At 37.5% G+C, this 60,948-nt stretch overlaps 1 protein-coding gene across 3 annotated transcripts; it reads right to left on the bottom strand.

The window, feature by feature from the left end:
- Nucleotides 1-242: 242 nt before the first annotated feature.
- Nucleotides 243-36,902, bottom strand: GUCY1A1 (guanylate cyclase 1 soluble subunit alpha 1). 3 transcript variants are annotated; one of them, XM_075751758.1, is made up of 9 exons: nucleotides 36,684-36,902; nucleotides 15,085-15,496; nucleotides 12,104-12,165; nucleotides 10,381-10,439; nucleotides 8,606-9,315; nucleotides 6,566-7,051; nucleotides 5,903-6,046; nucleotides 3,575-3,729; nucleotides 243-1,243 (listed from the first exon to the last, which is right to left on the bottom strand). In XM_075751758.1, exons 2-9 carry the CDS (start codon nucleotides 15,331-15,333, stop codon nucleotides 1,042-1,044), a joined length of 2,067 nt encoding a protein of 688 aa, XP_075607873.1. In that variant the 5' UTR covers nucleotides 15,334-15,496; nucleotides 36,684-36,902; the 3' UTR covers nucleotides 243-1,041. The 3 variants fall into 3 exon arrangements, with proteins under 3 accessions (XP_075607873.1, XP_075607876.1, XP_075607874.1); XM_075751761.1 differs by lacking the exon at nucleotides 36,684-36,902 and adding an exon at nucleotides 27,377-32,471; XM_075751759.1 differs by lacking the exon at nucleotides 36,684-36,902 and adding an exon at nucleotides 24,521-24,727.
- Nucleotides 36,903-60,948: the final 24,046 nt, after the last annotated feature.

The following is a 60,948-nucleotide window of genomic DNA, read 5'->3' as shown; positions in this document are numbered from 1 at the left end:
ACGAATATTTCATGTACGTGTTCATAGGTTTTAAAGCATTTCTGTTCACCTGGCAACAAGCAAGTATAACATAGGCATTTCAATAACATGTCATATCCACGCTGCTGTCCTTGAATAAGGATCACAGCTTTAAACTGATGTGCTTCTGTTCCGTTTTATACAGTCTGATTGGAATTTCCTTTCTAAGCAAACACTCCAAAGCATGTTTTATTACACTTCTTTTAAAACATTTCAAATTTAAATGACATCAAAAAGAAAACATTTATTGCTCTAATACATAATAGCAAGTGGATATTATTATTTTTTGTAAAGTATTTTAAAAACCCAAGAATTAAAATAGTTTATTACAGAGACTTTAGTATGTGATTATACAATGTTTTAATCTATATTCATTTTATACACAAAATAAAGTTCATGAAACAATAAGCAGCAAATTCTGCTATGTATATGTGTATTAGCTACAATCAGCAGCCTGATCCAGAAGACGCTGAGCACCCTCAACACATTGACTTCAGTCAGTGTTAGAAGATGGTCAGCGGCTTCTAGGATGGGGCCCAAATGATGCACTGGAAGAAGTATGTAATAGCAATGACAATATTTTAATGGATATTTTCTTATGGAATCACTAAGAAAATGTATTTTTAATAGTCATTGGTAAGCACCAGCTCACAACACTGCATGTGGCTGCATCACTTGCACATTACATTTCCTGACACACTGCATGTACAATACATCTAGAATTCTCAGCACAGAGAGAACTGAGAGAGTTGTTACGTAGCACTTACAAATTACCACAGGGAAAGCGTAGTTTTTAGTAGCATTTTCAACAGTGAAGTTGCAATATAGTTTTAATGACTATGTTCCTTATGCAAAGGAAAAATGAAAAGTAGTCAGTGGCATACTTCCTGAAATTTTAATACTGGCTTTCAGATGTTAACAATCTGAAGTGCTTTCATGTTCCATACATTTTTAAAAATTTTCAATTTATACAAAAAATCAAAATATTTATAAATTTATTCTATACACTTGTGAATGTACAACTTAGTCTATTCCTGTTTCCTCACCCAAAAAATTGGCATTGCCATCTCCCAAATCTCTCTTTTGAAACCAAGTCTGTGAGTTTGTTCCTTGAATATAAGCATCCAGAAAATAGCAAATTCCAGGGATATCACTGGGAAAATTTGGTGGAAGTTCTTCTCTTGAGCGAGGTGTGAACACAAAACCTGGATATTCCTTTAACAACCTAGAACAAAGATGGATCATCTTGATTAAAAATTAACAAGTCACTAACGGTTACTACAAGTACAGGCATTCAAGAATTCTTCATGTGCGGCATGGCAGAATATAGCAGGGCAGAATCTAATTTAATATTTATTTATTTGTTATTTCCTGAAACTAATAAGAATTTGGTAACCTTGATAACCTAAATTTATATGTTCTTTGCTGAAAATATAAAAAAAAATAGTTTATTTGGTAACCTTGATAACCTATTAACTTGTGCACCAGTGCAAACAGGAGTATTGCCTCTCTTTTTTTGTCTTGTCAAATGTTTTTTTTGCAGGTAGGTGCTATGTTTGTTGTAAATATTTTCAAAAATTATTTAGTACTGGAAGCTAGCTCAGATTTGCACATGAAACTGTCACCATAATTAATGTTTCAACTAAGGAAATACTGAAAGCTTATTAACTAAACTATTCAGATCCTCTTACCAATCCTAATAATTTTGCTTTTTCACACTTGGGTCCACTGAACCCAGTGGTCTTCTATATCTGAAACACAGATTGCTAATCTGTAGGGATAAATACTGATGACTGGTATCTAAATTTCTAAACAATTACTGCAATATACAGCAGATGTGCAAGGTCCCAAAATGGTATCAATATATGTTTAGAATTGGTGTATGAATCAAAAAGAAAAAAAAAACTAAACAAAAGGGAGGGTAACACATCATTCACTCAGGGGGAAAAACCAAACATACTGCACCAATAATAACAATAGTTTACCTTTTAACCAAATGGTCTATTTTCTAGGCACTCAGAGAATTAATTCTCTTTTTTTTTCAACAGTACACTCATTTCAAATATTCTCTTGAGATGAATACACAGCCATGCAGAAACATACTTATGCCACAAGTTATAGGCAAGTCTTGGCTGGAGGAAGTGTCTAATGGTTTTCAGAAAAGACTGTAGCCAGTATCATTCAAAATGATTTTCCATATGGACATGGAAAAAAAATCCCTGTTGGCCAGCACTGTTCTTCTGACATAATATATAAGCACTGGCGATGCTATCTCTGTATTTGTTTAGAGTGCATGATGGAAAAGGTTACTTACTGTGTGTCCTAATACCTGTGCTACTTTTCTCTAAATTACCTATACAAGATAATCTAAAGCTTGGCACCCTGTAAGTCACATAGCACATGCTGCAGGGGATGTCAGGGTCCTGTGCCAAATTCCCTGTCTGACGTTGGCCACAGAACCTTGCCACAAGGCATTATCACATACACGGCAGTGGGTACAAGCTAAGTAGGAACAACTGACTGTCCAGGCTACATACAGTGAGGGCAGAAGAGCTTCCTTAAAAGGAAAAAAAACCCAAACAATTTATATCCATATTTCTGGTTATTTTACCCAGCCAGCAATATCACTTTCTACTAGTAGATCCACCCTCTACAGTTCATTCTTATAAAACTTTTGGCCACTCTGGAAGAAACAATAGTCTGTATCAGCTCAGCAGCATAAAATTCAGACCTGGAGTTCAGATGTAGACTGCTGTTACCATCAAAATCAAAAGAGTTTCCTATTATTCTGCCTGGCACCTATAAGACACTATTACTTGTCCATGAACATGTTGCAAGGTGATTTTTACGTACAATTAAACAGAAGACACTATTAGGTTCAGAGGACATAGGAATGATGCTGTATTTCCCATGGGAGAGCCTGCTAGCTGTCTGCATAATCACGTAGAACACTTTACTAAAAATGTCTGATCTGAGTGGATAAATAGTACAGCCTAAGTTCCATACTAAAAGGTTTAAACTGAGTTGGGATCAAGACCTCTATAAACTAAACACTGGCGTGGTTGATTCATTGCAATCTATTCACTGGTCTTCCCTAACCAAAAGAGAATGAAGATCTGTAGGGTGAAGTTTAATAATTCTTCAGTTAGGCTGTTATTTTCAAGGACACCTGCAGCCAGTTTGGCATCGAGTTCACACTGAAAGCCACATAACTCAAAGAGGAGCCAACTATATGAGAGAAGGAAAAAAAAAAAAAAAAAAGCCAAGAGGTATACAGCTGCAGGGTAAGAAGCAAAACTGGCCAAGACAGTCCTATTTATTTTAAATGTAACGACTGAAAAATAAATATCAGCTGTTCTGTTTCACCCTTTTTCTTGCTGCTGCTGGCTGCATTCTGACTAAAAATAACCCTGGTGCATTCATGAGCAGTCAGATAAAAAGAGAAGAACGAAAATAAACAGCAGTACTTCAGAGGGAAAAAAAAAACAACGGGAAGACAATGAACTATTACAGTAACTACTTCAGGTGGACATTTTACAGATATGAAGCACTGTACCTGTAAGTTGTTGGGCTGACATTTATTTTTCTAGGTATACTGCAAGATTCAAACTTATTGGCAAGGGTTACGTTATTTCCAAAAAGGCAGTAACGAGGCATTTTAACCCCAACGACTCCAGCAAAGACAGATCCAGAATGAAGGCCAATACGCATCTTTAAATAAAAGACAGAAAACAGCATAACTAAGTAAAATAAAATGGTTAAAGTAAAGTAAAATCATTAAATTCTTCCTCTATTACAAAAAAAATCGTGGGCTACTAATATAAATTGAGTTAGCACAGTCTCCTTAAAATGCCTGCATTCTGGTCATCACTGTTCACGGAGAGAAAACCAGCTGAAATTTGCCTTGCTTTGCATTTGTAGTAAGTAATCCTTCATCTGATATGACTCTGATAATGCTGGTCTCTGTGGCAGTAAATTGATCTAGAAACATCAGCAGGAGTTACTATGACACTTGGATACTTTCCTGGGAGGAATTACATGAGACAATGATGTTAGACTGGTGACAGTTAATGAATAGTACTTCCTTTGCTGTGAAGGTCAGAAGACAAGTCTTAAGGAAGAGCAAAGACAGGATCTAAATGCTGTGGTTCCAACTGAACTCTAGTTGAGATAGAGTGAACGAGGTCACACATAGAGTAAATCCCAATCCCAGAGGACAGAATTTTGACATTTAATCAAATTATACAGGAATTTAAACATTTTGAAACCTTTTCTTTGTAACTCATACTCAGATTTTTGAGTTTTGCTTAGCTGGTGCTGCTTTCTTTTTTTTTTCTTTTTTTCTTTTTTTTTTGGATGTGTTCTTAAGTGCATTACACATACGTAGACGTGTTTTCTTCAGAAGAGCACTCTGACACGTGATGGCATGATGTTGGAAAGCTTGAGTATCTACTATGTGTGCTACTCTTTACATATCAAGACAATATATCATTATGAAGAAGTCACAATTTCTAATTTTGAGTGGAAAAGCAGAAAAGCCTGCAACAAAAGTAAAATCCACACACCCAGCAAAGATGGCTGAAATCTGTACCTCGATATACAAGTCTGATTTAAAGTAAGCAGTTTGCAGTCATGCCTTTTTCTTTCACAATTCATATATAAAATGACAGTAGACTGTGTGACATATTTGTTGCTTTGCAAAACAGCCAATGCTTTCACGAAGCATTTCATTAAAATAGATGCATGCTTTCATTAAAAATAGAAATATTCAGTTTTCTTCTAAGAATCTCCTAGTAGGTACTTACACAATATTTTTTTTTTCTATTTTAAAATTATTTTTAAAGTGTAATAGCATTCCTCATTCAAAATTATAGAGGTAACATTTACATGGAAATTATAAACATGTTATAATACTGTCAAGGTGTTTCCAGATTTTTAAGCATAATTTAATTTGATACTGTGAAATACAAAAAGAATGACATTTATTTATGATACTGCTGTTCTCTGTATAAATGTGGAGCATGCAATCCTCTTAATAACCATTTTCTTTGTCTTGGAATACGAATATTCCTTAATCTAAAATCAAAGAAGCCTGAAGTTTTCTAAAGGAACAAATGAACAAATAAATATTTAAAATGAGCAAATGAAAGACATAATGAACTGAGACACTTGTATTAAAAATAATAGGACCCCATTCCAGGACATTCGAACTTAGTAGAAAGTCCACATCATTTGTCATGCACCCAGGTCTTTCTCTTTTTTTCATCAGTGAGAGGTGAACCTACATGAAAAGTTCAGTACATACATAAGTCCTCATTGAAAGGAAGCCATAAATATAATGACCTCTGAATCTAACAGTTGCTCTGACAGCATTAACACCATTATCTTATGGCTGTGGTTCAGTAGCTGACTAAAGCACAGCAATAGAATCCTTTAAAGAGATGTGTGGATTACTGCAATCAGAGCATGTCTTTGATGATTCATATCTATACCTATTGCCTCAAAATACTTAGATGTTCTCATTGGATCTAATTTTGAGAGGGGATTAGTCTCCTCATTAGAAAACAGAAACAGAATATTCCATGCCACTAACAAATTTATTGCTACTGAGACAAAAACTGCAGCATGTCAGTGTGCACCTATTGATTTCACTGCATTTAAGTCTTTTGGGTTGATTTTCAGATCTCTGTTTCATCATTACCTCTCCACAAAACTCTCATTCATAGAAGTAAAGAGGTTAGCCTCTCCAGCCATACACACTTGATTCCCCAACTTATCTGTGCTAAGGCAATGATGTGAAATTTCCTTGAGACAAAAACCCCAAAGGCAATTAGACAAACAAAAATGCCCACTTTAACCATACGAATACAATAAAATATATGACCTTGATAGGCTCTCCATGGGGAGACACCACCTCATCTGACAGCTCCATCATCTTCAGGGCCATCAGTGCTATTTGAACAGCATGTGTTTCACTTTCTTTGTGTAAACCTCCAGCGACACAGTAGGCATCTCCAATAGTCTCAACCTAAAACAGGCATATTTGTTCCTTAGTGTTACACTGTTTGACATACAGAATAGTCTGTGGCTTCAGTAAGAATTCTACCTGCATATTGACTGAGTCTTATTTGTCCTGCTAAATTATTTAAGTCCTGGGCAGATCCTGTAGTACCATTCAAAAGGAAAAATTACACAACCTGTATTTATTGCTGGGCATGATGCTAAAAAACTTTTCCTTGCCTACCTGCTGTCAGGCACCCATAGCTACATTAAACACCTATTTACTCCAGATCACATCACTGGAATTGAAATTAATTTTTAAAATTAACTCTTAAGTTTTGATGGGTTTCTCTCTTGGCTGCATGAATGGCTGATTCTGTTGATTTTTTTGTTGTTGTTGTTTGCTTTGTGATTTATCTTAACATGTCTTTCTTATAATGAAGCTTTAGGTCAAAATAATTTTTGGACTTCTGTTAATCTCTGTCCTATTTAGTCTTCATTTCCTTTCCTGCCCCAGAACCCCACAGAAATGCAGTAAATTGTGTACCTTGTAGACATCTAGCTCTCCACACTGGTAATCAAAGCGAGTGTAAAGCTCATTAAGCATGGTGATAACCTGCATAGGTGAGCACTGGGAACAGATGGCAGTGAATCCAACAATGTCAGAGAAAAGCATTGTGACATTATTAAATTTCTTGGCTTGCACAACTTGTCCCTGCCACAGCTGCTGAGCAACTTCTCCAGGAAAAATTGAAAACAGAAGATCTACTGTCTTCTTCTTTTCTTCTTCAAGGGCTTGATGGGCCTGCTCAAGGGTTGCTTTTAGCTTTCCTAACCTCTTCTTCAGTCCATCCTGAGCTCTGGCCTGCTCTCCTATCAGAACAACATCTCTCAAGGCATTGTGAATTGGAATATCTGAGAGGTACAATCCACGTCCTGTGAAATCTTCCAGTCTATCCACACAAGGAGATCCCAAGAATAGGATGGCACTGGATTCAAAAATATAGATCATTTGGCCTTTAAGATCCATTACCTGAAACAGTTGAAGAAACAAGAATTCATGCAAAAAATGCAAGGCAATGATTTAGAAGCAAGAAGAATTAGATTAAATACATCTTGCTGAAACGTAGGAAAATCAGACTGGTCCATAGTCCTTACAATGTCATTTAATTGCTAAAGGGAAAACGTGGGGTGCTAAATCATAGAGCTATCAAATAAATTTATTTTGCTTGAGCCTTCTGGTGCAGAAGTTAGACCACAACTTAAGGATAAACCCCTAATTATGTAATTATGTTTGGGTGTCAGTATCAGTTTTAGTTTAGGAAGAAAAAAAAAAAAAAACCAAAAGAAGAATTTTGTGCATTTTCATCTATTGATAAAATGTTACTGACTATAGTGGCCTATTAATTTCTGCTAATAACTCCAGTGTTTGGTTCATGCACCAGTTTCTTTGTAAGATAAAGTGAGAAAATCTGCTTCAATTTTATCATAGGATGTTCAATACTCACTGCAATTTAAAATTAAAGGCGTAAATGCCAGAAATATCCCATTTTAATGTTCTAAAAAAACCAAAATATGTGTGGAAGTCTTTTTATGTCCCTTCCGCATTCAATTGTGTAATGTGCATGGTGCTGCAGAGCTCTGTTTAACATTGCTTTGAAAGACTATTGTTTGGAGAAAACCTGTTACTTGGTAATAGACATTTGCATATATAAGTACATGCAAAAGCAAAGCAGAGTCTACTACCCCTTGTAATCATTAAACTGTTGCTTAGTGCAGAAATGGATGTGAGATGAAGTATCTAATCTAAGCTACATCTGAGATGAAGTATCTCCCACTTCATTAATAACTGGGTGAAATCTTTTACTCCCTTTCTTAAGTTCTTGGAGTGTTGAGTCTGAACTGGTAATTTATCCTGGAGTGCCTCAGGTATATATAAGCTGAAATTCAGCTGGGGCCAGTGATGAATAAAAGCAGTCATTGAATATGCAATGCTTTTTACTGTCCCAGGTCATGTGCCACAGACCAAGCTTCAGCCAAGATAGTAAGTAATCCCATCACTTGAAACTAAGTGGGACCTTTGGCGACTGCATCTGATGAAGGCATCAGAATATCAAAGATATCAAAATACCAAAGATACCAAAGGCTAAATGAACACAGGAAATTTCTACTTCTTTCCCCAAATCTTTTCCCCAGCTGTGTTTCCAGATGATTGAGGGGCACTTTGGTAAAGCTTTCCCTGCCATTGTCTTTGTGTTGGAGATGCCCTTATTCTCAGCAGCATGGCATGTCATTGGCTTTATCTCAATGTACTGAGTTTATCTCAATATTTCAAATTATTTTTTTTTATAAAATCAAGTTAGCAGTCAAATTTTACTCATGTAAAAGTCCTAAAGCAGAATTTTGACTGAATATTAACTTTAGAATCTGAATTACATTAGAGTGCCCTTAATAAATCATTATTATTCAGTTGTATTAGATGTTGAGAGGTAGACAATGCAAAGTGCACCATGTTTTGTGGCTATTTTAACACTATCTGAAGAAACCAAATTCCTCACAGAAGTAATGGTTATAAAAAATCTCTTACCATGGATGATTTCATATCAGTATTATCCCATCTTCTGACTCGTACAGTAAACTGCATATTTAGCATTGTCATTATTCCACTGAAAGTGCAGCTTACTTTGGGGGTAAGAATTTCAAAATACTCTTCAAAATTGGGCTTAGCTTGAAATTCTCTCCTGGTCAAAAGTCTTCTTATCCCATTTCCAATTTGAAGAACTGACATATCCTTGTCAAACATAAAATGAAATGGGAAAGTCTTACAGAACATAGAGGCAGGAATCACAAGAGAAGACTGTGGTTTACATGGAGATAAGGAAGGTTTTGCACTTTTGACTTGTATAGAGTACAGCAAATAAGGCTGATTAGCAAACTCAGTGCAGTCATTATGGAAACAAGGAGGCATGAGCATCACTTCCACCTCGGTTTCATACAAAATATGAGCTGCTGCTTTAATAATACCAGATAGAATAAGACTCGTGATTTTCTTAGGAAAGAAATAATACACATTTAAGAAGTCCTGATCTTTCTCCAGGCATAATATGGAAGCATCTTCAAGTCTGTCCTTTTTTCCTGCTTCTTGGTTGTGGCCACTCTGCTTCAGCAGAGTAGTGAAACTGTTCAAGAAGTCCTTAAGAGTTCCCCCAATAACCCCTAATATGTGTTCATCCTCTTCATAGCATATTTTGAATAGCTCTTCACCAAGAGATTCCCGTAGAGTCTCCACAGGAACACCTGCATGGAACCACATTTTAGTCAGAACTGCACTCATCACGCTGAATCTCAGGCTTTTTTTTCATCCTAGACCAAATCAAATTAGCAATATCCTTCCCTGATCCAGCACTGACACCTGAGGGCCTTCTCATTTAGGAGTCCTGCTGTAACCAGAGACGTACTCATGTGCCTGGAAAACAGGGAGACAATAGCTTGTAGTTTGGAAAGATCCAAGACTCAGTGTTCTTTGTAGAGATGTAGACAGAATGATTGCCCATTTTGGCACAGGATTTAACCCAATCCCCTTACTCAATATAAAGAAATAAAATAAGAATTTAAAAACTTAAAATAAGAATACAAAGTAAGAATAAGATAGGATCTGTGCACACATGCAGATACAAGTACTATGCCTGATCCAATAAATTAAATGAGCCTAGGAATATTCCAGAGCACTGAGGCCAATTGGCACAGAACAGCTCACATCTTTGCTAGTAAATTTGTTTTAACAGGGTAGCTGCATGCAGACTGACTGTTGGGAATGTTCCAACTCCCCAACAGTTACTGGGAATCATTTGGAAAAGTGTTATTTGTCACAGGCCAACTGTGTGCCAGGACCAGTTTAACAGTTTAAGTGTACAGAAGACCATGTTTCAGTTCCTGGAAATGTTAATGTATTATTAAAGATGTAGCCAGAGAGGTCCATATTGCAAATTACAACAGTTCTCTTCCATCAGACTACAGTCCTTCAGAAGATGAAAAGGATCAAACAGTCTTTCATGAGTATAAAACTGTAACTTATTACTGAATGTACATTGCAACTGCCTTTAGATGTTGGTTCTTAGGGGTGGATGATCCTATGGCAGCTCAGACTTGAGAAACTAGTCTCTAGCTCAGATTTTGACACTCTGAACTGTTAGTGGCAGAGATCACAGTTTAGCCTCTCTGTTGTCAGCATCACTGCAGCCCTTACATGGAGGAAGTTATTTCTTAGTAACAAGACTAATTTATATATAGATATATTATTTTATATATATAACATATATAATTATATATTTATATATCTATTATTAAACAGGCTTACATTACCTCCTGCATTAGCATGATCACTGATTATTTTTTCAAAATCTTCTCTATCACCAGTTTTTCTGTAAAGATAATAAAAATATAAATAAAACCCCTGAAAAATCAAGATAAGCATGGTAAAAATAGTAAGTAACAGAAGTTACCTACCCTGTCTTTAATGCGTATAAACTAAGTTTTGCTGATGAAATAGGCAGGTTTTCATTAATTCAAAATGGGGTCTTGGCAGGATCTTAGATTATGCTGTGCATTTGTGATAAATTAAAGTTTTAGTGGTCTGAGGTCCGATTATGGATTGAGGCCAAATAGACTGTCATTGGCTATAGACTGTCATTGATTAAAAACTCCTAGGCTGCAACAATCTCAGTTTTTGTTTGGTTCAGGTTTTTTGCTTGAAGCCATAACTATATTTCATATAATATAACTGGAATTTATATTCAAGCGTTTATTGGAATTACATTGCATTATATTCAAAGGAGGTGAGAAGGTATTTCTGTTTTGAGAGGAAATATGAATAACAACTATGAACTTCAAAATTACTTGTTCATTGGTAGTAATCCAGATTCTGTGACAGAAAATGGCAGCCCTCTGAGTTCTCTAAGGTCAATAAATGGCAACCTGAATGTCAAACCCAAAATGATGAGAAGGACAGGTAGCCCAGATTAACCTCCATATAAGCAATACATACTTTGATACATACTTTCTGAATTTCTTCACTTGAAATATCTTCTTCACTTGAAATATCTTAGATATATTCATATGCAAAAGAAATACAAACATGTAGATCTGGTTTACATTTTCATTATTGCATTATTCAGAATAGAATAATAATTTTTTGTTTCAAACTAATATGCCAGGAAGCAACACATAACTAAAGATAGGGAAAATATTAATATCAATAAGCCAGTCAGCAATTACAATGCATGTCTGACTAGCTATCTTTGGTTCAGCCAATGCATGTTAAGTGCTTTGAAAATATCAAGTATAATTTAAAAGATACATTGCAATTATTTATTCTTATTGTGGTGAGCGACAGTGTAGTTTCTAGCTTCATTATTTCTCTCCACTTTTGAAAGGAAATTTAAACTGAGGGGCTTATTTTTTCAGATGCATTCAATAAATTGAATCTTCAATGTATAATGAGACACTAAGAAATTCTCACTTCCTACAAGGCTCAAATGATTAATATTGGATTAGTACTAAGGAGTGCTGAAAAGCAAGCTGAGATCCTCAGAAACAGAAACCAGAAGCCAAGTGAGGCCAGTGAAAACATGTATGTCAGTATCTGGAGCATATGATTGTTCACTGTATCAGAAGACTTTTTTTTTTTTTTTTTTTGTATGATACTAATTGTTTGCATTTAAAATTATTTTCCTGGGATCTTAGAAACACTGGGCTAGATCCATATGCAATCATATATACCTTTCCATCTATGCCTGAGTAGTCTCCAAGTTCCTCCAAAACACTTGCTCATTTTAAACATAGTTCTTGCCTGCACAAAATCACCCATTAAGTCAACTTTGTGAGTGATTTAAATATTTGTAAATATTTTAAGATTAACTAAATCATTATTAACTTACATTACATGAAATGTTACAAACCAATTTGACAAGATAATTGAAAACAGATTCCAGAAGTCCTGATTCCCAGTCACCACCCCAGTCCTCATGAACTGTCTGCAAAACATTTTTGCAGTGAAGTTAGTTGCAAACCCAGCACACATACATACCTGGTTTCTTTTATTCTGTGTTTTGCAAGTGTTCTCTGAAGTGCAAGATTTAGTCTTTCAAACTAGGGAAGAAAAAAGGTATATTGATTAAAACATCGCTGCTGAAAATTGAATCATAAGAGTAACATTTTTATACAGAGAAGAATTGTTTGCTGTCCTTGAGACTAACATCTTTTTTCAAGATGATATAGTTGTTAGAAACAGCATGTCATTTCTGTGTTCGGGGTTTAGTTTATGTTGATGTCTTCAACTCCAGTACCACTCATGTGCGCCAGTGGTCGTGCATTTTAAATATAGTGATGTGCTTTACCTCCAATATGTCAGATGGCAATAAAGGCAGTGTTGCTAAGAAATAAGTATAACTAACTCAACTTTCTATAATTACACATGCCGTCCCCCCAAAAAAACCAGCCGAATATGGATGCAAAATGTAGAAAGAAATATTTTCAGTTTAAAGTATATTCTCCTAACAGAAAAAGTCAGTTAAATGCTGCATGATGCCCAGAGCAAAACAGTAAAAAGTGGCTCTTCTACCTAATAACTTTATTTGGAATATTAAGAGTTAAATTTTTTTCAGGGCAATTTTTGGAAGTGTCAAGATTGAAATTGCAAAAGGTAACACAGTTTCAAATGTAGCTATAAAAGATCAATACAGCATTCTGTGCTTCAGATTACCTCCTTTTCTGTTTTCAAGACTATAGCATTTCAAGACAATGTTAGAACCATTTATTTTATATTTGTAGAAAAACAAGAATTTTGGCTATGTATGCTGCAAATCCAAATGTCCTCCAGATGAAAATCTAGTCACTGTAGATAACCTTTGTAAAATGATTCCGTAATAAAAGATTCCTTAGAGTATCATGAAGATTTACCTTAATTTACCTCAATCCCACAGTTCCATATCCCTTCTGTAGTTCCTAATTGGAACAGATACGACACTTTGCAAACATGCATATTTCAAATTGTTGGGGCCAGTAAAGCTGTCTTATGTATGTAGTCTCTAATCATTCAAAATCCAAACTACCCATAAAGACAAGGTCATAGAATAGTACTATACTGCCATGATAGATTTTGGCTGTGAGGCTTGCTTTGGTCTGGCTTTTCTTTGGTCCTCATTCCCTGAAGAAACTAGTGTTTTCTACTGCATCGTTTACTTTTTATGTTTTCAAAAGGAAAGTTTGCACATCTGAAGAAAATATCATGTGAAAGAAGGGCAATATATTCTGGAGACTTTTTCCAAGCAAAAATCTAAATTGAATAACAATGTATATAAACACAATGTAAATTACATTTGTGTATAAACTGGTACAGTAAGTGGAATGCCATCCAATTAATTACTTATCTCTGAACAATGCTCTCTATGTTTCTGTAAACACCCAAAGAAGCACATAAAACAATATCACATCTCAAATTTAATCAAAAGTTATTCTGTGTGCACTATGTCCTGAATTTCCATGCACAACTCACTGTTTTCATGAGGAGTTCGTGAATCAGTTGGGGTCATGATGCAGCCCCCTGTTTTGGAGTTTCCAATTGGAAAGAGGATTATGTTTGTCGCTGTAAGTAAGGCACTATGAAGTATCTAAGCGATGAAAAACATGTTTTGAAACAAGCAAAACCCTTCTATAGAGAACCGGGATTGGGAATATGCTTAGGTCTTGACCCCAAATCAGCATGAGAACAGACTACTAGACTTGGAAAAAATTCCAATGAATATGACTTGAATAACTGTAAATAGCAGTGACAATAACCTTGAACTTCAGTAGCTCCTGGAGTACATGGTCATAATATCCTTGACTTTACCAAGCTTTTGTCCCAGCTGATGAATTAGCCTATCAAGATTATATAATAGGCAGCTGCACACATTTATACTACTCTTTAAAGAAAAAAACCAGTTATTTAATTAAATTTAATTAAAAATCCCACCAACAACTATATACTAGGAAACCAATACAGCAATCATGACATCATACAAAGGGTGCTTTGCCAGTTCATTCTTGAGTTAAAAGTCCTTTCCTTTATACGTTTAAAGATCAGTTCAAAGGGATGAATTTCTTCCATGTAAGTGCAGCAGAGGTAAAAATAGGTCTATCAAAAATTGATTACGTAGAATTTTAGAGAAAGGGTAATAGATGAAGAGTTGCAAAAACAGATCTGCAAATAGATTTAACAAAACTCCAGCACTTTTAGTAAGGTACACTGAATATCCAGTTAATAGAATTGTAATTAATTGAGTATACAGAGTTGGCCATTTGCCATTTGTAATCCCAATATATACCAGTTCCTTCACACTTTCTGCAGAATTTGAGGCAAGCCCAAGTGTTGAATGTTATGGAGCTGCATTTTTCATGTTCTTTTTACAGAAACAAACCATGGTATCCATCTCCACTCAGGCAAACAACTGTGCATGCACTGTAGCTGTTTTCAGTTGAGTTGAGCAGAGACATAAGAATACGATTGTGGTAAACAGACAGAAACAATTTTAAAAATAGTATGACAGGAGGTTAGCATCATAGCAGATGAAAACAGCTATTTTAATTTTTTTGTGATAATGAGTAATGTACTTAGCAGTACGGATTCAGTTAGGTGAACTGTGAGGTGCCTACATAATTTACATAATTAGGTAACAAGGCAAAGTTTCTCTAATTTTATCTCTGTAAAAAAATTGCTACAGAAATACATGGATTTAAGAGGAACAGTTAAAATGATCAGTGGAAGGTTGCAAATAAAAGGCAAAAATATAGGGAAATACAGTGGAAGGGATGTTGTGTGCAAAACTGATTGTGGCAAAATTCTATCCGGAAGGAAAGGAAGAGGATGAAATGAGGATTTAAACTATGCAGAACTACGTAAGAACACAAACTTTGAAGTCAAAACAACTTTCTAAAGGCTTACATCTAAAGGCTGGCATAAAATGCTTTTTTGATGTTTATAATTAAATGCTACTAAAGTATTACTATTATTATGCAGTATCTATTTACCTCAGGAAATATTAGTTTGCAGATGCTTTCAGTTAATGTGTGCAGGTACACTCTACTTCTGCTCGTTTTCCTTTGAGGAAGGTTTCCTTGAGCATCTTTTTCATGGACTTCTTTGCAGATGGGCACAGCTGCTCTAGAGCTGTTTTCTGTGCAGTCCTTGTCATGTTCCTCAGTAATGTGACTTTGAGTCAGTAAGGAGAAAGGACATTCCCCTGTGATCTTCAAGTCTTTCAGTTTTGTGCAGAACATACTGTACAAAGTCTCTCTCTCGAGATTAAGAGTACTTGGCTTTGTGTTTAATAATTCTCTTCTGTTTACTAACAAGAGCAGAAGATGCCAGAATAGTAGAGAAGGCAACCAGTATGGAAGATTATTGGTAGCTATAAATCACCACAGGAACAAATGTGTGCCCCTACAAAACAAGAAGAAAAAAAAAATTAAAAACATTAATTTTCTCTTTGAAATACCCATGACGTACCAGTTTTATCATATGTGCATTAAAATAGTGGCTTTTCTATGACCTTGCTCAGGAAAGCACTTAAGCCCATGTGCCATTTTAAGCATGTAATCCCTATTGACTTCAGTGCTTCAGGTAAAGTTGTTTGCATGGTTAATTTCTTGGATGAATTTGGGCTCTAGAGATTAAGGCAGAGAAGTTGTTTTATTGGATGTATCTTTGGTCACATTGATGGATGAGGTTTACGAAAGAGTAGAGAGCAGAATTCTAATAAGAAACCTTTTTAATTCTTCATAAGCAGCTATTAGAAACTACCTGATATGGCACAATGAAACCGATTTGTTATGGATACTTAAATCCCAATTTACTTGACGCCCAAGATTTTATTTTTTTTTTGTAATGGAGAAATGTATGACTAAAGTTAGTACTTGCACTTCTGGAACAGCAAACCATCCAAGACCAAAGGCTAGCAGCTTGTGTAAAAGCCACTGGCTGGTGACAACTAACATCATGGGAATTTGACCACATAACTGAAGTTGCTTGGAAACACCAAGGGACTTTCATGCTTTTGAAGGTCATATCTTTCAAACAGTACATTAAAAAAAAGGGCTGAACTTTTAATTGTTTCCTGTTTGTTACATTTATTTTAGTTAGAATTAATCTGAAAAAGGCGCTTTCCTTAAGCCTTCATTTTCTATTGACTATATCTCATTGAATAAGATCCTCTCATCCTCATATAATACTCTAGCAAGGTAATCCTTGAGATCTTTTGGCAACTCTGGAAGCAGCTGAAGTATTATGCTTGTGTCTCTGGAGATACAGGACAATAACTATTTCTTTAACAGGCACTTATGGCTTTAATCAGCCTGTGCACCACACTGCTTATTTCTGCCCCTGAGACACCCAAAGGGCTTTTAGGGTTACACAGCAACTGCACCAGGGTTAAAAATAACTAATTCCTTGGAACAAGTTACCAGCTGCTTCTTTTGAAACAGCTGGAGTGAATGGCAGAGCAGCGGAGTGCTGCAGACCCAGCGCAAGTGGCACGGGGAAGAGAGGAAACAAGCAGAAGCTACTGTAGCTGCTGCCGAAAAAAAGTATTTGGCAAAAAAAGTCCTTTTGTATGCTGTATGTATGCTGTAATACTGATGGTGTCAGGCCAGCATCTAGGGAACATCTATCACAATTATGAAAGTATTATTTTAAGAATCAATAAACACAATGCTAAGAACCAGAGGTGGAAGAATGTTTACATAACGTTCTATATTTCTGATTTCTGTTTTTATGTAGAAACTCATTTGTTTCTACTGCATGGATATCAGTAATGCTTTATTTTTTATTGCTGAATACTATTGTGTAGGAAATGAGGCAGTGAAAAATTTCAAGCAAGAACCACACTCTCAATACATAAATACACGTAATACTTTTACGTGTAATGTAAGCATTGTTAAATATATGAAAAAGTGTTTTTACTCAGGAGCCATTACATAACCTCGTATTACTCTACTGAAAAAGAACAGCAGAAAACAACCACCTTTTCTGTAGTTAGACTGATCTGTGCACTGAAATAAACTGTTAAGAAAAATAGTAACGTAAATATATACGTGCACCATTGTCAAAAGATAAAAAAATTATGGCTTTGATGAATCTTACATATATACTCATGTGTTTTGCTGAATTTGGGCCTTAAATTTAAAGATAAATCTTTAATTTATAAACTAACACTACTAAAACATTAAAAATCAAGTATACCAGCATTTTGGAAGAAAATAATTCTGATATACTTTTGTGAAAAAAATTAATGGTTAAATTAGATACCAACAAATATTTACTTTTCATAATTACATTTTATATTTTATAATAATATTTTACATTTGCACTAAACTAAGAACAAAGGAAGTGAATGACCTTCAGCTATTACCAATAATTTTGATGGGGTTTTTTTTCTGCTGCTGTTAAAACTAATTCTCTCTTTCTAGAAGACAATAGTCTGGAATTATTTGGGGGTTCACTTCCATGCTAACATATTGTATTTTAATTAAATTACACTTGACGTGGTAGGAAAAATATCCAGGCGAGTAGAATCAATTCTCTGAAGGAAGTGATGCCATTATTTTACACCTGGAAAACCTGAAGTCTCCAGAAGCTGCCGAGTGGGAAGAAGAGGACCCAGAAGATGGTCACTGGCCAGAACTTATTCAGGGACAAACCGGGCCCTGATGTGAAGGTCCCTGAGTCGACAAAGCTGCTGGACATGCAGCTACTATGTCTGCAGCTTCATGCTGGGATGCAGCCTGGCCTGCCATCCTTCGTGCTGCAGGACACCCACATTCAACCTCTTCCTACCCTGGTGGGGATTGGAATCTGTGCCCTTGCTCTGAATGTGGCCTTGGGCTCCTGCCAATTGCTATTTATGACAAAATCATTATTGGTTTTCCAGAAAGTGGAGATCCATGATGTTTCTAGTAATAATACTGTTATACAAAACCAGTATCGTTAACATACAGATCTTTATGCTCCAAATAATGATGACAGAGTTCCTAAAGAAAGCTTCCTGCAGAACTATTTCCGAAGTGTCCTGAAGTTCTTGTTTTCCCAGAAACAAATGGGATGGTCCTTTTATAATATATATCCCAGTTCAAAACCAGTATCAACTTACTAGGCATAATAATTTTCAAGCTGTGACCAATTCAAGACTCTTCCTGACCTCCGCAATGACAAGATGCCCTAAATCACATCTTTAAAGAAACAAAGTGGAAAGCCTAGTTCCATGACACTTCAAATACTGGGAAAAAACCATGCATACACTACATCTTCCTTTCTTAAAACATCAAGTTAGCATCTGGTATCCTACGTGCATCTTGCACTTAATATAACTAAGATTCAGAAAAGAAGTCTATTGTGTTAGAGGAAAACCTGCCTCGCTCAAATGGTAATTAGACAGTGGTTTTAAAGGTCTGACAGGAGAAACATAATGAATCACCAGTGTAGAATTTACAGAAGGAATGTCAGCAGTATAATGGACCCTAAAAAGGTATGAGAAAGATGATGGCACACATCACAGGTTAAGTCAAAAATTTGCAGATGTGTTTCAAGAATGAAGAACACCAGCCCTCCCATTGTTCCCAATGGTTAAAGACATTTTCTGACCATAACAAAAAAAAATAAGAAACATGAGGAAACATGGGAAAAGTTTGTGGGTTTAATTTCTCTCCAAACATGCTTTGAGAGAGCTCATCCCAGGGGAGCAGCAGTGTTTAATGTGAATTCTCCATCTCTGCCATATTAATTGCTGTCATACTTACCTTGGGAAGCAAATTGAAAATTAAAATTAAATAATCTGCTGTGAGATCAAACTACAAGCAACCAATTTATTCAGTGTCTGGCTGAATGCAACATGGCACTGTGCCACTCAGAAAAATGAAGATGACTTCACATAGCATAGTCATAGCAGCAGAATAACTTAACAGTGCTCAAAATGCTTTGTGCAAACATTTCATTGTATATTTACATCTATACTTGTCTTACAGCCAAAATGCTTTCCTGTATGCTTATTTGTACTAGTTGCTTCTGAGTATTTTCCTCTGCTAAAACATTTCCTTGACAGTGCCATGAAATGCAGTGCAATGAATCAATCATACAGTAAAATCCCCTAGCATTAATACAGCCATTTATAAGAATTAAGCAATACCATTTGTTAACAGTAGCTAAAGTTGGTTTATAGTCTTAGCTTATGGACACGACACAAAAATTAGAAGCAACATTAAATACTTTTTTCTTACTACAAGCAGTCCCTTGCTCAGAGTAGGACAGAATATGGTATTATGCAATAATGTCACTTTTTTCTATTTAATCATACATATCACTTTGTTAGGTGAACTGATGCAAGTTGAGCAAGAATTAAAAAAGTCATCAGTTTGTTTTGCAGCAGTCAGAAGATAGCACTGACTGGATCTAACCTTCTCCAGCACGACAGTGATCGCACAGCACTTGCAGGAGCTCAGTGCAGTCTGGAAGCCATTGCCTCAAGAGAAGCAGCTGTGAACTTCTGTCTTGCCTTAATGTAAACCAGAGGCTTGTAATTCCCACTCAGCTCTAATCTCTGTGGGATTCAGAAATCACTGCCTTTTGCCCCTTGACAGTCAGCAGGCCTCTGCACAGAGCTGCTTTTACACACAGGCAAAACACAATCAGCTTCTAGCAAGACAGGTTAGTACCCATCACCCCATCAGTAGCAGCAGCTCCTTGTGGATTCAGCTGTTGTGCCTGTCAGCAGACAAACACAGGGAAACTAACTAAATCCTATCATTTTGTCTTATTAATCTGAAGGGCAATATCCGCCCTTTATTTTTTCTACTTCAAGTGCTGTGTGTAGCAACAGAATCAAAGCCCTGGTAATTTGTCTGTTTCCAAGGATTTTAAGGAGGCTTCTAAAATACTCTGAGAAAATTGCTCAAGTCTGCATCAATATACGTTAATATTTTAAGAAGTCAAAGTAAGTATTTATTAGTCTTATTAAATCATGTACAAATAAGTAAGCTTTCTTTGGCTGCTTCATTGTTAACCTAAACACGTTCAGAGTGCACACACCTTCAAAGTATTAATTTGTTTGAGTATTGCTGCTTTGGAGAGCCCAAGATGTAAGTAATCAGAAGAGATAGGCAAATCTGTTTACAAATTTCTGGGTGGTAGTGAGTTGTACCTAATAGAAAACGGCCAATTGTTGACTTAGGTAGAGGACATCTTGGAAAAGATGCATCCTTGTGAAGAGGAATGAGATGTTTTCCTGCATCTCCCCACTCAGAGACTAACCCATCAACTGAAATTTGAGGATGCCTCATTTACCTCTTTCCAGTAATTTGGTCCTGTCATTAGAAGAGTAAATACATTTGCTAACCTATCTGGGGATAACTGTGTCATTACACAAGAATAATTTAAAAAAGTATCAGCTGTAACTTGCATATTAGGTAAAGTGCACAGTAGTGATAGGATTTCTAAATCTGCAGCAGCAACACAAACTAAGTAAAATATTAATCAGACCAAATTGCGTAAATAATATAACTCTATAAAAAGAAAATTGCAGAGCCAAGGAGTTGAGGTCTAGGAAATCCCAAATATAGGTGACAGTTCAATCCTAAATCATTACCACTCTTGTGTAGATACAGGCATTACACTACAAAGCAGTACCTTTTTTCTCAGCAAGATTCTAGGCTCTCACAGCACAGATTTTTGCTGCTTGAGCACAGGCAATAACTGATGAAAAGGTTGTTATCCACTTTGTAGTTCAGGATGAGACACGATATTGGACAGTGGACTTCACAATAATTTACTGGTACACAAGAAATTACTAGATTCAGCAATCTCAAATTCCACTCTAGCTCTCAAAAAGAATATGCTTTGTCAGGCATTAACTTTTCTGCTTGTTCCCCTAAACTTCCACCCTTCTTTCTCCCAAGTCATCCCTAGTTCTCATCTGTCTGTACCCCAGAGCCCTTTAAAGTAGTCTTACCATTTTTTCTCTAAAGCATTAATTGCCATCGTGCGCTGTGCAAGCCCAGGCGTAGCTCTGTTTGCGGCTATTCCTAAGAGAAGTATACTCGGAACTTTTCTGTAATTCGCAGCATACTTTTGATAGTAAAGAAATACCACAGCACACCACAGCACTTACTGAACCACCCAGCGGATTTGCCATGATTACCAAGCAAAGTACAAGGTAGTAAAGCGGCTATGAAAAAATAATACAAGTCACAGCAACCAATTATTATTTTAACAGTCCAAACATTTTAGTAAATCCAAATTCAGTGTTGTAACTCGTCTCAGTGACTGTCCTATATGATAGCTTAGGGCAAGCTAAAAATCTAGACCTTGCTTACAAGAAAGAGTTTCTTCCCACATAATGTGGAATTTCCTCACTGTTCTACCTTTTTTCTTTATGAAGTGTTTTAAGAAACAGAGAAACACTATAAAATGTTTGCTCTGTGCTCCATGTGGAATGGATTGTGATCTACAGCATTAGACAGCTACCAAGCCAGGAGATGAGGAAAATAATTACCTTTGTTTTCTGAGAAGAAAGTAAGCTACCTCCTTTTTCATCTTGCAGAAAATAGGTTTCACAGAATATATAAGTCAACTTCAAAACTGCTAATATGTCTCATTTTAAGGTCATCATGAGACAGACATTGCTGCTGCTTTAAAATATTAGCATTTGTGTAATAACACTAAGCTCTATATCTTGATATAGAAACCAGTGTTCTTGAAGACAGGGAAAACCCCTAGTTTTAAAGTATCACTGCATTTCTGATACTGATTTTGTGACTGACTCATTTCCCTCTAATGGTCTGGAGCAAATCCCTGGATCCAAATTTAGCCTTGGGAGAAGCCCAGCCTCCAGATGTGAATATTATGTGGCAGCCACATCTCTGGTTTCAATTAAAGGCACAGGGGGAACCCTAATTACCGCACCCATATTTTGGCATGTAGCTAAAGGAAGGACTGATTCCCAAATGTTGCTTATAAAATATATAATTGTCATTTTAAGTATCACATGTACTTTCATAGGGTAAATATTTTTCCTATGCTAGGACCAAGTAACAGGGAGACATGCTGAGAAGATAGCGTGGGAAAAATATTCTCTTCCTGTGAGTCAAAGCCTATCTGTGAAAACACTCCACAGCAAGCCCAGCGGGCAGCCTCGCAGCACCCCATTCTCTGCTTCCCCCTCCACATGCTCAGGGGGAAAGAGCAGCCCTTGGTTATGGCACACCCTCGCACCCTCACCCCGGGTCCAAAGCATGGCTTGTACCACCAATAAGCAACTATGATGGAGATACTACCCTGAGAACCCCAGCCTCCTTACACGCTGGGAGCTCTTGAGGCTCATGGGCATTTTTCCTGCTGTATGTAACCACAACACATTATTTAAGTGGATGAGTTTGGTTTTTTGGGGTTTTTTTTGAGAAATCCTGATATGGAACTGACAGAACTGATGATACCTCAAGCGATCTGGGTACCCCGATGAGGAAGCAATTGATAAAGAGGAGGTGCTGCAGTGAGGACAAGCAAAACCAAAACCAATCCAAAGTATCTGGAAACTATTCTCACACTTTAAAGGAATATATTTTAAATATAGCATTTAATCTCCATTTGCAGCCCGTGAAAGTACAATACTTTCATGACAATCATAAGAGGAAAGGGAAGAAATAAATTTATGTCTTCAAAACTCCTTCAAGAATTAAAACTTGTCTTGAGGACATGCAGTGTTCATGACAGTTAGCAGGAGTTAAATGCAAAGACTGAAGTCTTGCTAGAAGCCAATGGACTGTAAATTAGACTCCACAACAGGAGAAGGGCTGTGGTTCTAGAATATGAAGTAATTGTCAATGGTCGTGCTTAATGATTCTTTCCAAATACCTACTTACAGTTGAATCTCTCAAACTTACCAATGCATATAACTGTACCCATTTAAGTAGACCTCTAACTTTGAATGTCTGCAAAATCTGACTTTTATGTAGTTCATAGGTCGAAACATTTTTAGGAGCAAAGAAAGTAAAAAATAATTGTAGCTATTGTGTAATAAGAGTGAAATCTAGTAACTTTTTTATCTCATAGTATTTTTCACTGAAATCTTTAGCTAGTATTCATGACTTAGCCAGGATTGCTGCATCTTCTATAATAAATGAAACAATAAACTATTTAAAAATTCCAAATTTCTAACGAAAGAAGTAATTCCTCATTTGAGAACCATGGCCTGGATTAACTGCAAAGCATCTTCAGACATGATAAAAGAATTCTTCTACTTCTTCACAGACGCTTACCTTGCTGAGACTTGTACATGCACGTATTCATCTAATTGAAGTTGAATGTGGGTAACTGTTTATGCAACAGGTTTGCATAAATACCATTATTGTTATTGTTTCCCCAAAGATACTGGAGCATTGTAAAGCAATATAAAACATTGATTGTAGTGTCTTATGACAGTGCATATGGTTAAATATTCCCTTTGTGTTCACAGCTTTAAATTATAATGAACAGCAAGTTTTATAAATAATGGAGTACTAAAAGTTTCTCTGAACTCTATAGGTCTCAGAGAACAGTTTGAAAACTGGGTCTGTAGAAAGCAAAGTGTTTCATCAGTAGATTTCAACTGCAGTTTTCTGACTATTTGCCAGCTGCCACTTCTGTTTCCAATGTCTACAAAATCATTTTCACACTGAAAATCACTGACAACTACCTTTCATATTTATTCATAGTTAAGCACTCATGCCAACTCCCATTGAAGTCAATAACAGGTTGCTGGATAAGGCAGGAATAGGATTAAACCTAACAGTTCTGTGACTGTTGTCACAGAAATACTGATTTGCATGTTTCCTTATTTTTGAAGCAAAATACGGCCTTGGTTTTTTTCATTTTGGGCTTTTGCCGGTAGGTGTGCAGATGTGATGGTAAACACAGAACTGAGGTCATTTGAGATTCTGGAAAAGTTAAATACTATGCATGGGAAGCTAATAACAGGAACTTCTAATTAGTGAAAATGGTTTATCCTGCAGCAGCAAGGTCACGTCCTTGTAATTTTTCTGATAGGGAAAAAAATATATTGATTGAAGAGGTGTATTCAACCAGAATAGATGGTTTAAGAGGTGTTTTCACAGCCATCATGCAGCTACTGATTCTGCTTTATCTAGAGCCCATGGCAAAGAAAACAGCTCTGAAGAACAGGAAAAATCAGCTACTTTCTCAATTGTTCCCTTCCATGGTATCTGCGGGGCAGGACCAGCAGGCACCTTCCTTTTTGATTAAATGCTTACAGATGGTTTCTGCTACCAAACATGTTTAAAATAAATGAAAATGCTGATTTGGCCATGTGCACTGTAAATGAGTACCTTCATTTTTTATTTTGCTGATTGGCCTATTCACAGCCCATCCCTTTCAAAATCTGCTATTTTAAAAAAGATTTGAGTACACAAAAGCACTGGATCTTACCACTGCGCAGCACAGTTCCAAAGGCTATCAGCACATCTTGTGAGACTGAATGCTCTAGGAATACATTACAATACCAATTTCCCCGTTGATTATATCACTTAGTTGCTTTCTCACACTCTTCTGCAAAATACAGTAGATGATAGGCATTTAAAGTAGAGAAAGCTAGGTAAATATGGTAAATAAGTGAATTTATATTGTCTTTAAAAACACAGGATTTTTTTTTTTTTTCTTCACTAAAATGATGAAGCAAAGTAAAGGTGAGATGTTTTGTGAAATACTGAGCTTGCACATGTGGTATTAAGAGAAATTAATGTTGTTAATTAATCACAGTAAATATGCACTTAATGACTAATACTAGCCTGCTGTTAGTGTATACCACCTCTGTAACAAAACTAAAAATTAAATAAATCAAGAGGCAGATTTTTGGCTTCCTGTAGAATGTTCAATCTGTGATGCTTGTAATTGTCTCCAGTGCAATTGCTGGAGTTATCCCAGCTACTTATCTTTCAAATACTTCCGTTCCATTTATTCTACTTTTCTTTTGAGCATGTGAAAAAAATGAAATTGCACAGAGTGTTTCTCAGATGACTTTTGCAGAGGAAAAGTCAGCACATACAAATGACAGCAGAAGGAAAAAGGTGGCATGCAAAACTAACTCAGGGATAACGGCTGTATTCACCACATATTCTGTATATGGAACTTCCCCTTGGCCTTGGTGGCAGTTTGACGTAAAGACTGAGGTGAAAATGTGGCCCTGCAGAAAAATAAACTGAAAATATTTATGGGTGGTTATTCAGCTTTGACACTTCTGTTTAAAAACAAAAGGAATGTGTGGGACAGACTATAACAGAAATCTAGGTTGTTCAGATCTAGAAATGTGAGATCCTTTACAAAGAAATTTCTCAAGTCATTATTAAAATGTAGCTTCTTGTTTTAATAATATTTTCAGTGAAAATCAGAGGATCATTTAGGCATTGATCATCAGGCAAAGGAAATTACATGACATATATGCTGCTTTTCCAAATCTTCAGCAGTGCTAAACAACAGAGAAAAGATCCATCCTTATAGCTAAAAAATATTATCAAATAGTAGAAGCCTCGGTCGGTGCTGCTCCCCTGGTTATAACAGATGCATTTAGAAAAATTTACCATGTTCCAAACCATGCATTGTACCGATTCAAGTGCATTAGCTGCTGAAGTGCAGCTTCTTGGAGCAACATCAAACTTGAATATTAAATCCCACAGATGTAAAAATAACGTCATCCAGCATTTTTGAAACTCTAGTGTCTGCTTCAGTTCTGGGTATTTTAGCACCAGAGTGCCAGGCACAGACTGGCACAGAAACACATGCTTGGCTCAAAATGCTTGTAAATTCCATTCCATTGACATTCACTGATTTCTGTGGCAGGAATTTCAAGTTAACAGAAATTAAACAGATAAAGAGATTTGGAGGAATGGAAATCCAAGAAAGGGTTAACAAAGAACACAGCGCAGAATCTCTGGTCAGATGTACCAATCACTGGCCTCTAAATGGAGGCTTAAATATGGAGATAAATTAAATGCTTTTTAACCATAAGGATTCTCCTGCTACTTTTCCCACAAACTTTTTTGACTTTCTGGGCAAGGCCCTCAGGCCTTTCTCTCATTGGGAAAATACAAGTCATTTTTCCATAAAACAAGGGAGATGATTTCACTAGAGGAGTTGAATTTTCCAAAAGAGTAAAATCATATGAAAAACTTCTACCAAAAAAATGTTTGTCATCCAAACTAATATGTTTCCATGATACAGAACCTGAATTTTCTGCATTGTATGAACCAATGGGTAATCTTCCTGGAGGTATTCTAGGTAGAGAACCTAGAACTGTCCACAGTGCTTCATCTCACAACCTGTATAACTGCACTGACTGCGACAATGCTCACATCACAGTATTCTTACCAAAGCCTGAAAGATCAAAGCTTTGCTCCATTTCTCAGATAGCATAGTTTTTCTCATTTATCATAGCATTATTTTGGAATATCTCCTGGTTTTTATTATGTGAGATAGAAAAAGGAGAAAAGGGAGCTACAGACAGAATAAAGGAGCAAGGAGGAAAAAACAGAAGAAAGTAGAGAAGGAAGCCTACAGAAGGATAAGAGGATTAAAAAATCTGTAAGAAAGAATGAAAACGTGGGCAATAGAACAAAACAATTCGCAACGACACAGAAAGTTCTCTTACTAATATATTGCTTTTTCTCTACTGAAGTACAGTGGGTACTTATGCAAATAACTTCTCTGTAATCTGTCAGTATAGCCTATAGAAAATGTTGAAATTATAATTTCAAGAAGTTTTTCACCAATATTTTAGAATTAAGGGGGAAAATTTTGATGGTAGTTACAGCTTGTGTTTCAACCAACTCTGCTGGTTCTATATTACTCTCTGTTGCTCAATTAAGGAAGGATATGTGTTTATCACCCTGATTTGGCTGCCAAGATCCAATTTCTAGTTTCAGTGTTTTGCCTCACTAGCATCTAATGGGCGGCAGGCAGTGACACACCTTGTTTTGCTGCACTGTCTAATGAGGTTACCCTATGTTAATAAAGAAATAAACACTTTCTAGACTTGGACATTTCATATGTTATTTTCTAATATTTTGTTTTAAATGGCACCGATTTCTAAGTTAAAGGCCAGATACACATTGTTACTGATTTAAGAGTTCACATTTGTACATTTTATTTTTTAAAGATATTTCACTTTTTTTTTTTTTACAATACGTCTATACAGAACCTCTTTTCTCTCTCCATCAGGCCTCCTGAAATACCAGTGCATGCTGCACATGCATCTGAGGTCCCAGACGGATGGGACGAAGCACTACTTACCTGGCTTCCTTGAAGACCCTGACCTGCATTCCAGTGAGGTAGCATCAAAGTGCAGTAGTGTCATCCTTGAAGGCTGAATCCTGAAGTGGCAGGCAATGGCTGTAGAGGATCTTGAGTGCATTGCCTTTACTGAGGTAATGGGGTCATCTCAGATTTACTTCATTGAGAACCAAAACTAATATCAAATTTAATTGACGAACCTCTGAATTGTCCTGACACTTCAGCTTGTGCAATGATAGATAAACTACTCCGCGATCGTAAGGGTCAGTTTTAGTGTAGGAGCTGTCCCACACCAAAGGTTCTTCAAGTACTATTTCCCACAGAAATATTAAAGAACAACTACTCTGTATGTGCTGTTTGCTAAATCTGTAAAATGGGCATCCACCACTGAGCACCTGTTTTTTTCGTTATATTAAGAAACCACGTTCATTTCAAAAATGGAGCCAAATAATAGGATGTCTCCAACTTGCTATGTTGCATACTGGTGCTGTGAATAGTAGCTCCAAGCCAGCACAGAAAACAGTTCAGCTGTTTCAGAGGTGTAAGGGCAGAGAGACTGGACAGTGAACTGTGGGAGAAAACCTCAAAATGAACTAAAATTAAATTCTGGCCCTAGCAAGTCCATACGTACTCAGAGGAGTACTTCAAATAGGTTTTGAATGTCATTTGAATATTATCCTGAAAAGAAATGCTCCTTTGACTGGAAAGGTAAATTAACTGGGTTAACTGGGTTCTTGATAAAAGAAGTCCCATAACAAATAACAGGTTCCACCTCTGTGTTTGTGTATGTGCACAGAAAGAGGATGCTGCATAGCAAGTTCCCCCTTTTTCTAGAAATGTATGAATTTCCACGATGAAAAGGCTGAGAGACCACGTGTACAGTGGGGACAGAGGGAGGGAATGAGAGGCATGAGTTCCTAGAGGATATAACCAGAGACCTAAGTTTAAGGATAAAGAAAGATAGTGTGTCTTTCATGAAGAATTTCCTGCCAAGATGGAAGACAATTTTTTTTTAAACCTTCTGGTATTCTGGAGCATCTAGAAGCATCATGAATCTTGTGGAGCCTGCACTCTCAGCAGATGAAAAAAAAACCAACAAAAAGCAACAGGGAGGAAAGAAAGTTTGCTGCACTGTGTATAGTCTTCCTTTACATGGGGTCAGAAACCTTTGACATTTCTGCTTACAGTTTAGACGATGCTGAAAATTCAAAACATTTGTTTTAAGTATTTGTACCTGGCAAATTCCAACGAGACAAAAGCACTAACTTTACAAGTATCCTGTGACAATGGTGAATTCTCACAGCATCACAAATATCTTTGCGGCATATTCATGTTGTAAACCTTTGCTCTAGGTTTTCAACTCTGTTTATAACAGGCATCTAAATCCCATGCTGCCCATAATATATTAAACTGACAACAGGATTACATTCCTAAGTAATGCAGCTTCCTTGCTGAAAGACAGAGTATCAAACTTAAGTTTTGCATTAAAGATCTAAATGCATTTATTAGTATTTTACTAAAGATTATGAGTGTTTTCCATGGTTGTGGAGTAACAGTTGGGAAAGAAAACAGTGAGGATATGTTATATAAATACTTGCAGAAACCGCCTTTTTCTGCATATTTATTCCAGCATTAGATGGATCAGCCATTTACAATACAGTACATTACAGCAACTGCAATAAAATCTAACTGTATTTTTTAAATACATCAACACCATTAGATGCTTTTCTGCCACTACTACTCTCATTTCAGTTTCTTATTTTTCCCTATTGCAATTTATTGTTGACAAAAATCTGCCCACAACATGGGCAGGGATGGATGTTCTTTTTTAGCTTGTGCTACATGTAAATCATAATCCTATATTCCATTAGTACTCCTTGCTCTTCACCACTTCAAAGCCTATTTGAAAAGATACCTTTTCCTTTTAATCTATTGTTTAAACCTGTTTTTGCTTAGAACTTAGCATTGCTTAGAACTGCAAATTACTTTCAAAGAGAAACTGGAAGGAAGACATCAGGAAACCACATTTCATATTTTATATTAATCAACAGTCAAAAACATTTTAACTGGCATTTGCTAGTGCCAGTCTCTAATCATCTAAGAGAATAATTATTCTGTCATGATGCCCACAAGAATCTCGTGCATGGTATAGTCGCACACTTCAAACTTTGATGAATCCGTGACTCTACTGGTTCTAAAATTTACCGTTGTTATGGTCAATGACTTTTTCCACATATTTTTGACCATCATGCATCTCCGACAGATCCGGAGCATGTGGCATGCAAAGTGCAGACCCGATCTAAGTTGATACTAATTTTCAGATCAGCTACAGATTTTCAGTATCATATTACAAATGGAGTCTCTGCCTCATGAGCCTTTCAAAATGTTTTGCAAGCCATGCCTAACTCGTGACTGAAAGACTTGTCTTCCCTATGCTATTTTATTGCCACCACACCACCAAATGTTTTTGCCTGGGAAGGGAACTGTTTCATTACCTTTGAGCATTCATGTAGGCCACCATTCAGTCAGTAAGACTGATACTTGGTCAACATGTGAAAATTGTCATGGAGCCTTTGCTTAACCTGAAATAATACTGGTATTTAACCTTCTGTCTGGTGAGTTCATCTTTGGGGAGGTTGCTCAGCAGAGAAATTGTGCCAATGTTGTCTTGCATTCTGCTTTTTCTCTATCACTCTTACTAGGTGTATTATTTGTTTATTTTAACCTCCCAAAAGGCCCAAATTAAGATCAGGGTCATACACAAATAAATATACAGTAGAAGATGATGTTTGACCTGAAGAGTCTGAATAGCTAAGACAGAAAAATGGGATATGAAAGGAAGCACTAGGATGCCTCTTTTAGAAGTGGGGAAATAAGGCATGCCGGAGATCACAAAAGACTGCAGCTGAGCTAAGAAACTAATCCAGATCTCTTGAACAGAGTTGCACAAGGGTTTTTGGCCAGGAGTTTAGTAGATCTGAGTGATTTACAAAAAGTGGGTCAAACCTTACAAAAATTTGCAGCTAGATTTAAAAAATAAATACGGGATCAAATCAGTTGCACGTTTCTACAAACGAAATTCAAATAAATTTAGCAGGTAGGATTCATAAAAGGGTATAGGTGCTATATATAAAAGCTGAACAAGGTAGGTGTCCTCACCCTGTAGCTTCATGCCTAACACACACCAGGTTTTACTTTGTTCTCGCATTTCTGAAGGCTCTGTAATTGCTTATAGGAAGGCATTTCCACCTGGCTGTTTTTATTAATATCATGCAACCTGTTTGGGAACCTTTAACTGCATTAAAATAACCATTTAATTACATCTAAAATGAATTGTAATTATTCCTGCAATGATTTCCTGAAGTTTTTGAGAACAAAAATCAGTTCCACATTGACTAAAAGCCTTGCTAAGCTTCTGAAGTTACAAGACTACCCTTCCCTTCATACTATTCTTCCCATGAGGAAATTCTAAAATCCTATCTCTAAATATGCTTTGTGAGTTCTGTGGACTAATGGCTATATTTTCGCCAAAATTTAAACAGTTTATCAATCCACCAAATATTTTTCTCAACATGAGGAAAGTAGTTTTGCACTCTCAGCTTGCCAGTTGCAGAGACAACTATGAAGACAATTTCAGCAAAAAGAAAAAAAAAGGAAATTTAAAGTTAGATTGATGCATGCTTTCTCCAAAGACATGGAAATTTTGCCATTTTTAGCAGTGCTATTTAAAACAGGAACTGCAATGAGTATTTTAGGCTCCAGGGTGCCTGCAGTCAGGACCAGGGAGCCACTCAGCTATTAATATAAGCAGACACCCCTCCCTATTAACCAGGAGACAGCAACTGGGTATATTGTCTTGTGTTTTCAAATCAGAGAAATAATTATGAGCAAATGCAAAATCCCCATTTTTTAAAGCAACAAACTGGAAATCTTGCTGAGGTGTCCTCCATTGTAGTCAGCCTTTTACGAATGCTCTTTCGTGTGTGAAGAGTTTCTGTATTTGCCGAGGAGGGAAATCAGCTTTCCCTGAACAACTTTTGTCAGTCTCCATCTGTATCAAGTGCCAAGTGAAATGCAAGGTTAAAATGAAATTAAACACACGTTTACCTTGGTCAGCATTAGAAAGGCAGTCATCGCACTCCTGTCTAATATACCATAGAGAAGCCTGTTTCTGGAATCTCAAATATAACTGTGCTATTAAAAGAGGAGAGTTTAGCAGCAACTACTGTATGTGGCGTCACAGAAACCGTAAGTTTTACCGCACCCTCTGGAATCAATGACATTCTAGAGTTACACGAGGGAGATTCCCACAAAATATATTTTCCTCAAAAGAGTGATATATTTATGTTCTGAATACCTTAGAATGGGGCTGAGGAAGAGAGTCACTTCATAAATGTATGTTTCCTTCAATTTCCATTTGTGGAGGAGAAAATAATCAAAGGATTTTAGCACATTGCCTTATAGTAAGAAATTTTTACTCACACTGAAACAATTGGATGACTTGCACGGGATATTCCCTGCAACTCTCTAACACAAATAGCTGTCTAAGGGCTGGATTCCACAACGCTTGATAAAATCTTTGGAACCGGTTCCAGCCTCCTCCATGATGATGCACACACCCTGCTTTCTAGATTACAACCTACACAATTAAAGCTCTCTTCCTGAGCCACTGCATGGCTGACCTATTTTCTATATGGGCTTAGCTGAGACAATCAATGGGCATAGCCATGCGTAAAGTGCAAGGCATAGCCGAACGGTCCCAAGAGAGGTTTCAGACAGCTCTGTGCCCCATAGCCCCATGCTGGGAAGCAAATCTTCAGGCGTTTTTCCCCTTGCCCTAGGGTAAGGCAGAGAAAACGCGGCATTGGCACTCAAGCAGGGCCAGCACGGCGTTCCATTCACATTCAGGCTGATACATGTGCGTAGGAGGTACAGACAGGGGGTCCCATAAAAGAAGTACCCTCTCAGAAATAATAGATAAAGTCACAGCTTGGTTATCATCTAGGCTTAGCGTGCTGCCTGTAAGAAATTAGCCTACTGGTGCTGGCTTGCATGAGGAGGTGGCTTGTTTGAATACTTTGACTAGCAGGGCACCATTCTCTTGGAACAGCTACATATAGTATGAATACGCAAGAAGAAAATCAATTCAAAAGTTGGCTTTAAGTGACACAGAGGAACTGATTTAAGGAGTCAGAGCAGTAAAATCAAGAGTAATGGCTACCACAATACTGCCGAGTTGAAGGAGCAGGGAGAGCGCCTAAAAGTAGCAGTGGGGGTCTGAACTATGGAAGGAGGCATTTCGATCAAATGAGAACGTTAGTTAAAATACCCCGCAGCTAAACACGCAAGCTAATATTCTTAGCAAGGGCATTGATTCCGCTTAACAAAATTACCATATAATAGGAAATATGAATGAAAAATAAGTGGAAGCGAGTATCACAAAAGACTACGCTCTAATAGGGTGAGATTCTCCCAAAGGTTGAAGGCCTATGGAAGCTCTAAAGCTCAAATTGGGGTCTGAAGCAATGAACAGGACTTGGTGAGGTCTCTCTATGGTGAAGTAAAATTAATCCCTAGAGAACATATTTGCTCTGACTGAGGTCATGAAGCAGCAGAACAACTGACAGCAGTGAAACCTGCACTCCTACGAAACGGGAGTAGATGTCAGCTTGCTCCAGACTCTGCGTCTACAAAAATAAATAAGCATCCTGTATGAGCTACAGGCCATAAACGAGGAGCCAAAATGACAAGGAAGGACTAGCACTGACCTAAGAGTGGCATCACCTGAGTAGGACAACCAAAAAACTGGAAGAACAGCATGTTACCAAATGAGTAGCAATCGATACCTGTGTGACAAGTAAAAGGCTTCATTATAGATATTAGCATAGTCTTTTCAATTGTTTCATAGCAGGTGGATCTGTAAACAAAAACTTTATAAAAAACCTGCTGTCTCTAGCAAATTTTACTGCCTTTATTACAAAAAAAAAAATTGTTTACACCCTAGCTAGAAGCCCTAGCCAGAAGCCCTAGCCCATTTATGCACATGCTTAAATCCTATTGGAATTTTACAATTAAATAGATATTAATATTCTGTCCTGAACAGTGTTGCTTTCTCGAACAAAGACTTATGCCCTGAACACTGACTTAAAAATATAATATCTGTTCAATGATGAACTTGAATCTCTACTCCTGGTACAACTAGTCACGCAAGACGTGATGAATATATATCCTATATATTAGAGCCATATCTCAGATGCTCAAAACATGCTGAAAAGAATATTCAAAGCAATTTCAAATCTGAGATTTGGCTTAATTTAAATTTCAAGTGCTAAAAATCTTAATTGTAATGCTAAGCATGTAAATAAATGCAGTAAATTTTAATAAACACATGGACAATAAGGATCTTTAAAAAGGAAATAGTACGAAATGTGCAAGGAATTCCAGCAAAGAAACTCTAATGGCAGCTCTTCACGGCTCAATTTTCATTTGCTAATAAAATGTGCAAGCTGAAATGGAATGATTTCTAAATATCATTACAACAAAATTCCTTAAAACGTTTCCTGCAGTTTCCACTAACTATTTTAAAACACTTCTTTTTACCTATACTGAATTTTTCTTAAATTTGTTTGTATAAAAGAAAAGGAAACTTGCTGCTTGTCTACAGAGTAGATACAAAATACGGCCAGTACCTTCTAATACATATTTCCTTGTTGATAATTTAGAATGTTGTGTCTGCTTCCTTAGATTACTGAAGTGCTTGATCTTTATTGTTTTTTAAGTAAGATACAATTTTGGTTTAACAACTCATTTCAGTTAAAAGGAAAATAGCTGTATTTGCTACAAACTCTACCTTGACTTCTTGGATTGCTTATTTTGAGTCTCGGTATTTTTTTAGAATTTCAAATAGATGGCATCTATCTTCATAATGGCTGTGATATTTTACCTTTTATTACGTGACATAACCAGGTTTTGACTGCTACTGATGTTTTGAGTATTATATTTTATTATAAACTCTTACTTATGTTTTGATTTCACTGTGGGATCTGTTTTGAACAGACTGTCATAGAATGGTTAAATGACAAATTTTTAAAAGAAAGCATTAATCAGAGTAAGACAAATATACAAGACTTTAGTACTTACTTTTATGGATACAACATTAAAGACTAACCTTGACTTCTCATTTTTAACAATTCATCAAAAACTTAATTGAATAATTTAAGTGAATACTCAGCAAGTGAACCAGTGTGAGAGGGGATGGTGAGCAATTTGATTGATGTCAAAAAAGGGTAAAAAACCCACTGTAGAACTAAATTCCTTACTTTCTCCTCCAATGTTTGCCTCATGATCTTGCACTGTCATGATTCATAATAGCTGCAAACTACATAATTCCATGGAAAAAAATGCAGCCAAGAGATCTCAAGATGTGATTTCCTTCTTTCTCCTTCCTTACTTTTCCTGCCTGCTTTAGATCAGCATGATTTCAGCAATTGCTTTTCTCTTCTGAGAATGGAGCATGAAGACTTTTATATCAGCATTACAGTATTCCTCATGTTTCCTTACAATCATCTAGTTCATTTAAGGTTCTTGCTATTGGCAAAGCAAAGAGAATAGTCATCAGAGCTGCAGAATGTATGGCCATATGTAGCGCCCCAGAGCAACACAACCCAAGCAAGAAACTTCTCTACAATAAAGAGAACTTTGCATGCCTGCATTTGTAACACATTTGCATGCATTCTCCGGTTGCTGAAATTGCTTAACTTCTCTGATTATGTAAAATAGTCTGTTAATGGCATCTCCAGCATGGGCTCTCACCACCTTTTGTTCCTAACCCTAGAAAAGCAATAGACCCATTTATGTGATTTAAAGTGTATGCTTCCTTGCGCCCACTTTCTGTAGTTTGGAAACAAATCATTTTAATCCTAACTATCAGAAAAGGGAGTGGCTCCACTGGGAATTTTCTCTTAGGAAAAACTGTAAGATTAGACCATTTCCAGCTAAGTAAAACCATTTGTTCTATTCACAGAAAGATAATTAAACTCTTACACTTGTTATAAAAAATTGCTCTGTTACATTTTTCTGTAACTCTGTATTCTGAGACTTCACAGTGGAAAATCCAAGTGAATAAAAATTTCTTTTTTCCCACTAGCATTTCAACTATCAAAAGTCTTACCATTTCTCTTGAGATCAACCCGTCTGCAGCACAGTGTAACCTGCAGTCCAGTGAAAGTGCGTTGCCCAAATATAGCATTACAAGCAGTTCATTTCACCATAATACTCGTTTTTAGTAATACTGCCTCCTTGCTTAGGACTTTTTTCCTGTTACTTCATCCTTTGAACTTAGAAAACCATCTCGCTACATACACAGAATAAGCGACCAGCTCTGAAAATAGAGCCATTTTAGAAGCAGTATTAGATGAAGCTTGAGAGAGTACGTAACATGTATAAAAGTACTCCTTTACATACGAGAGAGAAACTTCTCAAGTGTCTCATGTTCATACATAGAGATGATTTTATAAAGGGACTACTAGGCCTAGGCTGGTAATGGTCACTGAACTTTAGCCACAGAAACAACTCTATCCACTCAGAAAAGGAATTACGAGCCTAAAGTCTGGACAAAATAGAAAGAAGACTGGAGCTAAGAAAATCGACTGCAAAAGTAAACTGCCAGTCATAAGGAATACAACACAGTTTGTGGGTTTCATTACAACACAGTTTGTGGGTTTCATTTATCCTTCCTAGAAAAAAAAAATTAATAATTGGAATAACAAATGCAAAAATGAAGTTAGAGCATCGAGTATGTGATCAGATATCAGGTTTGCGTCTAATTCATGAAGTGCAATGATACGAATTACTCTGGAAACCAGATCAGAAACCTTACCGAAGTAAAGCTAGTCTCAATGGGTTTCATTAGCTCGACGGGCAGCATCAGTTAGCAAATTCTTAGAAAGCCTCACAATGCACAAAGGCCGCCGAAGTACCCCTCGTGGCTGAGGACCTCAGCGAGCTCCCAGATCGCTTCCAGCCCCGAATCGCTACGTGTTCCGCTCCAGACCGTATTTGGCTGGCGCCACGGTGCAAACGGGGCTCGGGGTGCCCGGGGGAGGGGGCTTCCCGCGCATCCCCCGATGCCGGGGCTCAGCCCCACACCGCACGGCCGGGCGAGACACCCGGCCCCGGCTCCTGCCCCGGCCCTGCCCCGAGCGCCCCGCTCCCCCGGGCACGGCCGGGCGCCCCGTCCCAGCGCTGTCCAGGGTCCCCGCCGCGCCGCTCCGCGCCCCGCTCCGCGCCCCGGGCGCCGCTCACTCACCATGGCGCGGAGGGGGGGGGGGGCTGCCCGCGGCCGCGCAGCCCCGCGGAGGGGCTCTGGGCAGGGCGCCGCTGCCGATCCCCGCCGCCGCAAAGGTGTATTTGGGGAGCGGGCGCGGCGCGGCGGCGGGGCCGCCCGGGCGGCGGGCGGGGGCCGGGCGGGAGGGGCCTCCCCGCGGGCCCAATCAGAGCCGGGGCGGGCGGCCCCGGGCCGCGGCGAGGGCGGTGGCGGCGGCTCGGGGGAGGTGCGATGCCCCCCCCACCCCGGTCGTCCGCGCCGCTTTCCCGCGGCCGGCAGGGCGGGCAGGCCGTGGGCAGCCGCGCCCCGCCGAGCCCCGGTGGCACGGCGCGGCCCTTGCGCGGCGTTCGCGGGTGGCGCGGGGGGGCTTCAGCTGGGCTGCGGAAAGGGCACGCACTGCCCTGCTGCCACACGCTCCCGCAGCGGGGTCGTGCAGCGCCGCACGAATTTCGGTTTCGAGAAATGTCAGTGTGCGCAGAGTCAGGAGCTTCTGTTCGCGGCTTCCGCGCGAGTGGGAACCAGTGTCGTCGGGGTGGCAAGGCGTCGTGGTTACTGAGGTCTTTTCCACACAAGCATCCTTCCAAATGCTCTTCAATTTGAAAACCGTGTGCTACCATTTTTGGTTTATTTGCGCTTTTCCTACTACCACTTTGATTTATTGGTTTCTAGTGACATTCTGTGCAATCTATAATATATGCACTTTTACAATAGCTTTGGAGTGACATCATTAAAAGCAATAACTAAGCAATGACAGAGGGAAACAATACCTTTCCAAACAAGTACAGAAAACAAGAATCTTTCAAACCACTTTGGAATGTCAGGGAGTCAAGTTCAATACAGAACACAAATTCGTAAAACACTTCCTATAGAGTTGCCCAGGTCTGAAACCGTACTCTTAATTCTTGCATGTCACCATTGAAACAGAACGACAACTCCACAATTTTTAAATCTTCACAAATACCATAGCATATTCATAGGATTTTCACTGTGAAAACCTTGGATGGTTTTTGGAAGCCCAGGATCAGAAATAGTTATTTTGTTGGACTTGGGCAATTAACAGCCACTGACCTCACAGGAGGATTAGTTGCCTTACCAAGTTGCATGGAAGCAAACAGAAGATTTCACCAGGAAAAACAGCTGTTGTAAGCTGAAGGATGAGTTTGGAGGAGCACCATACCTACACTGCAAGAGAAGAAAGAGTGGCATTTCTTCTAGCTCGCTGTCGTACCTTAACAAGCCAGCGCGGAAGAGAGAGTTGAAATCAACTAAACCAAAGGCAGCACATCTCCAAGTGGTTTTGAACAGACCAGCTTTACACAAGAGAGGGTATCAAAGCTTAAGGTGTGAATGTTTTGTTGCCTCCTTGACTGTCAGAACTGAAAAACAGTTTAATAAATGTATCTGCTTCACACCATGCTTCCCTCCCTGCAGTGTTAAAAGAAGAGAAACCTGTCAGCTAGAGTAAAGAACTGATGAATTCCTTCAACCACCGGTTAGTCAGCTGAAAATAATCTGCCAAAGCCCATTTTGTTGCCATTTCTGAAGTTATTGACAGGCGATGTGAAGCTTAATTGAGTGCTAAATAGTCTAGGACATTGTGTACCTCATAAAATTACTGTATTAATAGATAATGTATTGATGCAGTCTCTTGCCTTCAGAAACAAAGCTTAGTCTCAAGGCAAGGCATGGTCTTACTAATGTTTGCCCTCACCTGCAAGCTACCCTAACTCCTGCTGTTCAGTATCGCTTTTCTTGCCTCAGGGAACCAGCTTTTTCTGTAAAAAAAAAAAGTAGAACCGGCTCCTGAGCAACTGATATAAATGAATTCCATTATCGAGTTTCAGTACCAAAAAGCAGTAAGAGCTTCTGTGGCACAGAGAATGCCTATTCCAGGATGCACTGTGCAAATTTCGATATGATCACTGCAGTGTAAACCTGCTGTGCCCAGTGCAACAAATTAATTTGGTGAGTAACTGGATTATCAGCACCCAAAGGTCTCCCAGAGTTCTTGAAAAGCCACTGTTTGTCCCTATCACATCAATCGCTATGTGTGTACTAGTAATGACTTGCAAACTCGCACCAAGCAAAGAACCAAGAAAATGCTTAGGGGTAAGATCTTTGCAATGAGTATTCAGAAGAAGAAAATAATATTTCAAATTATTTGAATTGAAATATTAGTATAAGACAGTATTAATTTTATTTTAGCCATTGAAAAGTTAGTTCTCAAACAAAATTAGATTAGATAAATTTCTTCCATAAGATCCTACAAATACCAATAAGATACCATGTTTCCATCAAGAAACACTTATGTCACCCTTAAAAATGGCTACATTTCCTTCAGTTTCTTCTTTTAATTAAATGTCTCTTTTTGACCAATAAAATAGAAAGATTATATTATATGTAATGATGCTAAGATATATGTATAATCAAATATGAGCTCATCATAATTCAGAGCATAATTAGCACTCCTAAACTGCCATTTACTGGCATCTGCTGTATTTAAATCAAGTTCTCAAAATCAGATGTCTTCAAAGAAGCACCTCTCAAATTTATCATCTCCCCCGTGGCAACCAAAATTTCTGAAAATACAGAAAGCTGCAGCCCAGAGCTGTGGTGCTGAGCAGCTGACGGCTCAGCCTTGATGGCTTTGGGCACCAGCACCGTGGGACTGGAGATGCTGGCAGATCACAGAACTGCAGAAAGACTGAGGTTGGAAGGCACCTCTGGACTTCAGCAAGTCCAGCCCTGCTGCTCAAAGCAAGGTCAACTAGACCATGTTGTTCAGGGCAGTGTCCAGTCAGGTTTTTAGTATCTCCAACGATGAAGACTCCACAACCTCTGTAGGCAACGTGTTGCAGTGTTTGACAATCCTCAGAGCAAAAAACATTTTTCCTGTGTTTAAATGGAATTTCCTCCATTTCAGTTTGTGCCCACGGCCTCCTGTCTTTTTGCAGAACACCACTGAGAAGAGTCCAGCTCCCAATTCTTTTCTCTCCCATCAGATATTTATACACGTGGATAAGATCTCACTGAGCCACCTTTTCTCTAGGCTGAACAGTCACAGCTGTCTCAACCTCTCCTCATATGTCAGGTGCTGCTGTCCCTTAGTCATTTTAGCAGCCCTTTGCTGGACTTGCTGCAGTAAGTCTATGTCTCTCTTGTACTGGAGAGCCCAGATCTATACCCAGCACTCCAGAGGTGTTTCACCAATGCTGAGTAGAAGGGAAGCGTTAGCTCTCTCCACCCTGTGGCTGCGCTCTTCCTAATGCAGCCTAAATGATATTATTTGCATTTATCACTGACACTAGACATAGCATTGATGAAACTGTGCATGCAGCGCTCCACTTGCATTAGTAGTCCATTTGGCTGTAATACTATGCTCATTTAGGTTTTCAGCTTTTGAATTCAATCTGGTCAACCAGAGTCCGTGAGAACTCCTTGACTCAGTTCACTTCTGGTTGGTGGGTTATTGAACCCAGGAGTGACATGGCTACACTGTGCATCTTTTTTCAAGGCATGGGCAAACTTAATTCTTACCTTAACTATAATGCTTGGCTTTGTAGCTTTGATTTTTTTTTAATTTTTTTTTAATCATGTTTTTGTTTGCAATTTCTACTCCTCTCCATAATGATACATTTTCAGCATTGCCATTCAATGCCATTTATTGGAGACTCACATGAGGAACACATTAGCTTTCCATTCCAGTGCAGAGGAGGTGCACATGACACGGAAAGGTGACAGTCACCTCATCCATGGCACTAGCAATCAAATTAGATTTTACAGAGCAAGAAATGACAGTTATTCCTGAAGGCAGATGAGAATTTGAAAACCTAAACCAAATTGTATCATACACTGTATCTTTTTAAGAGCCTTCTACGATCAATCTAAGTGCCAAAAGATGTGCTGCCAAGTGAAAAGTTAATTTAATTTTGCACATCTAAAATACATATGAACTAAGATTAACTGTGCGTTATGGGTACCTCTGCCACCTGGTGAGTATTCTTTTATTGCTTCACTTGTTCTTGCTAGAGGGAGGCAAAAACACTGTGGAAAACGTACTGCCACTGGTGCGCCTGAAGGCATCTACTGGACTTCTTATTAAAATTATACTGGACTTATTAAAATTATATCAAATTCAGAGGAGGTTTCAGTGATTTATTCTATCTCAATTTGTCCCTTTCTGGACAATGTTAAATCATCTCAGAAATTACTTATCCTTAAGGCTCATAAATACCTTCCTCAGGAACATATATCTTGCTGTTTCACCGCATTTCAAAAGGGTACCACTATTAAAACGTTTTCCCTTTGTCCTTTTCCACTGAAAGATTCCTTTTCAAATAGTACATGTCATATTCCTGCTGTTAGTCAGCTTTGGTCAGTCAGATCTGAATATTTATCAGGAGTAATGTCTACATTTTCACCAAAGTAAGTTTTGTGCAGAGTTTCAAGTCTGTCTTGAAGAAGTGTTTTGTTTCAATGAGTGAATAAAAGCACAGGTTCCCTATTCTTTCATAGACTTCATACACATACAGGCAAACTGTCCTGGAACACAAGATTTCTGAGGATGAAAAGGATTTTTGTTGCTGTTGCAAGTTTTAATGGTAAACTGCTGTTTCCTGAAGGGCAAGCTAAATTTACTGTGTGTCCTCCGAAAATATGTCTGTATCTTGTATAGAAAGACAATTTTGTGAAATTCTGATGGAGAGTCACAGAAATATTACAAAGGTTCTGACAGCAGCAACAGATAAATAGGATTCTCAGCCTTCATCCTGAGATGGAACTGCACTGGAAGTTACAGGTAGTCAGATTTCCTGTGGAAACATCTTCCTGCCAGTTGGATTTGCTTTCTTGCCCAACATTCTTATTTTCAGTTGGAAGATGAGTCTAAGGCTTGTTTGTACTGATTGAGTATTAATACCTCTTTTTAGACAAGGAAGCAGTGATACTTGGCCAGAGGATAAATTTATTTAGTCCTATTTAGGAAGCTCTCAACTTTAACTACAAGTTCCAGCTTGGGTAATTGCAAACTCTTTGCATCCTCCTCTAATTTAAATTGTTATGGCATCCTTCCTGTCCCGAGCAAATTGTTATGAAATCTTTGTCATGAGTTCTACTAAACATTGGCTATGCCTATCCTGTGTGATCCGGAATAATTTTTCAGCTCCCTGCTCCAGGTGCGTGCCCTGAAGACACCCTGACTTTGTCTTGGACGAGCTCTGCAAGTGCATTCTTTTCCATTGTGCCTTGATTTCCACTCCGAGGCAGCCTAGGCAGGAGGCAGGAGGCAGGAAAGCAGCTGCAGAGTGCTCCCACAGGGAATTAGGAGCGCAGGGAGCAAACACCAAAAAGTGCATGTATGCTGCAACAAGTTTTAGCCTTTTTCATGTTTCGTCTTCAGATTAGTGAATTGATTCCTGTAGGTACAGAAATTCAAGTCTAGCAAAATTTCTGGATGTATAAGAAACTTGATATATAAGGATTAGATTATTCATCTATTCAATGCATTCCTTATGGCTAGGAAAGATGCAGCTGTATTAGACACTGGTGGAAAACTTGTGCTGAGAAAATGTAGCCATTCTAAACTGATTTCCTTGCTATTTAACAGCCTTTTGCTGATACTGTAAGTCCATTATTATACAGAAAAATGTATTTATTTCTAAACTGCTCAGTTTTGAGAAACGTAGTCCACTCTTGTAATGCCACCCTTTCTCCACAGTCTGAGTATCAGCTTAATTCAGCTGTTAAAATGATGTGAGAAGAAAAAACCCTGTGCACAAGTTGGCAATCACATCTGAGACGTTCATTTTATCTGCTGTCTTAGCATTATTGAAAATAAGATCGAGTATTATTCTTGTGCATAACAGTAGTTCTCATTCAATATTTCAATCTCTGATCTTCTAAATTAGATAAAGTTGCATAATTACATCATTATAAAAATTACTCATTCGCTTTTTGTTAAGGAGATTCTGTTTGCATTGTGTCAAGTACAATGGGTTACAGTCATTTTTTACATGTTTGGATGCCGTGAGAGTACAAATATATGCTAAGATCCAACTTTCTATATACATAATCTCTCCATTTCCTATAGATATAATCGCTCATGAAAACATTATTGAGTGAATTCATGAAGCTTCTCTTTTGGATACCGTTTTGCAAGCATCTGGATCCACTCTTGATTTTGTGGGAAACTATCATGACTAGTTAAAGGGACTTTATTCCAGAAATCCTTTTGTGTCAAAAGAAAATAGAGCACAGAACTGAATCATCACCACTGAGAAAGGGAGATCATTGTTTGCAAATAAAATTAGGTTGACCTGAGTTTTGCACATGCTGGTTTGTGTAGATAAAGGTTTCTCTTTTATTCTAATTACCTACCATAGCAAACGCCTACTGACTGTACTGTAAACAGGGTAAGATTTCTTGTTTTCAGTGTTTGTTCCTGGATTGTTTCTGTTTGAAACCTCTTAGCTTGGTTCACATGGAATTAAAATGAATGGGCTACTTACAGAGCAAAGGTATTATCATCAACAGAATCTAGCTCTCAGAAGTTGTTACTGAATTCTGGAAGTTCTGGCTCATCATACTGCAAAGAACTGATCGGAGTTGGCTTTCCAATTCGTCAGAAAAAGCCTGCAAACTCCCCTCCCTGCCCCGTTAAACTGTGTTGTTTAGTTGTAGTAAATGCAATTAAATACTGAGGTACAGTGACCCCATTAACCTCAGTTCGTCTACTTAGAGAAATCATAGCTAGGTAATGAAAACCTAGCCTAAAATTCATATGGAGGAAAAAAAAATAATTCAGTCTTTTTGTTCAGGTTATTCTTTTTGAGAAAAAGAGAAAAATACCAAAGAAGGAACTTCTTTCTCACAGGACTTTTCATGTGAACTATGCACATGCAGGCAGTCCTGTTTTCTTCTCTTGGAGCACTCAAGCAAATAGGAACTGCACTCCCAAGGAGTTTTCCTCCTCCTGCCTGTCAGATCTTTCCTTTTTTCCCTTTTACTTCCCTGTCCCCTACCCCCCTCCAATTCATCCATCCCTTTTTTTGCCTCTTTTACTTCCCAGCAATAGTGCAGGTAACTTTCCTCTTTTTTCATTGCTTCTTCATTTTCATTTTCCTTTTCTGGTAACAGATAAGACATTTATTGTAGGGAGGTAGAAATGGAGTGGCTTACAGAGCACTGACAAAGGAACTGCCTCCTGCCTCTCTCTGTGGCAGCAGCAGACCAATTCCTATGATATAACACCAGGGAAAAGTTATTCCCATAATTTTTGTGAAGCCCAATGCATTGTGTCAGATGAGCACTGATGGTGTAACAACAACCCCATATTAATTAGTTCAAGACTGACTACAGATGAAAGTGTATTATCACCTAAATTTGACACATTAAGCACATTAAGCTTTGATTTTCTACAAAACAAAATGTTGATTTCTCCCCCCCTCCCCCCTCCAAATATATGTGTATCTTTCCCTCATTCTAAAACTTCCTAAAGTCATTTTTAATATGTCCCAGATCTTGGCAGAAACCTTCTGTTTTATCTTAGGCATGAACATTTGTCATTTTCCCTTCACCTCACACTTGTATTCATCACAATTAGTTCTTTGCGGTGCACATTGTCCTGTAATGAGCCTGACACTCCTTTTGTTCTGTAGACCTTTCCATGGAATAAGTCTATGAGTAGATTCTTTGTATAAAATCAGTATGAAGTAACACGCTTTCAATTTTGAATAATTAAACATGATAATAAGACAACAAAAGAAGGAAATTTGAAATTGACTTAATATCATGACTAGAACCAGAATAAAAAAAAGAGAAAAGGAGCCAAGTTCTGAAAAGCCAGAAGACCTACCTGGCAAAAGATAAAAATATAGGTAAGAAGAATTAAAAAATGTGAATAATAATGAAAGCAGCATCACTTGAGTGATTTTATTTTTTTGCCTCTGAATTTCAAATTCCATACACAGTAGCTGTTCTATAAAAAATGCCACTGCTAGGTTACATCAAGTGCAGTTGCACTTGCTGCAAGATAATCAATAGTAAAAATATGTCCCTGCACTGCCTAGGCGTGTACTGTCCAAACTGCTGCTCACAAAGTTAATGGAGAGAAATTAAAAAGCTTCAAAAGTGTGTTTTGGTATTGCCAGTCCTATAATAACTACTCTGATATGAAAAAGGTCCTGAAAGAGTTCTGTGTTGGAGTTTGCACAGCTGGATCGTGCATCCTTAAAACTGAAGTAAAAGAAATCTTTCAATGAGCACAGAAAAAGGCATTCTTCCTCAGATAGTAAAGATCATATGCACCTGTTGTTAGCCTCATCACTTCCCCTAGTACTTAGTTAGTATCCTTAGGTTTAATGTCATTTTTCTGGACGTAGCTCCTTAGGTGAAAAATATTAAGAAAGTGAGGTGAAAAGTACATTTTATTACTTTTGTAATATTTTTAAATGATGTACTCTACAGTAGCAACCAGGAAAATACAAAGCACATACGTGGTCTTACGGACATGCGCACCAACGTTCACTTTCCTCCTGCACACCCAGATGCTGCCACTGGGATCGCCCGGTGACATTTCTTGTAACAGAACCACAGCTCCTTTACCTCGACTCTGAATTAAAAAAATCTTCACTTTAAGACCTGTTTTTAAAGTGAAAACGTGGAGGATAGAAATCTGGGTATTTTGTAAGGGTTTGTTCTGTTTATGGTGGGTTTAGGTGTCTGGGTAGGTAAACGAGGCTGGGAAGCTGGCTGACCTTCCCCCTAAGGAAATGAGCCCACTGTACAGCTGTTGTAGGCAGCGTCACCATGGGCTGAGTTATTTACAAAGCTATGCACTTTTCAGTTAGAAGGCACTATATAAATATCATTGTAGCTTAATTAGTATCATTTGTAGGTGGTATGTGAAAGCTTGTCTCTTTATAAATGCTTTCCTAAACTCAGAAGTGTATTTCGTTATTTTTCGTGATTAAGAAAAACACAAAACATACACCACAAAACAAGCAATCAAAAGCCAAGGCAAAAAAAAGTGTTGATGAAGTTAAAACTAGTTTTATGATCCTGGTCTGTCCTGGTGTCCTTCAGTTTGATTTTTTAGTCGAAAGACTTACTAATACACTTTTCCAGCACATATCCAAATAAAGAAATATGTTTCAGGGCCTGGGAGAAAAGATTAAAAATGATTGTTTACCTGCCATCCTTTCTAAGAAAAATGCTTGATTTTGCAAGCTTTAGAATGAAGAATCACTTCAGAAGTTCTGGAGGTGGTGGTTCATCTATTTCATCTATAGCTGCAGATAGGAACAGCAACATGACCTTGGCAGTGATTTAATTTTTCATTTTTCAGTTTTTAATATGTAATTTAACTTCAAATGTAATTAAACCATTTCAATTTATTCAAATCTACAAATGCATATGTCTTGAGTGCCATTTGCCTACCAAGGAAAATAATTCTGCACTTTTTAAAAAAGTTACAATTCTGAAAAAGAGTGGGCTGCCAAAAGCATATGAGAAGAGATATGGGTAGGCAGCACACCATGAACTGGATGTTAACCTTTCCAACTGGGAAGCCACTGGCTTTACAAATCTACTATTTTTCACTCCTCCTGATCCCTCCTCAGCCACAAGCAAGTAATTCCTTGGTGAGTATAAATTTTTATATCACAGAGCAATAGTAATTTACAAAGTGTAAAGCACTGTAGCTTCCTGAAAGTCAACATATAGAGCCTAAACGCTGAGTTGAATTATACTCAATATTAACCACCCTATTACAAAATTATAGGAATCAGGGATCAGTGGAAGTGCCAGAACTGCCATATTGGAATTATTTTTTACAGTTGGTCTATGCTGACTTTGAGCACAAAATTTGCTACGATTGGTATACAGAATGGTATATGCACCTTATGCTCAGATCTGAACTGTTTGGAGCTGGTGCTGTTGCAAAAGAGATTTTTGTGTTGATGGGTTTTGATTGTATACTAAAATAACTAAAACACAAAAAGTTCTAGAATAGACTGAGAATTTTCATCCATTTCTTTTTTCCCCCAGATATTCTATGCTTAATGTGTACCATTTGCTTGCATTTTTAAGTTCTTTTTAACTACTAGGTGAGTTTTCCTAGTTAACATAGAATTGAACTAGGCAGCCTTAGAAGCCAGCCTACTTGTGTGCAGTTGAAACATGTCTAGAATCAGATTGTCATTTAAACAGTGTAGTCCCCATCCTTTCCTACGCTCAGGGGAAATCTGCTTTTCCTGTTCATATAGCGTCCAGCAGCCAGTTTTTTGTTCCTTTACTCACCTGCACAGATAGTCAACCCAGTTTCTGACCAAGTCCATAGTGAATGGATTATTTATAACTGCTTATAAATGTTCATGGGTAAAAATATTATCTGCTTGCTGCTTTCAGGAATGAGCTGAAAAATTTAAAAATTTACTGCAATAATTTTTTCCCTAGAAGCCACAGTTTTAGAATTGTCAAAACTGAGATGTTACTGCACTGCTTCCTCCTTTCTTTTAATCTTAATGTTATCAGAGAGCTCACAACAACAAAGAGACCTCACGATGAGACAATTCATATGCACATGACATTCTAAGCAGGGGTCAAGTTTCCTCCATCTGCTTTAATTCTATTTCAGTTATATGTATCACCTCAGTGTATAAACTGCTGCTGTCCTGCAGGTGGTTTTGTGATTTGTGATGCAAAACAGTCTCTTTTTAATATCTCTCTAACAGTGCTAGAATAACAGGCGATGGTGTCCTGCTGTAGAAATCCATATATGGGAAACTTCTGAAATAGATTACTAGACTAGACTATGGTGTGCAGTTTTGTATCTAACTTCCTATGAAGGTGTGGGTCTGTAAAGCAACCGCTGAAATGACTAATTGACTTCAGCAGGAATCTCAAAGCATCCAAAAGGACTTCCTGCCTCGGGTCCGAGCATCACACTGACTTATCCACACACAGAGGAATAGCAGGTGGTATCCACATATGAGCATATTTGAAATAAAACATTCACAGGTGGGTGAATGCAAAAGACGTTTGATGACTGGGAAGAAAAACAGAAAAATATCTGCAATAGCTATGTTCTAGTTTTAGATCTTAATGTCTATGGGGAGAAAAAAAAGTAATCTCACAACTATGTTCTTAATTATCCTATGATTTCTGGACTTAATTATTCTATGACTCCTGGAAGGAGTGAGCACTTGATACATTTCAGTGAAACAGTCAATATTCCTTGGTTGTCTTCTAATCAAAATATAAAAGGAGGTTTTTTTGTTTGTTTGGGTGTTATTGGTTTGTTTTTGTTTTTTTTTTTAAACAGCATTATTCCGGAAAAGGTTGAGTGGAAAAAAAAAAAAGGATATAAAATCTCTTATGTTTCCATTAAACTGCTGGTTCCCATTAACCTGTCAGTTGTATTATTAACATGCAAATTACTTTATTATCCAGGGCATTTTGTCAACATTAGAAGTGGTAGCTCAGTGTAGGATCCTGCATTCAGACTAAAAATACAGCGGAAGCATACTGGGGGATGCTTGTTCATCACTGTGGACCGTCTGTGGCTGCAGATAGGATATGTGTTGGAAGCATTACTGTCAGTAACAGCTTCCTAAGTGATGTACAGAAATGCAGCAAGACAGAGCAGTGTACTGTGCTTTGTACTGTACCTCTTGCTATACCTGCAGAATATCAGTCAGAGGAGGAGGACACCGAATTATAGGTTTATATTATGGAATTCATTCCTACTGGCTTGATTACTTGTTATTGTCATTGATTACCCTCAATGATCTTAAGGGTCTTTTCCAACCTAAATGATTCCCTGATTCTATGATTCTATAAATGCAAAACTTGTATCTATGCTCTATTTTTTGAGTAAAATGTGCATTTTAAATCAACTAGTCTGTTTTGTCCATGCCCTGAATCAAGTCCAGCATAAACTTAAAAGGGTACTATTGTGTTGTCTTAATATCTTGATAGTATCAAGGTAAGGGTAGAACTTGAACCAATTCACTGTAGCCAGTGGAAGAACAACTAAAATAAAGGCAAATAAACCTATCAAAAATATGTAACTGAAATATAAGAAATGTGACATATATTATTATACGAATAGTGTATTTTCAACAGGTTTCCAACCAGAACGGGGACAATGTGAAATGAGATTTTCAAGGGGATATCGCATCTTTTACTAGGCATGTATCAATTTCTATAGATATCTGGAAAACTACACAAAAGCGTATTTCAGGCCAGAAGGTAGATGAGGTCAGCATCCACAAACCTTGCAGGCTTACTCTGTTCACATGCAGCTTCCATGCCTCTTGTCCAAAAATCTCTCACCTGAGTCTTGGAATGATGAATTAGTTTATTAACTTTGGTTTTTGTTCAGTGAATATATTTTCTATGCTCCATTGGAATAGAATATACGCTTGAGATTGGATTATTTTTCCTAGTTAAAAGAAAATAAATGCAGAAAAGTACATTTAAAAATGTAATTATCCTGTTCTATGGGAAATATATTACTTTGTGAGACAGACAATTTAATATACTAATTGAACTGAAGCATTGATGGGGCCTATTTGAAAGCTTATTATGCAATTTCAAAAGGACTCTATTGAAAGAGAGATAAAGGCTTTTAGTCATGAGCAAAAAAAATTATTTTTTTCTTTAGCATCTAGGATGGCAGTACTCTTTTGTACCTGTCATATTCACATCTGTATTTAGGAAAGCATTGCGCAAAATATTCGGCTTAGCAGAGTGAGGCATCTCTTTTCTGAATATTAACAAAAGACACAGCGAGATGAATACAGCGCATACCTGGGAGGAACCCTCTGTCACTTTTTTAAGTGATATCTCTTGAGTTGCAAGCTATTTTATGACTTTTGACCCCAAACATCTAGCCACTGATGTTACTAGGTCTATTCACAAACATGGATTTTAATGTAGTATTTGAAGAGTTTGTCAATGAAGATCAACACAAGTCTCTTTCACCTAACAAGACTACAGTAAATCCCCATTTTGGCTCTTCATTGAAGCTCCCAGAGAATTAAAAGAGCTAATTGTTAAATCGATCAAATATATTATCTCTTAGTATCCCATGCATTAATAGAAGGGCTTTGAATTTCAAATAATTATTATATTAGCTTAACCAGAAAAATATTTTAAATAGCATGTTGAATTTTCTTAAATTATTCATATTGCCTTCTGGTTTAAAAAAAAAAAAAAAAAAAAGTGAGATTTAGACGTAATCTTTGACTTTAGAATTGCAGGCTAAAAGAAAAACAATCAAATAACAAAACACTGTGAAAGTTTAACAAAAAATGTTGTTTAGAGGGTATGTGCCTGCTAATCTCTGAAATTTAAGAAACTTTGAAATGTACCTATAAAAAAATACTAGGTTTTATGGAAATCATTGATTACTTAATGTGTGAGGCATGGCTTAAGTTTCTGTAAGTAACAGAAATTTTTGACCTGTAGAATCTTTATTATTAATGGTATACCAGAATAAAAATATAGTATCAATGTCAGAGCTTTGGTTGAATTTAAAAGGACACAGATTTACTAGAAGTAGAAAAAAGTAGAAATTAAACAGAACTGACAGAAAATGGGGAGCGTGAAAGGGAGGGAGGAGAAGAAATAATTCTGAATATTTTTAGTTCTGCTCTTTGATCTCCTCTATTGACTGTAAAATAATACTAGCAGAAAATTCATGTACAAAAGTTCACAGAAAGAAGAAAGCAAGCCTAGATTAAATATAGATACAATGTGCAGAGGGGATTTATCATATTTTTTACTTCCTGGTGTAGTTAAACACATAGATGCACATCTTTTGAAAAGGTTTTGAAAAGGTTTTGGAAAATTGCTGCTTAATGGTCTGTGAAGAATATTATGGTCTGCCTACATGGGGCTTTGGGGACAGTTTTGGCAATATTTGTTTGCATTCAATGGGAACTCTACCTTTGGTCTGGAAGAAGGTATTCCTTACTATGATGATTAGAGGAATCCTTGCTGAAGATTGTGCAAAAAGTAAACTGTAAGTGTGGGAGACACAGACTAGTCCTGCTAAGCCATTTTTTGCCATGATCATTTCATTGTTTTATTTGGATGAAAGACTATTGCTCTTCTCCATTATTTCTTCTAAAGAAGTAGGATGCAACATGACGGTGCTATATTGTATTGCACCACAATACAGCATGTTGTATCTCAGGTTCCAAGTGAAACAATTATTTCCATATGATTTCTGTGTTCCAAAAAGTGATTCACTGTGTCCTACTCTCAAATGCATAGACTTGGAGCAACATTTACATTTCTTTTATGGATGAGAACGACTATGCACATTGTAATGTTCATAACAAGTGAGCTTTTTTCCTATGTAAAGGAATACTTCATGGGATTGAATGTAATTTGCTTTATACAAGGGGTTGACAGGCACTGACTAAAGCTATTTAAGTTTTCTGTCCCTGGATCATATCAGGACAGTGAATTTATTTGTTATCTCAAAGGAAATATTTTTACTTCTGCAGTCCTTAACATAGGTAAACCCTTAAGTTTATCATTGAAAGTAGTAATTACTTGAACCATATTTGAAGTACTTATGCTCATGTTGCTCAGTATTTTGCTAAATGGATTGTATACATGAAGTGCTTTGATATTCCCGATGTGATGTGTAGGTGTGGGTATTTACGGCTATAGCACAGGCTGAGTCATGTCACAACTAAATGCTAACCTTGGCTGATCAGTCTTAGATCATGGAAGACTATAAAGGTTCAGTTCAGAAATGTTCTTTCCCACCACTTACTTCTCTTAACAAGGAGGACATCTGGGCACTATTCATCAGTCAGCGTATTCTGTATTGCCATAATTATCTCATAAGACCTCATCTGTAGTCACTGCATCACACTCTGAGAGCCAGATACCTTAAGACAGACACTTATTTAGTTTGTCTTGTGATATACTGCTTTGGTCTGGATTAAACATTTTTTTCAATGTTTTTCTCATGGCTTTTTGTTAAGAAAAAGATCCAACACTATAAAAGCAGTTGTTCCATTTCTGCAGTTTCAGCTCTTTACTTATGAACTTTACATCCATTTTTCTGCCCTGAGCTCAGGTAATTATATTACGTACTTAAAGGGACAAGGACTAATGCCATTCATTTGTGTTGTCTTCTCTCAGGCAGCTGTTCTGGGCATTGCAGGCACATGAAATGCAGCGTATGTAACTTACCACTTCTTCCATCTGACTTTTTGGAAAAAATGAAATTCCTGGTAGGTAAAAAGGGTTACTGCTTATGGACTAGTTCCACAGTCACCTACTATTATCATTATATCCAAAAGAGTCTGGCCTAAAAAAATGAAGTGCAAAACTCTCTTCACAGTACTGAAATGCTAGGTTCCAGGTCGGTCATGACATACACAGACAGGCAAAGATGTAAGGCAACATGTAAATTCAGTATCTGCTCTCACTATTTTATTTCTACTGAATGCCATTCTTCACTGACTTCAATAGTGGTAGTCCTGCGAGAGATGGATGGTACACAAGAACGATTCATTCCTTTTTTTTCTGTTTTAGAAATTTTAACTACTGAAATGAGAAGAATAGATTGTCACAGACCCATGATCTCTGTGCCTGTGCTTGTAGACAAGAGCAACTTGTAATGCCCTGGTAGGTGTGCAGTCAGTTCTGCAGGGCTGAGCCTCATAGCCTGTCCCAGGGGTGAGCCTCATAGCCTGTCCGCTTTTTCCTGAAAGGGAAGGAATGCCTCTGGAGCTGCAATTTGGGAACTTCTATACTTCAGTATAACATATCCTAAATAGTGAGCATCCAACCAAAACCACTACTGGATTTCTCCATATTTCTGTTGCCGGCAGGAGTTAAAGTTGTAAGACAAAACAAAACTGTAATCATTGGGGTTTTTTCTGTGTCTGTGAGCAGTTATGATCACCTCAGCTCTTTTATCATAGAATCATAGAATAATAGTTTGGGTTGGAAGGGTCCTTTAAAGGTCATCTAGTTCAACCCCCTTGCAATGAGCAGGGACATCTTCAACTAGATCAGGTTGCTCAGAGCCCTGTCCAACCTGACCCTATTACATGCTTTGCTTAGAAAATTTGTTAAACAAAAGCTTGATGCTTTCTTTCCATTTGCTACCAATACCTTCCTTTAACAATTCAAATTTTAAATTTTGTTTCTAATTTCACTTCAGCAGAGCAGTATTTTCATAGCTGCTATTTTCACATATCTTCAACAGTGTTTTCACATATCTTCTTAGCCATCAGCAAGATAGATTGCATTCGATTTTAGGATAAAATTGTGTATAGAAAATCTATGGGGAAATACAGACTTTATACTATCTCTGTAAATCCAAGATGTGGTATTATGCATATTTTATGAAGCCAAGAGCTTTCATGAAGAATGAGCAACCTGGTAACACTTTCCTCCTATGAGAAACTGTGTAGTCTCTACCCACATTTTAGATGCAGGCATAGGGGCTCAGACAGATGGGAAAAAAGATGTTTTTCCTACCCACTTCTTTATCTGGCCACACTAGACCTGATATAACTTTTTCCCTCACAAGAAGTTTGGTCTTTTGTGTTTCAGTTTGCAAGAGGCCTCTACACCTTCCATATAAACATCTTTCCATATAAACAAGGACCAAGTAATTATATCAAGGCTTGCATTAAAATTAAAATTTTTTAAAAAAAGTAAAAAAGGCACCGAAGTATAGATGTAGAAAACTGCATGCTGTGATGCAGCTGCCAGAGAAAAACCCTCAGGATCTAATGCTTGACTTCTTGACCCGTTTTGTAAAAGGAAGGGACATCCTGTCATCACCAGGTGCTGATCTAACTCCATCAGTGTGAATGGCTGTTGGCCCCACTCAGTCGCACCATTTGAGGTTGCTGGTTTCAGTTCTGTACAAAGTTGCAGTCAGCTGGGGCTTATTCATTTGCCATGTTTGAATAGGTTCAAGGCTGTAACCTCAGCCCTGCTGAAACTGATGTTGGTGAGACCAGGATCAAATCACTGTATACTAGCTAGACTTAGACAACACAGGTAAAAGATGGAGAAAAAGGAAAGAGGAAACTCCAGAAGCTGAGATAACTTTAGATATTTGGGATTCAGGAATATGCATTTTCCCTTTATCTGATAGCTCAGTCAAATCTGATTGGTTTAATGATTATTTACCGTAATCTCACCAATTTTAATGAGCTGATTTGGCATTTGTACAGTTGCCACATGTGTTTCCGAGACCTATCAATTCTAACTGCCCTTGCATACAGGACCCGACATAAACTGTTCCCAGCTTCAAATCAGACTTGGCAGCTGCGACACACACACCAGATTTCTATCCCTTCTGGGGGGCGAGGGGAGCTATGAACTCCTAATCATTGCTCTGAGAGATACCCCAGCTCTGCCAACAGGGAAAGCCAAAAGCTTGCTTCAGCCAAAATCTTGTCATTGTCAGCTAAGCTGTCTTCACATAGCTTAGCTTCACATAGTGGTGTGCTAGCTAAAAGAGGTAACAATGAGTTACATAAGCTTCCACTTTACTTACACTGTGAAACCTGCAGATAAAGGCTTTGATCATCAGTTTTCAAGATCCGTGTCTAGAAGGTGATAAATTCCCCATTGCTTCCAAAACAGGCTTTCAAGGCTGCCCACAAATGGCTGATGAACCCAGCGTACAGCAAACAGAAGGAGACTGTCAGCCTGAACTGTTGGGTCCGAAGGACTGTGCTGGCTTGACGGGCTGTATTACCCTCTGCTTCCTCAGTACACGTGTGCTTCTCTCCCTTTTCCCAGTAGAGGAAATAAATTAGGGGGAGGAATGAATGTTTTGTGTGGGAACAAAATGCAAAATGAGAAAAGAGCATCACATAAAAATTCCAAAGACTTAAGTTGCCACCAGTGTTATATTCTCCTCCTCTTTTGAGCGTTGGAAAGTATTAGCTAGAAAACATTTATAAAAGGTACCTCATTTTTTTCTAAGGAAGTAGGAAAAGGACCAAAGATATGAAATACTGTATTGGTTTCTGTGTCTCTTATGCGTTCTGTAAGGCTTCAAGGAGGTTGAATTAAAAATGGAGGCTTTTATTTTCTTCCCTCAGAACAATGGAAACATCATTCTGGTAAACCTGGATGAGATAAAAGCAGAAAATAAAGAAAAAAAATTCCACATCCTTGAGTGCTCTGGTCCATCTGGGGAGTCTAGTTTTTGTTATATAAGATAGGGAAAAAATATATATATTTACAAAATAAAAATATTTTAGTTCACACTGTTCCTTTTTTGCTTTTTCTACGAATAACATAGAATCATGGAATCATAGAATCATGCAGGTTTCAAGGCAAAAAAGAGTGAAAGGCACTAGTTTAGATTTCCTTATATGCTCCAGTGACATACTGAAATAAACCTTACAGTTTATTCTTCTTACATCCTCCTCAAACAAATCTTTATTAATTCTCTGTTTAAAATAGAACACATTGTGTGTCCTCATAATGGGCCATATCCTGCTATCAATATTTTAACAGATCCCCCATGGACTGTAATGTGGAGTCTGTTAAAAAATTGATGGCACCATTATGTTCAACTGCAAGTATATTTATAATTAAATTATTTTTTTATATTCATTCAAATTTCTGTTCCTGAGAAACAAAAGTGCCCTGGTTAAATTAATTAACTGTGAACACATTGTATTTTGTTTATTTTGGTAATGTTTGTTTCAGTCTGAAAACCTGTCAAGAATGTTCATGCTTTCCTGCTATGGATCAACACACAAAAGTTCAGCAGCTTAGTACAGATTCACAAGATGTTGCAAGAGCCATTTGCCATAATTATAGGAAGCAATTCTTGTAACATGGTATAATATATGTACAAGTAGAGCCTTGTTGAATAAAGCTGCATAATACCGAGGAAGGAAGGCTAGAAATTGCAGAACAGTAAACCTGTGATAAAAACTGAAGTACAAGAATTTATGAAAAAAAAAAAAAAAAAATCTTATTTTTGGCTTTCTGACTTTCATCAGGGTTCACAGAGCTAGGGAAAACAGGCCATGAAATTTCAGCAAATTACTGTGAAATATCCACTCAAGAGCTATCTACTTAGGAAAAAATTCTCCATGCAGGTTAAAATTAAGCACACAGATTTATTGTGAAAAATACAATGAGCAATTTATTTAATGGGGAAGACTTTCCAATGTAAGAGAAAGATTAGGGTAAATTTCTGGGTTGTATTACATTGGAATAAGCCTTTTAGCTAGTTTTCCTTTATTGACCACCTTAAATTCTTATTTCTGATTATTTCCTGCTACTGACAGATGGAATTAATGTATTGCTAGCTGGATTTGAGCCTGTTCTGCCTTTCTGTTTTGCTCTCTCTGTTTCTTCAGGTAGCTTTTTGAGTTTTTCTTTCCTTCCCTCTCTTTAGTGTTCTGCAGTTTCTTTTACCATGTTTGAGCACTTCAAAATCTTGTAATGTACTAATTTTCAGAAACTATCTGAAAGATAAGGTCTGATTGGGTAACTATCAATGCATAAGATGATCAAAAGCTTTATGAATATAACCTTTGGAATTTTTTTTTTTTTCACGATGTATGCTAAATATAATAAAGGTTTCTGGCCTTTCACACTTCAAAAATACGTAATGTAAGTCTGTTTCCAAATTATTTTTTTTCTCAAGTGTTCAGAAATATTATATCGTTATAGTAGGTGTATATACCTATATATAGGCTTTATATTTACATTTTTTTTAAAGCATCTAATTTTGAACTGCTAGATGAAGATATGTGTCTCAGACAGTTTTTTCAGCCCATTATAGAAAGCAGGGTAAGCCAAGTAAGCAAAATTGAAGAACAGACCGAACATACTGCTTCACCCTTCTGCAGTCTTTTAGAGAATATGGGAAGCATTGGGCTAGGCTCTCTGAAATACTGAGTACCTCTCACACAAACATTAGAGAGAGGGGAGGGTTCTGGGCTCCTTGATTTTAAAGAGAAAATCTCTTTTTTCCGGCAAAGTTTCTAACAGGAATGGGAAATGGCAGGTTATGAATGACAATTATTGTAATGAGAATGCAAAACAACTCCATCATAACTTCCTGTCTTCACCATATTAAAGCTGGGCTTTTCTATCCCTTCTCAGATGCAGCAGGAGGACACATATAGTATTTCTTTTTACGCTGCAGTGCACTCAAATCATTATTTAATAAATATCACTGGAAGGATCAGTTGTAGTGACGACATACAATTTCAGTGTTGATCATCCATAGTGTGACTCAGTCACAGAGAACAGGAGCCAAGCAAAATTTTCTCATCTTTACTTCTCAGCAGTAAATCAAAATGAGCATGCGAGTTACAAACTGTTTGCTTTGCACGGTGCTACAGGATCACCACAGTCAAAGTCAGTAGCTTCACAAATTCTTTGGTCTTGCAAACCAGAGAAGACACCCAGGAGTTTAAACAGTTTCTTATTTATGTATAGAAGTACATTTATCAATGTATGTATATGTGTTTATGTATGGAAAATCATCTAATCCATTGATCTCAGGTTATAAACGAACCCTGTTTCAGCAAATTAAAGAATCCAATATCCCATCGTGGAGGAAAGCTCCTGCTCTTTACAACTGCACAAACAAGATGCCAGTTGCTCGAAACGGGCAGAATGAAGAAAGCCTAATCCTTTTCTGTTCCACACCCTGGCGCATGAGAAGTGCTGCAGTGTGGGTAGTGTACTCTTGCCATGTATTTTTGGGCCACCAGTATGAGACATGCATCTCAGAAAGTTACAAAAATATTCACAGCAAGGTCTTTTTCTGGAGTCTCTATCTTTTCATAGCTCTTTCAGTCTGCGAGTTGGTGTAAACCTGCAATATGAGAAAATATCTTGAAAAATCTAAAAAAAAACTATATACAAAACTAAATTTACACAACATAGTGCAAGTGGACATGCCAAATTTGGTTTGCTTACAGTTGCTTTCAGCAGATCTGCTTAAAAGTGCTGTATGCTGATATGTCTTACTGATGAGAGACAGGACAGTAATAATTAGAATATGCAGGATTTTTTATGATTATCAGAGGCGTGAACTTAGCATTGTTCCATTTGTACTTATAACCTAAAGATGAACTTGCTGTTTATGCTGTGACATGCTATTAAGTAAATAGCATGTAAATTAATTACAGTTTCAAGGCAGACACACCAGTGTTTGTTATTGTTGAGATGCAGATTTTGTACATGTGCAAATTTTGTACTAAAATATAAAATAGTTGGAGGATGATCTTTAATACTATTTAGGAACATTATACATTTCTCATAAGCTATGAGATTTCCTAACTTTAATAAAGGCATTAAGTTTCTGTAATAAAGCTGATCCTACTAGCTACATGATGATAAGCCTTACTTCAGTACCATTTAAATGAACCGTAATTATAGTTAAAGCTGAATCCCAACACCTACCTTAGCTGATCACAATACAAAATCAACAAATAAGTATGGCTTCAAAGGAATAAAATTAAACCTCTATCACCTACCAAACCCCTACGACTACTCTATCAAAGCTGTGGGAAAAGGATTATAAAATAACTTAGTGAGTTATTTGTCTGTTGTAAGACAGACAATATAATATTCCTTTTGTATTCCATGGTAGAGCACAGAAGCTTTAAAGCGCATCACTGACAGTTCCAGCTGGTGTTGAATTGCCCTTGGCTGGAGTAAAGCCAAGGGAACGGGTTCTGCATCTTACTTGGTCCTCTATCCCGAACAAGAACAGGTAGCCATATCCTACACTCTTCTGATGCCATCATGTAGAGGGTGTGCAGTGTTAGGAAAGGGCAAAAATAAAGCCTCCAAGTTTCAGGTATTTATCACCTCACCTGTGGTAAAGGTCCTGAGATTGATTTTTGTCAGTTTGAAACAAAATTACATGCTCCAGATATAGGTAAAGTAGAAAAAAATATAATAATCAGGCTTGTGATGGTTATGATAGAGCTAACACTAGTGTTCTCTAGCACATAATGCTAACTTACCAGTAGCAGTATGTATTTATCCTTTCAATGCACCACTCTAGGAAATACTGCGGATTTTAACAGGACAGGACTTTTTTTTTTTGTAAGAATCTGATGCAGATTTATATATCAATCATGTCTTAAAAATGGAACCACCTAATCAAAGGCTTACATGCACCTTGTCATCTCTTACTCTAAGCTTAGCATTCAAGCAACACAGCAAAACCACCTTTGTTCTGAACTCAGTGGGATGTGAAATGCCAGTATAGCAAGAAAACACCATTTCTCTATGTAGAAACAGACCATCAAAGATGTCAGGATTAATTATAAAGTGGGCTGTCAGAAGTACTATCTGCGGTGAAAAAAAAAAGATAGCAAACAGTTTTTAAAGTGGAAGTAAAATGCATTTTTTTAATGTATTAAAGACGAGCTATGAGTTCATTTCTGTGTCATGAACCAAAACTATGCCATCTGGTAGGAGAAGGAAGCTCTTGAGGTTCTAGTTACAGTGAATGCAGTTGGCTCAGATGAAGAGTGTGTCTATACTGCACATTGCAGTACAATGTAGAATTGCCAGAGTTATGTATAAATGGAGGAGCTTGAATACTGGGAGTAATAAAACCAAAGTAGCAAAGATTTCTGCTTGTATTTACATATACTCCTTTTCATCGTAGGATTTGTGCATTAAAATGCCAATTGAATTAACTTCAATAGAAATGTTGCTATATTGCTTCTTGTATCCAGTCTAATGCCAGCATGACTTTATGTAAAACAGCCGGGATATCCTGGACCAGATTTTGTAGGTGCAATCAATATAGATCATCATCCTGAATACGTGCTACTCCAGTTATATAAAAGTCAATTTACCCCTACACTAGTAATCTTCAGAAGTCTGTTGCTTGTCACAGGCCCAGACCAAGGATGTGGCAGAGGAATTCCCAAGGCAATACCTCATGGGGACCATTAAGCTTTGCTGCTCACAAAAAAGGCATGGAAATCTCACGCTCGGGAAGTTAACAAATGGCACCAAAGCTGGGGGAGCAATTTTTATGCTGGAGCGTACCTGTCCACTTCTGTGCTCCCAGAGACATGGACAAACTGTGGAAAATCCAGTGGAAAACCACCAGAATGTTTGGCAGGCTGGAGCAGATAATGCATGAGGAGAAGCTGAAGGATCTAGATTTGTTCAGTCTGGAGAAGAGGAGGCTCCAGAGGGTCTCGCTGGTGTCTTTACTATTTCATGGAAGGCTGTAGAGAAGATGGAGTCAGAATCTTTACTGTGTGCACAGCAAAAGGAGGAGAGATAATAGACACAAACTGCATCAAGGGAAACTCTGACTAAGGAAAAGAAAAAAATCTTCACAGTGAAAGTGGTGAAACACTGCAGCAGGCAGTCCAGAGATGTTACAGAGTCTCCATCTTGGGAGATATTCAAAACTCAAGTGGATAGGGACTTGAGAAACGATCTAACTGAAGTTAACCCTACTTTGAGCAGGGGGTTGGACCACGTAACCGCCAGGGGTCCCTTCGAACTGAAATTATTCTGTTCCCGTGATTTTTAATGGACCGTGGAATTTTCTCCGTCCCTGAGACGTACATACTCGTGTCCGTGCATCTCAACTCTCTTGCCCTCAGAAGGTGATCACACGCAGACTGATCACTGGGAACGGTCCCTGGCCCATGCTGTCAACTGAACTTGTTGGGAAAAGGTTAGCTGGAGCAGATCCAAATCACACCAGGGAGTTTAACATTTAAAACTCTGGAAGTTGACCAGCCATCGATCAACCCTGTGGTCTGACCACCCTCTTTACTTATTAGTTTGTGTATAATCATACTAATCAGGGTAAATAATGTAGTTTATAATCAGATGTGATGATGTAAGTGAGTTCGTCCCATCTGTATATGTTTTATATATGTAAAACATTTAAACAGTTGTTATAGTGTCCCAATTCCATTAACAGGCTTTCTGCTATTAGAACGTAAAGATGAATTAGTAACGTGCTCTATAAATATGATTAATTCCTATCTAGCTGAAAATAGCTATGTATGTCATGGATGTTTAGAATTCTTCTCATTTGAAAAAAGAAAAAAAAAAGTATTTGGATACAAATATACAATTTTGTGGTTTTCCTAGGGCTGAATTGATTTGAAAAAGTATTGTCTAAGCAGAAAGTGTGGTGATTCATTTTGGTTGAAATACAAAGGCCTTTGGTACAAAGTATTTATCCACCAACTGGTTTGAAAGGCTTCTTTCTGTT

This window comes from Balearica regulorum, chromosome 4 (assembly GCF_011004875.1).
Source record: "Balearica regulorum gibbericeps isolate bBalReg1 chromosome 4, bBalReg1.pri, whole genome shotgun sequence".
Taxonomy (NCBI): domain Eukaryota; kingdom Metazoa; phylum Chordata; class Aves; order Gruiformes; family Gruidae; genus Balearica; species Balearica regulorum.
Note: the sequence above shows the minus strand (reverse complement) of the source record. Positions and strands in the feature narration are given on the sequence as shown.

Excerpts from the sequence above, each read along its gene's own strand:
- GUCY1A1 (XM_075751758.1), bottom strand. The coding sequence starts at position 15,333 with ATGTTCTGCACAAAACTGAAAGACTTGAAGATCACAGGGGAATGTCCT. Across the intron at positions 12,166-15,084 it reads GCAAACTAATATTTCCTGAG|TTTGAAAGACTAAATCTTGC; the intron begins GTAAATAGATAC and ends TTTCTTCCCTAG. Across the intron at positions 7,052-8,605 it reads CTGATATGAAATCATCCATG|GTAATGGATCTTAAAGGCCA; the intron begins GTAAGAGATTTT and ends CAACTGTTTCAG.